General features: G+C 45.3%; 1 gene segment (V, D, J or C); it reads right to left on the reverse strand.

The window, feature by feature from the left end:
* Nucleotides 1-3442: 3442 nt before the first annotated feature.
* On the reverse strand, nucleotides 3443-24719 carry LOC122546670 (Ig heavy chain C region, membrane-bound form-like). The segment is given in 7 exon segments: nucleotides 3443-3707; nucleotides 3847-3974; nucleotides 6807-7136; nucleotides 7591-7899; nucleotides 9848-10159; nucleotides 13257-13562; nucleotides 24686-24719. Coding segments are annotated over 7 exon segments (1413 nt in total).
* Between the last annotated feature and the right edge of the window lie 47370 nt (nucleotides 24720-72089).

The raw sequence follows: 72089 nt of genomic DNA on the forward strand, positions 1-72089 counted from the left end.
AATTAATAGACTCTAGTAACTTCAAGGTCAAAACAGGGAATTATTTTTTACACGAATGATATGGTGAGATTATCCGTAGTGCAATCACTTTTGTCCATTTCTTTTTTGTTGCAGTTTATTTCCCCAGGTCTTTCTGTGCTACTGGTATGAAATTGAAAAGGCACCCATCCTCCATTTTAAACTAAATGATAATAAAAAAACAGTGTTTATATAAAATGTAACATGATTTATGAAACCATCCCTCTAGGCTTATACATATTCACAGCCATGTAGAGTTATATAGGGAGAGGCTGAAAGAGCTGGGGCTGATTTCCCTGGAGCGTTGGAGGCTGAGGGGTGACTTTATAAAGGTTTATAAAATCATCAGAGGCATGGATACAGTGAATAGACAAGGTATTTTTCCGTGGGGTGGGTGGAGTCTCATCTAAACCTCGTGAGTATAGGTTTAGAGTGAGAGGGGAAAAAGTTGAAAGTACCTAAGGAGTAACTTTTTCATGCAGGGGATGGTGTGTATGGAATGAACTGCCACAGGAAGCAGTGGAGGCTAGTGCAATTTCAACATTTAAAAGGCATCTGAGTGTGTAGATGAATAGGAGGGTTGAGAGGGATATGGGCCAAGTACTGGCAAATGGGATTAGATTAGTTTAGGATATCTGGTCAGCATGGGCAAGTGAGACTGAAAGATCTGTTTCCAAGTTGTACATCTCTATGACTCTATGATCTACCCCTTTGCTCTTAATGTACTAGTCTTAATGTACTAGTCGAATCTCTTTGGATTATCTTTAACATTATCTCCCAAGGTTATCTCATTTTCCCTCCTCATTTCCCTCTTTACAATATCCCTGCACCTCTTGTACTCTTCGGGATTCACTTGATCTCATTTCTCTATATCTAATATACGTATCATTCTTAATCTGAACCAGAGCCTCAATATCTTTATTTCTCCAGTGTTCCCTCCTCTTTCCAGCCTTATCTTCACACTAACAGGAACATCACGCCTCTGAACTCTCGTTATCTCACTTCTGAAAGCCTCACTCCTGCCGGCCGTCCCTTGAGCTGCAAACAGTCTACTCCAATCAACCCTTGAAAGTTTTTGTCTCATACTATCAAAATTTTCCCTCGTCCAAATAAGAACTTTAACTTATATATAATGCCAATCCTTTCCATAAATATTTTACAACTAATCGAATTATGACCCCGGCCCCAAAAAGCTCCCCTAGTAACCATTCAGTGTCTTGCCCTGCCTTATATCACAAGAGTAGGTCAGGTTTGCTCCTTCTGTGATAGTTACATCTGCATATTAATGAAGAAAATTGACTTTAGCACTTACCAAATTCCTCACCATCCAAGCTCTTAAGACCATGGCTGTCCCACTTTATGTTTGGAAGGTTAAAATTTGCTATTATTCCAATCCTATTATTCTCACGTATAAATAAGATCTTTCGACATATTTGCTACTCAATTTCACTCTGACTACTGGGGGGACTATTACAATCGCATCAAAGTAATCATGCTTTTCTTATTTCTGAGTTCCATCCACATAGCTTCACTAGACCATCCCTCAGAAATCGCTTGCGTTAGAACAGTAGTAATGTTTCACCACAAGAAAAATTGACTCCAATCTCCTTCGAGCTCTTCCTACTTCTGCCGTACCTTTGATGATGGGATGGGCTTTGAACATAAATTATTCAACTTACTGGTGATGGTTAGTAGCTGAAAATAAAGATACTATGGGTGACTTGGGTGATGGGAAATAAAAGGTTATATTGTGTGGAAGGGAAAATTCTGGATAGAAACAAGAATTTTAAAAAACGAACTCCATTCCGTGTTTGGAGTCCTTGTTGGTTCAACCTGTGCTTTGGTCTATAATGCAAAATTACAGAAAAATATTAATAGCAATTTAAAATAAAATGTTAGGATATTGGAAGAACAGCTAAGAGCTTCAAAGCTTGACAGACGGCTTGTGGGAAAGGATATGGAAAGCAGCAGGGTTTCCAGAACTTCTCATCTCTGCCTTCCCTGATCGAAATCAACCTGTGATTTATAATTGTTGAGGATTGTTATTCATTAATATCGGTGTGTCAGATAGATCTCAGTCTCAGGGAGGTGTGACGTGCTTCTTTGTTTTGTGATGAACTCAGGGGAACATACAATAGTAAGGGGGTAAACCCAAAGGGGTGCAGGAGCAGAGGATCCCCCGTGTGTATGTGCACAAATCAGGGAATGTACCATGATACATAGACAGAAGAGCAAATAAACCCTACTTCATCACCCTACGCTGTAGAGAACAAACACACAGCAATTATGTTAAACTGAAATAAAACAGTCTCTTGTCTCACCTGGAATGTTGCATCTAGTTCAGGTGCCACGTTTTTGAAAAAAATGCAAAGTTATGAGATTGGGTGCGTGACTGATTCACAACACTATTCCCGGGATGATACACCTCACCAACTCTGAGAAATTGGGACTGTTCTCCTCTGCTGATAGTTTCCAGACTCTGTGAATAGTTGCTATGATTGGTTCTCAATTCCGTCTTGCGTCATATAGATCTCAATGGCTGAATATTTCAAGTACTCATGAGCTGTGCCTTGCCTGGTCACAGCGCCCTCTGATTTATTATTTTTGAGGGTTGCTGTTCAGTAATATCCCTGTATCAGACAGATCTCAGTCTCATTCCCTGGGATTTGACAGGTGTGGTGTGTCAAGTAGATCCCAGGAATTGTGCTCCATGAGATTTATGTGTGAGAAAAACTCCAGTTCTGAGAATCCGCCCTTGGATTGTGCACGTGTTGTGTCTGAATACCTGACTGAACGTTGACATTTTTGGCTGATGAATGTTTCGTTGGGCGCTTTAGGTGGCGATTTCTGCATTACTAACCCAGGCTGCCCTGACATCGGGAGTACTTTTAGTTTAGACAGTGTAGAGTAAACTTTCAAACTCCGTTGTCTGCCTTTTTTCGGCTTCTGGTGGAGCCGATAAAATTATCATTAGGTGACCCGAGGCCGTGACCCTTGGTGCATAAGCGGAAATGTTCTCTAATCATTCTGCCTCTGGAGTGTTCCATCAGGCATATCGTGTGAAAGGCGCATTTACATTAGTGGGCTGCATGGTAGCGCAGCATTAAACTAAATGGCTGGATAAAATACAATCAAACAGAACAAGTGAAAGTATTTGGCTGGCAAAGGAGTAGGATGTGGGAAAGTGTATTATTACTGATTGGCCTTGAAGAAAGAATTAAGCAAACTCAAGGTTAGTGCATATTCATTCGAGATTTATTAAACATTTCAGAAAGCATTTTTATCCAAAAAGTTGATGTAAAAGCTAACAGAAGTGAATATAATGGCTGGATGCCACATTGAGACGAGAACACATGGTGGGAATTTTCTGTACATCAGTAACAGTCACAAGAAAGGGAATACAAAGGCTCATCAGAACGGGTAGGCAACCATTCTGAGTAAGGAACAAATAAAAACAAAACAAACGGGCTTCAAACAACTGGGAAGCTACAAATTCTTCCAACCACAACCATCTCAAAGATATCAAAGTAAAAAGGAAAATCCATCAATAATTGTCTCAGTTACACGCTGATAAACTGAAGTAATCTCACTGTTAGAGTCAGCAACAGGACAGATTGGAGATTGGGAATTCATAGACCTTGATAAGCAGATCAGGAAAATCAAAGGGGTCCACAAGTCATTCACTTAACCTGGAAAAGAGAGAGAAAGCGATGACGCAGATATTTATGATCAGGGACTTTCAGATTTAATGTTTATTCAAAGGCACACTTAGAGATTTCACAAAACATATTGGGCTGCTTGGCGTGAGAAAGATATGATTATTCTCACCTTCACCAGAGTGACGGCAGCGCTGTAGAAAATACTCAGGAAGAACAAGGTGATGAACGTGGAAGCAGTTGTCCAGATGTTGCTGTTATCATCCTCATAGTCTTCAATCCAAGTGCGATCTATTGAATCTATGAATATAAAGCCGAGAGAACGCATAGAGATTGTTTATTGATCCAGATCGATCTATCTGCATCCAAGTCATGTAATTGGAGACCATTACATCTTCATAAAGCAGTCAGGTATTTCTCAAGTGTGACTCTTTTCTGTATCTATTAGTGCATTATTGACTCTCAGCAAGAAATTACAAATACTAACTGCACATGTTCTTTCTTCATTGTCCATGTCAGAACGTTTTGAATTATTTTTCTTTTCATCTATTATTTAAGGATATTATTATTTGAGGAATGCGTATTACGAATGATGATTTTAATTATATCATTATATTTTAAATATAGGCTGTGACAGCACTTTAGTTGAAAATTGTGGCCATCACTGAATAAAAGTTCAAATGTGATTCTCATCTTTTGTATTGGTGACCAATTGCTTGGCAAATCATGAATATAAGTGACATTACAGTCAGGACATTGCTTCATATTTTAGTTTGTAGGATCTGTATATTTAGGAATAAGTTTTTGTACGTGTGTCCCTTAATTTATTTGATCTACTGCTTGGAGAGTTTGGTTTTCCTTTAATGTTTGTGTATGTGGTTATAAGAGTCTCTTACTTCACTCAAGCCCATGTTGGAGTCTGTGCATGAATAAACATATTCCTGTTCCTTTACTACTGGTGTGCTCATGTGTTTGTGCACCTAAATTTTGGTCTTTTCACATTGTGTAAGCATCATCATGCTAATATGCCACTTCGTTGCTGCCTATGCTTACCTTGTAATGTCTTTGTGAGTGTTCACTTTTCATTAGTGCTATCTGAAATGTGTGCTCGTGTGTCTGTTTCAGATCCTACCTAAACTAGGTTATTTTCATGTTTATGCTTAATAAATGTTAGCATGCAGTGTTATGTTTTGATGGATGTTTATATTTATATGATGATGTTTGCTTGTGTGCAATCTTTCCCACACCATCTCCTTATCAGCTTGTTTGTGCTATTGTTTGTGAATGCTTGCTGATCCTTGTGCCCATTATCCTTATTTAATAAACGCCCCTCTATTTGTTCATCTATGCACTTGTGTGTCTGCATGTGAGACTCTGAATTTGTGTGTGCGTGTGATATTGTATATATGCTGATCAATGTGGTTTAAAAATAACTAATTAAGCTGCTTCTGTCATCGTATGTTTGTGATTCTGAAAATGGGAAAATAATTATATTAATGTTTATCTCTGTGCACTTACCTGCCTGTGTGAGTTGACATGTGGGAGGACATTTTTCGGAATTTGTATCTGTGTGTTCATGTGTGTATGTCTGTACGCATTGTGCTGTATGAATGTATATGTATTCATGCCCATTTGTGTGTTACCGTGTATCGATGTTTCTCATGGTTATATGTGAGTACCCCTGTTCATTTGTGCAAATGATTTTCTTTTGGTGTATGTGAGTTTTTGTATGAGCTTAGGTGAGTGTTCAAGTACCACTTGCATGTGTGGCTCTGTGCGAGTATGCGCGTGTGACATCTTATCTATATGCACATTTATGTGTGCACATAAATATGTGTCTTTAGGTGAGAGCCCGTATATGTGTCATTACGTGTGTATTTGCGATCATCTCTCTGAACCTGTTCTTATACCAGACTGCAATTTTCATTATTCTAATTTATTGTTCTAATTTTAATGCATTGCCCATAATTAGATTTGACCTTGGTGTTGCAGGAAACATTTCCCATCGTCGTGCGGAGATAAGCGTTTTATGAGCAACTCTTCTGTTGCAGTGATAGAACTTCTGTCTCTGAGAGAAAAGGCGTGAGTTCAAATCCCCACTGCCCCACAGATAACATTTCTGAATATGTTTATTAGAAAATGTCAACTTGTGTTCTGTATGTGAAACAAAATGAAATCAGGTATTCGAATACCAGAATTGATCCCATGTGCTCCAGAAAACTGAGACAAACTATGGAATTCAAACTGGGACAATGCAAACACCAGTTTTGGATTATGGGAATCAATGTTAATCATTTGTTAACAGAGCCAAGCGTGTCTAACATTCTTCAAAGGTATTGTTTTGCATGGAAATGTTAAATCTTTGGACAGTAAGCAAGAAGCTGACTGTCCCTGTTAGCAACTGGGTTACATTACAGAGGACATCGACCATGAAAACTCTGCACAGGGAGCAAGAGGACAGACCATTCATCGTTCCCCTCCCCTCTGCTCCACAACAACTTATCTGTCGATTCGCTTTGGTGTGAAAGTGAAGATACATTCTGTCAACTCATGCGCTGGCGCAAGATCCCTGGCAGTTCCCCAGAAACAAAGGTTACATTCAAACTGTTCTGCATTCTTTACGATTGGTATATTCCAATCAAATTTAATTTTAAAGTGTCTTAACTTTACATTTCCAATTGGTGCAATTTGGCAGTTTAAAACTGACATGAATTTTGTAAGAATGTCAAATGGGGGGAATCAAAAACACAAAGTTCAAAACTCGTGCCCTACCCTTGACATAAAATGGACATTGTCAGATTTTGTCACAGAGGGATTTAGGATGAATAAGGTACTTGGTGGAATCCTGCAATGAGTGAGATTTACTCTGTCTCTGACCCAGGGTGTATCTGAGCAGAGAACATTAACTGCACAAGACACTCGTCCTAGACCTGTTAATAATCCACTTTAACTACACAGATGCAATGTAAGTCAGAGTGAGAAACAACTAATTCAGTATTTAACTCACAACTGGTGGAAAAAAAACACTTCATTACTTCTGTTGAATTATTAAATGCAACTTTGAGATTTTTTATTGACATGAATTAACTGTGTCCATCAGTGCAAGTGAAATGTTTACAAAACTCGGTTTACCGCTGGATTTATCGACTGTTCTGTTGATGATCTTCAATGGAATCGCTTCATGTCCCACCACACAGGAGTAAGAAGCACCGCTGGCCCACTCCTCCGCTGTAATGGATAACAGGCTGTAGATGAAGAAGGAGGTGTTGTCACTCTCCGCCATCACCTCGGTGTTCTTGTAGTTACTGGGATTCACTGGCTTGTCATTGTTTGTCCACTTGACGAAGATCTCTCGGGGGGAGAAACCTCTCACCAAACAGGTGAGGGAGAGAAACCTCTGAGCGGAGATTTCTTCTGTTGGTGGCAGGAGGACCGACACTGATGGCTCCAGCGGATTAATCACTGCAGAGTATTTGGACAAATATGAATCAATCAAAAAAATCCTGAACCGATATCACAACTTCACTAAATATTAAAATACGCCATGTTTAATTTGGGATTTATTCACTTTCGTTTTCTAAAGGAGCAGTATGGTACACATACTGTTCAGTAAAAAAAGGAAAGTTTAATGTGAAAGTTGCCTCCATGTTTCCAGCCCACAACGAGGACATTCTGGCCATTTGTCATTGCTGATGGTGACATCACAACCCAGGCTTCTTCCCACCTTATCTGACTTAATCAGAATACAATATCCTTTGGTCCATCTTTTTCTGAATCAGCTACTTAGCTATCCTGCCTTCAGATGCATCGTTAATGCTCCCAACGGTGTTGGTTCATTTCCAATCAAAGCCTGTCATTGATGTAACTGGATCTGGATTACACATGGGATCCTGTGTGCTTTAATCTGACTGCTCACCTTTCTCCTTGTGGATGGAGTCTCTCAGCGGAGTCGGTAGATTCTGATGGTACACCACACATTCAAAAGTAACGCCACTCAGCCAGGCTTCAGTAGAAATGTCTAATTTGCTGATCACGCTGTCGGGATTCTGTCCAGGCTGCTCAGCAATCTCCGATTTCAGAGGCTTCTTTTCTTGTCTCCAGGTGACATTGACTCCAGAAGGAAGATTGGACACAACGCAGGTTAACGTCACCGTCGCCTCCAGTAAGACTTGTTCTACTGGCGGTGGGAGGATTTTAACGGTGTTAGGGTGGCATTCGGTATCTTCTATGAAACAAAAATCAAAGTCAATGAAAAATGCCCCTTTCTGATACAAACAGCCAATCTTCAGATTACTCCTTCACAGGGTGAAGACACCACCTTCAAAATGGCAACTCCAACTATTGCTGAAACGATGCTTACTATTGTTGATGTATTTTGATCTGTGAAACATTTGTGATTACCTATAACATACCCTGTGTAATTATTCCTAAAGAACACTGGTTTTGTAACAAGTGTAACCTTTGAAAAAAGTAAAATAATCGAAGATACCATCATGTAACCCATGGAATTATCTTTCTTTCGGAGTTTGTTTCTCACTTAAGACCATCGATTGATACTTGTGACAAGAGTAATCTGAATATAATGAGTTCATTTCCATGTTCATAACCTTTAGGTGCAAGTGCTGCTGGTCACACTGACTGCCAAATCACATCCCAAATTTTGGACAGATTATAAAAAATAATTATTATTCTCTTTGCAGAGTTCTAAAGTGTTACAGAAGCAGTGAACAGCCATGGAAATTCTGTTCATCATATTTAACATGATTAAAAATACTTTGCATTATTGGTGTGATGTCATTCTCTAATTTATGTCATTGTTCCTCGTGGGCTGTGTTTGGAATAGATCTGAAAACAAGACATTGAGTACAGCATTCGATATCGAGAAGGACACCCATCTCATTAAGTCTTTCCCTCCATTCAGTTAGTTCATAACTGGTCTGTACTTTCACTTTATTTACCAAGCTGCATTTTTTAATTTCTTCATAGAGCAGGAGAGAAAAAAAAACAAACAAAAGCGTCTTAAATTAATCTACAAACGCGATGGAAATGTCACTAATTTTATAGACATCCACTACTCACTGTGTAAACATCGCCACCCCAAACCAGGCTAAATCAGCCTGTCTCAAGTTCCCAGTTCATTCATCCCTATTGTAGCATTCCCACCAGAATTTATTCTCCTGCCTCATCCACTAATTACAGAGAGCATCTTAAAGAAGCTCAGTGAGATCACGTTTATCCCAGTTCATCAAATGTGATAGCCACTTGGTCTGTGGTCTGATCCCATAAATGAAGTTAAAGAGCTCAGTACCAGATAAAAATCGATGTCGTACAATGTCCAATAAACAGGTCATTCCTGAGCAGGGAATGAAGAATTGAACGCATTTTGATTTATTTTCAAGTAAGGGTCACTGCATATTTTAACCACGTCAATTTGATAGAGGATCAGAATAAGGCTGTTCGGCCAATCTAGAGTTTAGATCAGAATGATGCTGGAAAAGCACAGCAGGTCAGGCAGCATCCGACGAGCAGGAAAATCGACGTTTCGGGCTAAAGCCATTCTCCTGCCTTCTCCCCGTACTAAACAAGAGCCGATCTATCTCTGGCTTGAATACACACAATGGCCTGGCCTCCACAGCCCTCTGCAGCAACATGTTCCACAGACTCATCACCCTCTGGCTGAAGAAATTCCTCCCCATCTCAGTTCTAAATGGTGCCCCTTTGACCCTGAGACTGTGCCTTTGGGTCCTAGTCTCGCCTACCAGTCAAAGCATCTATTCCACATTCACTCGACCTCAGTCTCTCAGTATTTTCTATGTTTCAATCACATATCTCTCCAATATCCCCCCTCCACCCCCAAACGTATCCTTGAAGCGGCTACCAGGCAAGTATTCAGCACTCTGAATGCCTCTCCCAGCATGGTCAGGCAACAAACCATTTAACAAAGCTCACTGTCTATATATCTATCTTCAACAGAGAGGAAACATGCTTTTCTGACTTGCCAACTGGTTGAATTATGAGCAATGCTAATGTAACACCCAAACTGAATTGAGACACGTGGCATGTTGGGAAACGAGAAACTGTACCGTGCTGTTTACTACGCCTGATAAATTCGTGTGTTTGATTCACATCAGAGTTCAGATTGTTTTGTAGCTCTCTCAGTGTGTGTCTCTTACCCTGGAGTGCGGTGATGTTTTTACTTTGAGTGTTCTCTCCATGAGTGACCTGGCAGGTATAGACTGCGCTGTTGTACCATTCACCATAAGGGACCATCAGCCGACTCGTCACCGAGAAGTTCCCGTTCGCCTCACACACGGGAGACGTGAAGAAGCCAGAATCCAAGGGTCGGCCATTTTTCAACCAACTCACGGAGATGGACTTCGGATGGAACTCGATGATTGAACAGACGACGGTTGCAAACTTGCTGCTTGCGATTTCTTCACTGGAGCTCACAGTTAGGAGAAGGGTTGGTCGGAGAGGACCTGTACCTTTAGGAAACACATCGCATACATTATCCGACGAATTTCATAACAAATACAATAAGTTCTCATATATCAAGTATTCTTATGGTTAATGGATAGAGAAATCATAATTGTGCAGAGTGCTGGAGAAGCTGGGATCCACACAGAAAGATCAGCAGGACAATGTGAAAGGTTACAATTATAGGACACTGCAAGTGAGTCAAAGAGGCACAGAAACTATAGGCCGGTTAAATCATAAGGGCGATAGCAACGTTGGATGGTATTCGTTTTTATGACAGAGTCTGATGAACAAGGCAGATTAATTACCGGCATAAATGAGGAAATGACGCAGTTGCTATCACGGAGACATATTGAGAGCCGGGCAGGAGTGGCTATTCAATATCCCAGGATTTGGTGCCTTCAGGCGAGACAGGGAAAGATGGAAAATGATGGGGGCGGGGGTGTGCGGTACAGAATGGTGCTTCTGTCGCAATTCTGACAAGGGTATTTTAGGCTGTAAAGAGAAATGAAATCATGGATACCTCCTTGAACAAAGGCAAATGGACAGTACTTCAAAACCAAAATACAACAAACATAACTACTGGGAGAGCACGATAGACCTTACTATAGGTCCAAAAGACCAAGTGCAAATACATGGGCAAATTTCAGAAACATGTAAATTAAATAGGGGAATGAAAAGCGGTTTTTAACTTCCTCAGCATAGGCTTGGATATTCATTTTGTCAAAAATTTAGAGGGAGCACAATTCTGAAAATGCTCCCTGGAGAATATTTGAACAAAGTATGTCTTTAATACAGAGAATTTTAATCCAGACCTTGCAAGAGAGGGGTGAACCTGAACTTAACGTTAGGGAATGAAGTCGACCCAGTGGTTAAAACACCAATGGTGGAGCACTTTGCAGACAGTGACCGTAAATCAGTTGGATTTCAGATTGTACTGCAAAGGAATAGAAATTGGCCTAAAGTTCTGAAAAGGGGAAGGACAGTTTTAGTAAGATCAGGTAATGACTTAACCAGAGTGGACTGGAAGCTGACACTTATTGGTAAATCTGAGTCAGAGCAGTGTGACACATTTAAGAAAGAGATAGGAAAATCACAGGGAGGTCATTTCCCAGGAAGCCACTGCGTGGGACCAAGAATGCAGCGGGCTCTGGACACCAAAGGGCATGGAGGGGGAGATAAAGAGAAACAAGGGAGGCTTCCGGTCTATACTGAAATCTCAAAACAATAGAAACTAATATGGAGTACAGAACGTGCAAGGGGGAGTTTGAAAGACAAAGGAATTAGAAGAGCAAAAGGGACTATGAGAAAATAATAGCAGTCAAAATAAAGGAAAATATTTTTTAAAGTTACAGACTCATTCATAATAAAACAATTATTCGGGAAACAGTAATGCCCATTATGTGTTATTATTGGAGTGGAGCCGGAGGATTAGGTTGTGGTCAAAACGAATGTGTTGCGTCAGTGTTCACTAGGAAGAGGGACAATGTGGGGACAGAAATCATGGAGGGGTGTTATGATGTACTTTCAGAAATTAGGACACATGACGTGATGTTCTGTGTTGTCTTGCTGAATGAAAAATGGTTATATTTCCAGGGCAGATGAAAAGTATACCAAGCGGTTGAGCGATGCAAAGGATGAAATAGTTGGGTCGCTGACAATAATTTAGAATTCCTGTCTGGCCACAGCAGTTGTGCCAAGTGAGTGTAGATCAGCCAACGTTGCACTGTTATGCAGGACGAAGAAAGGGATAAATAATGAAAACATAGATCTGTCAAGCTAGTCTCAGTGGTAAGGAAACTATTGAGAAGTGAATTTAGTCTTCATTTGGAAGATAAATCTACAATTTTCAGCACGGTTTTATTGAGAGGAAGTCACGTGTAACAATTTGATAGTCGCTTTCATAGAGATAACTCGATGTCCAGATGATAGCAATAATCAGAGCCAATGGGATCCGAGTTCATTTGACAGATTGGATCTAGAACTGGCTGCGTGATGGGAGCAGGGGGTAATAGTCATCGGGTGTCTGCGTGATTGGAAATCTATGTCTCCTGGTGTTCTATAGGGATTAGTGTTGATTTCCGTGCTATTTCTCTTACATACCAATGATTGAGACTCAAATTTAGGAGGATTAACCGGTGAATTCACAGATGAAATGAAAACTGTCATGTTGGTAAGTCATGAGCATAATGGCTTTAGATTGCAGGAGGATATAAAAGGGTTGGTTGTATGTGAAGAGAAAAGTTGTAAATGGAAATTATTCTGAATAAATGTAAGGTGATGGAATTCGGCAGAAGAATCTGTGAGGTATGACGTTTTGAATGGTGGAACTCTGGAAAGGCCTGAGGATCTTTGGTGCATGTACCCACCGATCCCCTATAGTACTGTGTCGTCTGGATAAAGAGGCTAAGAAAGTGGGAGGATATTTGCTTTTATTAGCCTAGACATTGACAATGAAGAGTGGTGAGATGATACTGGAACTTAATAGAACACTGGTTAGGTCATACTGAAGCGTTGTGTGCATGTTATCGAAGGAATGTGATTACACTGAAGGCAGTATTGATGAGATTTGCCAGGGTCTTTGCTGGGTTGGAGGGTTTTAGTTATGAAACTAGTTTAGATGGACAGGGGTTTTCCTTGGAGCAGAGGAGAATTAGGGAGATGATTATCATGATATCCAGAATTATTTTAGGCAAAGACAGGGTAAACTGGATGAAACCTTTCACCTTGATGGAGAGATCAATGCCTCGGGAGCACAGGGTGAAGGTAAGGCCAGGAGGTTCCAAGTGGATCTCAGGGGAAAACAAAATCAAACAGAGGGTGGTGTTAGCCTGGAGCTCAGCACCTATAAGTCATGTAGAGACTGAGCCCCTCATAATAAGTATGAAGTATCCTTGCAAGGGCAAGTCACACAAGGCAATGGATCATGTGCTGGCACATGAGACTGGAATAGTTAGGTGGCTGTTATTGATAGGCGTGAATTGGGTGGATCAAAGGGTCTTTTTCCTGTGCTCTATAAGGTGATTCTGTGAAAACGGTTATAAATAATGCCTTATTCATGTTAATCACAGATGATCTGTTTATCACAGTTCCCACAACACGAACCTGGACATGGCATTACTTTGCCCTTGTGTGACCCGCTGTGTTGAACCTCACAAGAGATTTTGCTGGAGCAATCTTCCGCTGACCCGGGCAGGGTTAACTGGCTGCTCAGGGTGTAGGTTCCCTTCTCGTTTCTCACTGATGGGTAAGTCTTCAATCCAGTCGTGATTAGCTCCCCACCTTTCTTCCAGGTTAACTTGGTGACGTCAGGGGAATAGTCCATCACCAAACAACCAAAGATCACAGAACCGGTGTTGTGCTCCAGACAGGAGGTGACCAGACCATAAAGCGTGGGGGGAGACGGTGTCTCTACAACAGAATGACAAATTGAGCATGTTAGTTTCTGTTAATTTGACCTTATCAGTTACTCAAATGTATCCTCAGCTGTAAAAGTTTGCCAGTCTGCTCCCGCTGAAGTCGACAGCATAACTGGGGTTTATTTTTGTTTCCTACCAGTTGCTGATCATGATCATTGGTTCCCTCTTTAGAAACATGCCTTCGACCTTGACCATTGCCATATAATTTAGGAAGAAGAACATCCTGATCCCACCCCAGTAACTGTTTGAAGATCTCACCAACTGACACTTTCACTGGATTGCTGTGAAGAGCAGAGACATTTCACAAAAAACAAACCAAGGAAATGCAGATTCATCGAAATTCTACAGTGTGTGCAAACAGGCCATTTGGTCCAACAAGTCCACACCCACCCTCTGAAAAGTAACGCATCCAGACCCATTCCCCTACCCTATTATGCTACAATTAACCCTGACTAATGCACCGAACCTCCCAATCACTGAACATAACATTTGCAATTCCCCCAGCTTGCACATCTTTGGACTGTGGGAGGAAATGCACACAGACATGGGGAGAAAGTGCCAACTCCACACAGACAGTCACCCGAGGCTGGAATGGAACCTGAGTCCCTAGCACTGTGAGGCAGCAGGACTAACCACGGAACCAGCGTGCTGCCCTACTTGGTGCCGTGCTGCTGGAAATACCCAACAGCTGGCAGTACCCCCGGAGAGAAATCAGAGTGAATCATAGAACATAGAACATTACAGCGCAGTACAGGCCCTTCGGCCCTCGATGTTGCGCTGCCCTGTCATACTAATCTGAAGCCCATCCCACCTACACTATCCCATGTACGTCCATATGTTTGTCCAATGACGACTTAAATGTACTTAAACTTGGCGAATCTACTACCGTTGCAGGCAAAGCATTCCATACCCTTATTACTCAATGAGTAAAGAAACTACCTCTGACATCTTTCTTATACCTATCTCCCCTCACTTTAAAGTTGTGTCCCCTCGTGTTTGCCGTCCCCATGCTTGGAAATCAGGTCCAGTGCGTTCCTCACTTATCAATGCAAGGCAGAATGTTCTCTCTGGGAGGAAGGTCACTGCAGCAGCAGCACAGGCAGGAGCTGAGCACTGGGACGGGGAGGATGGCTGTCACGGCTGAACTCATGCCAATTGTCTGGAAGTTGAAACGTCTCTTTTACAATTATCTGAATTCTGGAGGCTGCTGAAAAATGGAGGACCATTAAGGTTCAGAGACTTTGGAGTGTTCCAGCTGAGTATTTACGTAAATATTATTTGAGAAATGAACAAGTAATCTTTAATTTTAAAAGCTATCAAACTGACACACAGTTCACCAGCAAACCTCATCTTTCAGACTAACCACTGCACCTACTCTGTCTAGACCTAAATTCCCACTCACATTGACAAGCCCTACCCTGCTATACACCTATTCATGCCTGGAACACACAACCCCTATCACACGAAACACATCCAAGGCAATCCATGTTGGTAGTGTAGCTGAGCAGAGAGATCTCGGTGTCCATGTACATAGATCCCTAAAAGTTGCCAGCCAGTTTGACAGAGTTGTGAAGAAGGTATACTTTGTGTTGGCTTTCATCGATAGAGGAACTGAGTTTCAGAACCACGAGGTTAGGCTGCGGCTGTACAAAACTCTGGTGGGGTCGCACTTGAAAGTATTGTGTACTGTTCTGGTCAGCACATTATAGAAAGAATGTGGAAGCTTTGGAAGAGTTGAGAGGACGTTTACCAGGATGTTAATTGGTATGGCGGGAAGGTTTAATTAGGAAAGGATGAGGTTCTTGATGCTGTTTTTATTTGAGAGAAGAAGGTTGAGAGGTGACTTAATTGTGACGTAAAAGATAAACAGAGGGTGGACAGTGAAAGTCTTTTTCCTTAAATAGTGATGGCTCGCAGGAAAGGACATAGATGACTGATGTCAGAGGTTGTTTCTTTACTCAGAGAGAAGTAGGGCCATGGAACGCACTGCCTGCAACAATAGTACACTCGCCAACTTTAAGGGCATTTAAAAGGTCATTGGATAAACGTATGGATGAAAATGGAATCGTGTAAGATAGATAGGCTTCAGATTGGTTCCACAGGTCAGTGCACATCGAGGGCTGAAGGGCCTGTACTGCACCATAATGTTCTGTATTCTATATTCCAGATGGACGTATGGTCTCAATTCCTTTCACTCATTTACACTCCTGCCACTCTGCATCTGGCCCTTGGTGAATCTGGCCCTGACTGGATCTGGCACCATCATTTTCACAACCTCTGATAAAAGCCCACTACCCATGACATGACCTCAGTCCATGATCACTGACCTCTCACCTTACCCAAGTCAACCTGTGCACATTGCATCCCAGCTCCTTTCGCATCTGTCCTTAACCACCCACCATTTTGCCAGACTCCGAGCTTTGCATTTTGACAACACGTCCCCCTGTCACTTCATTACAGTGACCTTCCACCCCCGAAACATCCTGGCACTCTGCCCACCTCTACACTAACCAGCCTGGCACACTGCCCACCTCTGCACTAACCAGCCTGGCACTCTGCCCACCTCTACACTAACCAGCCCGGCACACTGCCCACCTCTACACTAACCAGCCTGGCACACTGCCCACCTCTACACTAACCAGCCCAGCACACTGCCCACCTCTACACTAACCAGCCTGGCACTCTGCCCACCTCTACACTAACCAGCCCGGCACACTGCCCACCTCTACACTAACCAGCCTGGCACTCTGCCCACCTCTACACTAACCAGCCTGGCACTCTGCCCACCTCTACACTAACCAGCCTGGCACACTGCCCACCTCTACACTAACCAGCCCTGCACACTGCCCACCTCTACACTAACCAGCCTGGAACTCTGCCCACCTCTACACTAACCAGCCTGGCACTCTGCCCACCTCTACACTAACCAGCCTGGCACACTACCCAACTCTGCACTAACCAGCCCGGCACTCTGCCCACCTCTACACTAACCAGCCTGGCACTCTGCCCACCTCTGCACTAAACAGCCTGGCACACTACCCACCTCTGCACTAACCAGCCCGGCACTCTGCCCACCTCTACACTAACCAGCCTGGCACTCTGCCCACCTCTGCACTAACCAGCCTGGCACACTGCCCACCTCTACACTAACCACCCTGGCACTCTGCCCACCTCTACACTAACCAGCCTGGCACTCTGCCCACCTCTGCACTAACCAGCCTGGCACACTGCCCATCTCTGCACTAATCAGCCTGGCACACTGCCCACCTCTGCACTAACCAGCCTGGCATCCTGCCCACCTCTACACTAACCAGCCTGGCACACTGCCCACCTCTGCACTAACCAGCCTGGCATCCTGCTCACCTCTCCATAAACCAGCCTGGCAAAGACAGACCTCCTGCATTTCAGCTCAAACTACCCCTCACCTACCAAGCACAATTCGACCAAATTATCCTGTGACCATTACCATTTACCTTGATGCCACCTTGCCAGACAGAGTGCATGCAAGCTTACCCAGCAGCCAGCCAACACCTTACAGCCTACCAGCCCAAATTCTCCCACATGCCTAATCGAGCCCCTCACTTGCTCACCACCTTCCAACTTTGAGCCTACTCCACCATAAAGTCAGTGAGTCATAAAGTCAGACAGCACAGAAAAAGTTCCTTTGGTCCAGCTCATTCATGCTGACCAGAGTTCCCAAATTAAACTAATTCCACTTGCCTGCCTTTGGCCCATATCCATCCAGACCTATCCAGTTCCTGGAGCTATTCAAATGTCTTCTAAATGTTGGACCTATCTCTGCATTTACCACTTCTTCTGGCAGTTCATTCCAATGTTTTGGACAGTTACAACATGAAGCCCCAACGCCTGCACTCAGTGCTCTGACCAATGAAGGTACATGTGCCAAACGCCTTCAACACACTAGCTACTTGAGACAACGCTTTCAAGAATCTATGAGTCTGGACCCTCAGGGTCCTCAGTGTTCAACATCACTACCCAGTGCCTTACCATGAACTCTGTAAGACTCTATGAATCTGGACCCTCAGGGCCCTGTGTTCAACATCACTATCCAGTGCCCTACCATTAACCCTGTAAGACTCTATGAGTCTGGACCCTCAGGGCCCTGTGTTCAACATCACTATCCAGTGCCCTACCATTAACTCTGTAAGTTGTGACCTGATTTGTCTTCTCAAAAAGCAACACGTCATATTCATTTAGATTACACTCAATCTGCCACTCCTCAGCCCATTGGCCCAGCTGATCAAGATCTCATTGTACGTTTAGATAACTTTTACTGCCAATTATAACACCAATGTTGGTGTTACGTGCAAACTTACAAACCATGTCCCATTCAATGTTTTCATGGCTTTCAACCAATATTGTACCCTGTTTGCCTTTCTCCCACATATCCGGAGCATTTTTTTAAGGATTGAAGGAATCTATCTCCTTATTGAAATCATTTAATGTTTTGTCCTCAATCAATTTCTGTGGTGGAGAATTCCAAAGGTTCACCATTCTTTTGCTGAACAGTAAACAATCAGGTTCGATGTTATCGGTGTGTTGGGAAGACTGGTGAGCAGCAAGATTAATGATGATCCCATGAATGGAATACCATTCTAGAGGGGCCGAGGGGCCTTCTTCAGCTTCCAGTTTGCATGCTGACATGTCCCTTCGGCAGCATGTTCCAAAGCTGTGATCCTTGAGGATAAGGGCGCACATGCGTGTAAATGCTTCACCTGAAAGCTGTCCTCCAAATTAGACTTTAACTTGACTCTCAACTATTTCGCTGCCCGTTTCCTCTTCCTCAATCACAGCCATGGGACTCACTTCCTAACAGCGCTGTGAATGTGCTAATACCACACAAACTTCAGCAATTCAAATAGACTGATGATAACTGGTTTCCCAAGGCGATATAAAAAGTCTGACACTTCCACACCTGTCTAGAGATGCAAACAACCACTGGAAGAATTGAAAATTATTTTGGGCACTTGTGTGTCTACACAAGATGACATGGTTTCCTTTTGTGTGATTTGACTGTGTTTTCACTGAATGAACGGAGCTATTTCTTAATCATACAATAGGAAGGAAGCTTCCCTCATTTTTAGCAAGGCAATCACACATTATATTTCTTTATTCCAGGGAAGTATAGTGTTAAATTAAGGAAATATGATGATTGGGATGTTTCAATTGGAAATTGTCAGAGATTTAAAGTTTACTTTCATGAGCAATTAATTCCAGCCTCATTGTGTCACAGTACTCACAGGAAGGTCTTTCAGAAATGGTGTCTCCCTTTGTTATGGGCAGTCGAATCAGTAAATCTGGGATAGTTTTTTCTTGTTAATCAAAGGTGTTGAAGAGTTTTGCCAAAGGGAGACCCGTGGATTTAGCTCACAGATGCTCCATGATCTAAGTAAGTGGTGGAACAGCTCGAGGGGCTGAGTGCCCTCCATTTGCTCCCACCTTCCTATCATTGTGTCATTCATTAAGCTAGCACTGGCGGTGAACACTTTTTATTAAAATATTTCAACAAATTAATTGTTTCACACATGCTTTAGAAAAAACTTCTGTTGATTATTTGGAACGGGATCATTGACATTCTCTATTTGAGTGATCAAAATAACTTCCACCCAATTACAGCAGCCACTGCGCTCTGGAGTGTGTTGTTACTTCATAATAGTTTCTTGTGAAACTACAGCTCGAGATCAGGGCGCTCCAATTCAATGATTCTCTGATATTTAACATCTCTGAACTTTCGCAATTTGTTCAAATGCATCTTTTCTCTGAAGAACGTGCTTCATCGAACACAACATTTTTAAATGAAACAACAAACTTTAAATGCTAGAAAACCAAAATAAAGACAGAAATTTCTGAAGAAACTCAGCAGGTCTGGCAGCTCCTGTGGAGAGAAGGCAAGGTTAACCTTTCGCATCCAGAGACCCCCCCCCCCCCCCCCCCTTCACCAAATTGTTTTCATGTTTTTGGCAAAAGAGCTCACACCTGTTGAGATAAACAGTGATTACGTTGGCTTGACTCCTGTTGGAAAAAGAATTCTTAGCAGAGGTACTGGATGGTCTGAGATAGCAATTGAAGACCAACTGAAAAGCTTTCACCATCTGCAGCAAGTGTTGGATTCAGCGGAACTCCCACCGTACTGAACAATCAAATTCAGCTCCAGCACCGGTTTAATATAAAGTAAAACAGCCTAAGCATAATCTCATCAAATATGCTTCGAAAATGATTCATTCTGGATTAGTTATAAATGATATTGTTAGAACAGCAAGTCAAAAGCTGGGATTTCTTTGAGCACTTACTCCATTAACCCCATCTAGCGATACCCAAAAGCTTGTGAACAAACATTGATCTGGAAAAAGCTGCTAACCACCAAAATTCTTTTTAATATCGAAGAGACACAAGTCAGGACAGCGATTGAATAGATTTCATTGGCCTCTGTGAGTGGAATTCCAACAAACACCCAGACATGTCAATCTGCTTTCTTGCACTGAAGTAACCTGATAAGAGATTGTGTTACATACCTCTCTAACAGATTGTAAGTGAACACAGGCCACCTGGCACAGAATCAGGGACTCTACTACAACATCACAACAGAAGTGAACACAATGAGCTTGACACTATCACGGAGAACACAGCCCACATGTTTTTACAATGCATAAACCATGTTAGTTATTATCACCTTCCAACAACCAGGGATTGTTCCAGAATTTTTGTACAATGAAAGTTACATTTCAACATTTATCGAAGAATGCTTTGACAGCAGCTCCAAATTGTTCAAACTCAATGGGAACTACAGAGGAATAAATCTAGGAATTGCATTGCCATCAATTCACTGTCACTGGATTCCAACCTCGAACTCCCTTCCTCTTTCCCCTGTGAATGTTGCTGCACCAGACGGTCTACTTAGTTTGGAAAAGATTAAAATGTTTTGAAGTGTAATATGACCGTGGCCAGTGACATTAAAAGCTGATAATAGGTTTTCAAATAATAAGATGCAAAACAATTCTGATTCTACATTGTGCCACGAAACATGTCCTGCATAACTGAGGCACAAAGAAAATATACAGCATATTTCTCTCTGCCTCGCTCAATCAAATATCTCTTGTTGCCAACAACCAATTTCAAAACTCTTGCTATCTGCCTTTTGTTCCTGAAATGTTCGTTCTGATTGGAACAACTTAGTCAGGGCTCTCAATTCTGAGGCACCTAATCGAATATTGTATTTCTGGCAGATGAAAGTGGTTTTGAAGCTCAAGATAAAATTGAACTGTCTGAGATTCAGGTATCCGAACTGGACAATCTACAAATGGTCAGGACCGTTGACAAGTTAGTCGGAGATAGCACAGAAACAACTTGCACAACAGACTTAATCCTCGAGGATACATTGCTCAACTCCTCACGTCACATATATTCACTGTAATTGAACATTCATCAGAGGAACTAACCAGAGGATTAATGTGAACGAGAATATGTTCACAATGAACATAAATAACCACTGAGTTAATAAACTTAATAAGTCATTGTATTTAACAAAATTATTGAGATGGGAAATATCGCCAATTAAAGCACAGATCCGGAGGAAATGGATTATTCTCTAAATTATTTTTACATATTCTTAAAACGTTCCTTGAACTGTGGAGATTTTGCATGCACTGCATAAAGTCAACACTGCATTCCAGTGTGGAAAGCATTTCTGTTGATTGAATTAGGTCATTTTCTTGTTAACTGCTTTTAATAAACGAAAATGTTTAAAAAGGTATGAATTGAAAACATGCTTCTGTCTGCAGTTGCCCGATTTAGCGGATGTCTAAGTAAATGTGGGCACTGCTGCCTCACAGATCCAGGTACCCAGGCTCGGTTCCAGCCTCGGGTGATTGCCTGTGTGGAGTTTACACAATCTCCCCTGTGTCTGTGTGGGTTTCCTCCCACAATCCAAAGATGTGCATGTCAGGTGAACTGGTCATGCTATATCGTCCATCATGTTAGGTGCATTAGTCAGGGGTAAATATAGGGCAGGGGAATGGGTCTGGGTGGATTACTCTTCAGAGGGTCGGTGTGGACTTGTTGGGCCAAATGGCCCGATACATACTGCAGGAAATCTAATCTAAATGATTGTCACACTTAACTAATGTGAGCAGATTCCTTCCGATCGCTACATTGCAATAAATCGGTCAAGTATATTTATTAAAATAAGTATTACTCTATTTTAAGTTTCTGAATAAACAATGTGCTCTGTTATCCTCGAGTTCATGTCTTCTGCAAATTTGTGAACTCTGCATCCGTCTGAACACATCGATGTAAAATGAATTCTCTGCGTTTGCAGCAAGCACGCCCATGGTTTTAAAAGTAGGGTTCCTACAATATAGAAACAGGCCATTTGGCCCAACAATTCCACACTGACCCTCTGGACAGTAAGTAGCCCACCCAGACCCATTCCCCCTAATGTATATTCACCCGGACTAATGCACCCTAAGCTACACATCCCTGAACACTGTGTGCAATTTAGCACAGCCAATCACCTGACCTGCACATCCTTTGGACTGTGGTAGGAAACCAGAGCGCCCGAAGGAAACCCACGCAGACACAGGGAGAATGTGCAAACTCCACTCAGGCAGTCACATGAGGGTGGGATCGAATTTGGGACCCTGGTACTGTGAGGCAACAGTGCCAACCACTGAAACACCATGCTGCCCTGCGAGTTCATGAGTGGATTATTTTAATTCATTCGAAATTTGGCCTTGGTCACATAATTCACTGTAGCAGTTGTTTCCGAAAGAATGACTCCTCAGTTGATATTTTGTTGGAAAATGTAACTATTTATTTAAAATGCACAGATTGGGAACACCTAAAGCACTGTGCAGATTAAATAATTCAGTTAATGTTTTATTTTTATCCTGTAAATCCAGTTTAATCAGGGACATAACAATTAATTAACTCAAGTTACGTGTGAAACTGATCAAAGCAGTGAAACTGACCTGTTCTTCATTGAATTGAGCAGAATTTCCAAATGGTCTTTGCCAATGATCTTTTCCAGCCAGAAAAATATGTATGTAGTGTACAGTGGAATTGAAAGGTGTTTCTTGATCAATTCTAAGACAGTCATGGCATTTTTGCTCAAGAGCAAGAACTATTAGAACATTAGACTTTTGGAATTCTATTTATATTTCTCTATGACTTGTAAACTGTTTAAAGACAGACGTTGTGATTGAACTGGAGTTCTGAATTTGGATTGTAAAGCATGGATTAGATTAATCCTTAATTATTACTTTTAAGTAAAAATGGCGCCCGAAGGTATCTGTTTTCCCTTCATTTCTAAAACCTTTGCGATTTGTCTTTCACTTAATAATAGGCTTTATGAAATTTCATCTCGCATGCTGATCGCATTGAATGAGGAACCTGGAGCGGTTCACTGTCACCAACCGTGTTAACATTGCAAAAACAATGTAGAAACCAACAACAGTTTCCCAAATATAACATATTTATTGTTACCCAAGCACAGTCCCTCCTCAACAGATCAACGATCACCAGATCACAACACGGTGTGTTTGCAGCAGAACTAGCTCTGCAAACATTTTCAACAGAACCAAGAACATATTGCTACCTCACAAAAAAAAACAAATTGAAGTCTAACAAACCTGCTCAGAATCCAGCAAACTAATGATTAAATTGAATAGAAATAACAAGTCATAACAGCAGCCTTGTTTGTGAGGGGACTTAACACTTAAAGCTGTAACGTTTCTGGCAACAGTTCAATTTATTTCCAACCTGTACACCCTTCCTGATCGTGACAATCTTGTGCAGCGCACAGTAGGGCGGTTGAAGTCATATATTGATTAATCACTTCATGGTCAAAACAAAATTACTGAATGGACAAATATTACCACATTATAATTTTAAGTTAGTTTCAATTACATAATCTGACCAATTCTGCAGTTTCAGATTTCAGTCCCAAATTTTATTTTGAATGAGGCTACTCAAAACAAAATTCAGTTAGTTTACAATTAGAACTGAGTTTTTTTTAAAAAGTCAATGCATTAAAAACTCGTTTTTTTTTTCATTTCTCACACTTCTGGGTTTCTGCCTTAAGTTGTTTTTCAGACCGTTACAAATGGATGTAATGTTTTCAATCAAGCAGAGAAAAATATGTCATATAAGTTTAACAAATGCAGAAATGATTCAAGGAAAACCAAAGAACTTCACAAATATTGGTAATGAAAATAAATCCAGTGAGTTAATCTCCTCACCAGAAAGAAAACACCGATTACAGAAAGCATAAAAACGTTGATCAATTTCACAAACTGAATAAGATCCAATCAACTCAATTCAATAGAATCAAGGAAAATAAAATCAGAATCCAATCAACTCAAAACAACAGATTTGAATGAAACATAATCAGAATCCAAACAATTCAATTCAACAGAATCAAATAAAACAATTTCAAAAGCCAATCAACACAATTCAACAAAACCAAGTAAAAACAAAGTCAGAATCCAATCAACACAGTTCAAACCGAATCAACTAAAACAAAGCCAAAATCCAATCAACTCAATTGAACAGAATCAGGTAAAACAAACTCAGAATCTAATCAACAGAATGCAATATAGCACCGCAAGAAAATTTTATGACAGTTTCTAACCTGCTTGTCATCAACTAATTAACAAAATAAATGCGAAAATATAATCAGGGTAAGAACATATATTGAAGAAATTAATAATGATATTTTAGCATATTTTAATCATGTTTAGTAATGTCTCGAACATCTTTGATTTCTTTGCGTTTGTTGATAATAAAACTCACAGTCAGGGTGTCACTGACATTAACCATTATTTATAGCTGACTGATTAAGAGACATTAGGTGTTTCAAGTAACCCAGCCACACAGAATGCCCATCTGATCAAAAAAAGAGATACACCGAGTAACTGACTCCATCATCCCCACTGTAACTATTTGCTGAGCCTTAACTGAAGTCTATAATCAGTCTGAACAAAAATCAATCCGAACCAAACCAAACTCAGCACAGAATCTGAGTTTCATCTAATTCAGAAATTAGTCACATGAATAGAAAGTTTTTAAAAAGTCACTAAGAAAGTTCAAGGGTCTTACCTGAAGTCACTGTCACCATGGTCCCTTGGCCCCAGTAATCAAGATCGTAGTTATATCACTGTGAGACACGTTGTGTCAAATACTATGACAGACTATAAACTGTAAAATGCAGAGAATTTATTCACTTCCGAGAAAGCAGTGATTCAGACTCCTCTAAAAATGATTCAGTGTGTTATTTCAGCTTTTACGATCCATTGTATTTTGAAAGCTTGGAATACTTTTCCAGGTTTGGTCTGCATTTAACTTGACAATCAACACGAAGAAGGTAGAAAAAATTAGACATTTGTACAAACTAGCACTACTGGATTGCGTTTAAATTGCATCTCAGATTATTTCTTGCTCCTGCCATGGTAGAAATCACCAATTTAAACAAACACTTGTCAGTGGTTATTGTATGAGGATGTCGCTGTGCACAACACTGTGACACACTGTAGTCTTGCACAATAATAGATGGCGGTGTCTTCGATCTTAAGTTTCTCCATGTCCAACGCGAAAATGTTGTTTGAAGTGTCTTTGGACGCAGTAAATCGACCCTTAATCGCTGGTGCATAGTTATTGTCCGATGAATCATCATAGCTAACCAGCCACTCCAGACCCTGTCCGGGAACCTGTCGGACCCAGCTCATCCAGTAGCTGCCAAGATTGAACCCGCTGGTTTTACAGGTCAGTTTCAGGCTGCCTGAGGGACGCCCAGTCTCTGCCTCTGGCTGGGTCAAAACAACCTCCGACTGGACACCTTTAAAAAGAAAACAAATAAACCATGAGCAGTAATGCTGATGAAATGATGGCTGAGTCTTTTATATTCCTGCGGTAGACTAACATTGAGACAGTCACAAAGAGAGACTTGAACAAAAACACTCACATGATAAGAAAGTCAGTAACAAACTGAGAAAAAGTGTCGACACAATCATTCTGATAACTTGTGGGAAGCGGTTCTGCTAAGATCTTTCTAAACAGAGCCGACCCAGGAGTGTTGAATTACGGTCCAGTGCCCAGGATTTATATGGCCATCGGAAGGGGCAGGCTTACAGCTTCCACATGGTGGTTTCCTGCTGGAGGCTCAGACTGGATCCTGGTATCAGCTTGCACAGCTCGAGCACATTGGGTCACGTCTTTACATGAGATTCTGCTTAAACATGGACACATACACATCTTGGGATATTGGTTTTCCTGAATAGTTTCTTTGGAAGTAAATTTGAGTAGCTTCAGGTCTGTTTCACATGATAGTTGCATGTATTTTGTTGAAAAAAAAAACAAATTCAACTGGAGGTTAGCTCCCTTTATTTCTACATTCATTCACAAGCAGGTAAAACTAAAATTAAAGTTCAAACATATAACTAGCTAATAAAACAGTTGAGCTTTTCTTCCCTGGATACTGCAAGTCTCTCAAAATAACATGTAATTCATACTAAACATTTCAAAATTCAATTTAGGCAACTGAATACAGAGCGTGTCCAAAGTGATTATACTTAGAATATACAATTAGCAGTTTACTCCCTTTAATCCTCCATTCCACCACAAGCAGATAAAGCTAAAAAGAACTTCAATAATATTATTAGCCAACAAAGTGAATGACTTTATTTTTGCTGTCACTCAAAGTCTCTCTCACATTACAAAATAACATACCATTTCTAATCTGCGTTTCTAAATTCAGTTTCGGCAATCTCATATGGAGCATGTCTGAAGTGATTATGTTCAGAATGTGAGTGTATGTCACTAAACAGTTTGGACCCGGAGATGAGAAGCACCTCCTTACATTGCAGAATGTCTCGCCCTGCATTTGACACTAAAATGCACAGTAAAGGAAAGCTGTGTGCCTGAGAAACAAAATGTGAGTTCGCAGTGATACACAACACCGAGGTAAACTTTTGAAAGAGCATCGAATGAACTAGAACAAGACAGTCCATAAGTTTTTTTTTAATCCTCAACGTCTAAACCATTGCATGTAACAGTCTGGGTACATCAGGAATGTTTGGTTAAATTAGAGAGTATTACAGTAATAATTACCACGAATGTAGGTTATAAACAGTACATTTCTCTGCTCACTGATAGCTCTGACAGGGCAGTTAACTCATAAAAATCAGCAAAAATTCGCTGTTACACTACACCAGTGTTAACCATGTATAAAGGGCCCACTCAGTTTTAATGAATTACATGAATCAGAGAATGGTGTAACAAGTGATGTGAGTCTGAACCAATTCAATTTTGTTAATTTACTTTGAGATGATAACAATTGTTACTGCAATGTGGGATTTTGGATCCATTAACTTCATATTCAGGAGCTTTAAAGATACTCAATAAATAGACTGAACTAAGCAGAACGTCACTGCATTCAATGTCCTGTTTTCTGATAGTCATACAGTGAATGCTGTGTTCAGTGACTTTCCTTTTAAAGGGAGAAATGCCAAATGAAATGTATCCATTGTGAGTAAATGGGAAAATATAATTTGTTTGGTAGGACTTTATTTTAGTTGATTCATTTTCCCTTTAATCGGCCGGATACAATAGTTGGCAGCAATTAAGCTGACTGCAGAAAAGGTCCTTGAGTTCCCAGTTTCATTTACTGGAAGCAGGTGGAGTTTCTGCAGTGGGTCAAAGATATTTTGTCTCACGGTCGACCAGTTGGTGGAAAGCCAACTGCAAACTATAACCACCGCCTCCGCAGAAACAAAACGACTCAGCAACAATGCTGGAGAAAAGTTTATTTTCAATTGTGTAACTTGGAGAACTAGTCACTCCTCTCATTGAAGGAAATATTCGCAAAGTTTCAGACACAACCTTAACATCAACAGTTCATTCAAGGATCACTACAGCACTGTTTTATATTGAGAAAAATTGATAAATAGTCAGAGAGTCATGTAGTGATACAGCATGGTTACAGACCCTTCAGTCCAACCAGTCCATGCCAGTCCTAATCCCAAACTAAATTTATCCCACCTGTGTGTACGTGGCCCATATCCTTCCAAACATTTGATATTCATTTACTGATCCAAATATCTTCTAAAGGTTATAAGTATCCACCACCAAATCATCCCACACACAAACCATTCTCTGTGTAAAAGGTTGTCTCTGATATCCTTTATAAATTTTTTCTCCTCTCATTGGAAAAACATGTTCCCTATTGTTGAAATCCCCCACCATAGGGAAAATACACCAATGTCTGGGTCAAAAATTGAAAACAATCCCAGCTCCAAACATTTACAAAATATCACTATGGATCTTCCTCGAATCCAAAAAAGATTGTCCGCTTTGATCAATGATTTGTAAAATTTACTCGCGTATCTACTGTGATAGACGTTTTCAAACAACTTCTTAAGTGCAAATGGTTCACATCAATCGGATTAAAGTAACATTTCGTGCGCTACCCCACACACACAAAAAAAACAAGTTTGTTGACACGAATTGCTCTGAGGAAGTCTACGATGGATTCGTTTATCAAACAAAATCATTTCCAATGTTGTGAGCGCTCGTCTATCTTCTGTGCAATGCTCTGAATTTTAAGTTGTGTCTGACTGCAGATGAAACTGGCTGAAGTGGGTAAAAGTATCGTTTCTGCCTTTCACATTGTGAATGTATATTGCTGACTTTAGTTGAATAAAGTGATGTTGTCCCAGGCATCGTCTGGCACCATTAATTAGACCATTAATTTCCACAGCGCTAGCCGTAGGGTCAGGTGGAGTTTATTGATATGTGATATTTTTGAAACGAAAGCTTCGTACATTCCCAGTATGAATCATGTCAATTAGAACCATTCACCTTTCCACTCATGGCTTTATAAACTTGTATGAGGTCACCCCGCCCACCCCCAACCCCGACCTCTCACCCTCCAGTGAAACAAGTTCCAGTCTATTTGGATTTCCAACATGATTCTGTTCCCTCACATTCTGCTGTGGAAGATCCTCCTGCCACCCCAGGTCCACAAAGAGCGTCCCTTGTTACTAGTTCAAAGAAACGAAAGGAACTTCTCCAACCATATTGTTCAATTTTAGTTGGCTTAAAACACAATAAAAAATAAATGTTCATGTCATTGCTGATTTATGGGAGAATTCCGTGTACATATTATCTGCTGAAATACCTGCAGTACCATCCTGAATCTGGTTCGCAGGTTCATCTGTTGCTCACAAACGCAACCGGACATCAGGGAACAGTGAACATCGCCCACCCCCAACCCTCCACCCTTCCCCTCTGTACTTTGCACTTTGTGAAATCCGTGTTGTCAATAATCAGTTAAAAGAAAGATTTTTTTTTAAACTTTCTTAATTCATGTTGCTGATCTTGGCTGAATAAAGATATGTTGCTGTCAGCATTTCTGGGGAACATGATTGCATTTTTTCATGTCAGTTGACAGTGATATTAAGTCAAGAATAGTCAGAATGTCCTGAGAAACAACGTTTAGAAATGGGCCTATTAGCTCCTCAGGGCTGGACCAACTGTTTGAATATTGATACAGTTCTGCCCCTACTTTTTCCCGATACGCCAGGATTTACAGCATTGGAGATCATATCTATGTTGATAATGGATTAGACCCCAAACAATATTCCCGAATGTTTACAGTGCTATCACCTGCAGGGCTATTATCAACATGCTAGAAATGGGGTGTTGGCTGGAAGGCTGTCTTCACGTGATACAGGTGCGATGGGCGAATAATCTCTCTCTGTGGTGAAAACTTCCTACTACTCGAAATTCATCTTTTCTACTTTGTCTCCAGGATGTTGCCTGGAATGGAGAATAGGTCGTACGAGGATAGGTTGAGAGTGCTAGGCCTTTTCTCATTGGAAAGGCGAAGGAAGAAGGGTGACTTGATAGAGGATTATAAGATGATCAGGGGAATAGATAGAGTAGACATTCAGAGACTTTTTCCCCGGGTACAACAGAGTGTTACAAGGGGACATAAATTTAAGGTGAAGGGTGGAAGGTATAGGGGGGATGTCAGGGGTAGGTTCTATACCCAGAGAGTGGTGGGGGCATGGAATGCGCTGCATGTGGGAGTGGCTGAGTCAGAATCATTGGTGACCTTTAACTGGCAATTGGACAGGTACATGGATAGGTGCTTAGGCTAGGACAAATGTTTGGCACAACATCGTGGGCCGAAGGGCCTGTTCTGTGCTGTATTGTTCCATGTTCTATGTCTCGTTCAGAGGCTCTAATTCACATGATTCACACCGGAAATATTCCAAGCATTCGTTTCAATGAGATCAATACACTCCACCTGATAGTCTGGCTAGTGATGTGGAAATTAATGGTCTAATTAATGGTGCCAGACGATGCCTGGGACAACATCACCTTATTCAACTAAAGTCAGCTATATGCATTAACAATGTGAAAGGCACAAACTGTACTTTTACCCAGATCAGCCAGTTTCATCTGCAGTCAGACACAAAATTCAGACCATTGCACAGAAGATAGATGAGCCCTCACAACATTAGAAATGATTTTGTTTGATAAAACAGTCCATCATAGACTTGCTGAGAGCAACTCGTGAATATTGCTTGATTTCTTTTTGTATGGGATAACACATGAAATGTTACTGTATTCCGACTGATGTGAACCATTTGCACTTCAAGTTACTTGAAAACGTCCTTCACAACAGATATGTTAGTAAATTTTAGAAATCATTGATCAAAGGGACAATGTTTTTTTGGATTCAAGGAAGACCAATAGTGATATTTTGTAAATATTTGGAGCTGTGATTGCTTTAAATTTTGAACTAAGACATTGGCATACAGTGCACAACTTCACAATTTGCTGTAACATGAAACTCGAAACCACTGTGAACCTGAAAGCCTATGGTTCAGAATTTAACAAGGACCTCGCAAGGTTCGTGGAATGGACCAACGAATGATTCATGAAATTTAACAAAGGCATTTCTGAAATGATTAATTTAGCTTGGAAGAATGTCGAGACACAAATTCACATCTCTGTTTGCATTTCAATATACTATAAATTACTTTTCTATTATATCCTAAAATGCTTGTGCCTTTGTTCATATTTAATGCACTCTATCTTGTTCCGGTGTGAAGATAGTTTCTTTATTTATTTCACTCAAGGCTGTATGCTGTATTTTTGCCTCAGTATTGACCAAACTCGGTTTGGTGCCAGCTTATATCATTTGAGCTGCTTTTTCAGGAAATGAATCTCTCAACCTGTTATGTCAAAATAATCTGTTCGTGCTTAGATCAAAATAAATCCTGTTAATATCATCCCAAATTCAGGCTCGGTTATTTTGTATTTATTCATTGGAAATGAACTGAATATGACCGGCCTGTTCTTGGTGGAGTGGGAGAGGGAGTTAAAGTGGTCAGCCACTGGGCCGTGGGGTTAGTTGGCACGGGTGTCCCAGAGATTTTCTCTGAAATGATCCGCAAGTTAGTGTCCTATCTCCCTGATGTAGAGGAGACCATATCAGGTGGAACTGACACAGTGGATGACATTTGTGGAAGTATAGATAAATTTCTCTGGGATGTGGTAGGATCATTTGGGGGCTTGTCGGAGGTGAGGGGGGAGGTGTGGGCTGGTGGAGGGGCATGGACCTGACAAGGGAGTCGCGGAGGGAATGGTGTCTCCGGAATGCAGATAGGGGTAGGGAGGGAAATATACCCCGAGTGATAGGGTCTGTTTACAGGTGGTGGCAGCAGCGGAGGATGATATGATGTATGCGAGGTTGGTGCGGTGGAAGATGAGGACCAGGAGGTTGGAGGGATGGGGTTCAAGGGCATCGTCGACCACATGGGAGGGGAAATTGCAGTCTTTGAAAAAGGAGGTTATCTGGGATGTTTTATGGTGGAACTGGTCCTGCTGGGAGCAGGTGCAGTGTAGGCAGAGGAAATGACAATAAGGGATGGCATTTTTACAGGAGGTCGGGTGGGAGGAGTGTAGCCCAGGTAGCTGTGGGAGTCAGTGGGCTTGTAGCAAATGTTTAGTCGGTCACTGGAGATAGAGGTGGAGAGGTCTAGGAAAGGGAGGGAGGTGTCCGAGATGGTCCCTGTGAAGTTTAGGACAGTGTGGAAGGCTTTAGTAAAGTTGATGAACTGTTCAACCTCCTAGTGGCAGGATGAGGTGGCGTTGATACAGTCATCAATGTAGCGGTGGTAAGGGTGGACAATGATACCGGTGTAGCTGTGGAAGATTGACTGTTCCACATATCTGACGAAGAGGCAGGCATAGCTGGGGTCCATACAGGTGTCCATGGCTACCCCTTTGGTTTGGAGGAAGTGGGAGGATTGAAAGGAAATGTAGTTGAGGTTGAGCATGTACTGCTTGGGTGGCGTGACAGGAAGAAACGGAGGGCTTCGAGGCCTACATCATGGCGTTTGGATGTGTACAGGGCCTGGACATTCTGTTCTCTCTGGGGCTTATCAATAGCTTGCAGTTATTATGGAACTGCAAGTGCAATGGCTGGGAACTCGGAGAAACCAATGTTTAAGTCTTCCGCTTGAAGCAAATTTTGACCAGAACATTTAAACACCACAAAGCTCACTGTAGGAAATGCCAGGGCTGCAACTTTTAATAATATTTGAAACTTTGTTAAAAATAGGAAATGTTTGCAGTGGCTTTCATGAGCAATGGCTTTCAGCCTCATTGCTCATGAGCAATGGCTTTCAGCCTCATTTGAAACCATACAGTGCTGTGGTTTATTTGAATTCAATGACGGTCAGAGTTCGATACAGCCAAGGTGATCTCTCCATATATTGATTCTGATAATCTGACAAACCGACATACCTGTCTGTACAAAACTGTATTATTTGTTTAGTTGATCAAAATTTAGGAAACAGATCAAACAGAATGTATTCGTCTGGGAAGATGATGGATACAGAAGACAGAATCCAAAACTGGGAACATTAAATCTGAAGAGAGAGTAACAAGTAGTACAAGATCAAAGACATGACAAGGTGCATGTCGATATGTCCCAGACCTTAGTGAATCGAATGAGCTTGTTACATGGTCGAGAGACTCGTCCAATGATGTCCTGGAATCAGACCGTGAAACAGAGATCGAAAGGTCAATTTGCAAATGTCACTTCAATGTGATCGCTTCACACTCTGTGTCCTGATATAGGCCACATTGGCAGATGTTTCCGCCAGATTGCATCCCTGGGTTTATTTTCTGATCAGAAGTGAGATGTGTGGCTTGCTGCTGGCACATAGAAACAGGAAGTTGTATGCCAGCTGAGAATGATACATCAGGCGCTACTTTCCGTATTATCAGCACAAAGTCTTCCTGCCTCTGAGGGTGAACACACACTGACAGTGTTAAGAACAAGCAGATTGTTGTTGGTCTCAACATTGTATTCAATTCCATTCCCATTTCCCAGAATGAAGCAGAAGAGACACAAGATTATTTTAGCTGGATTAAATTATCTGTCAGAGAGATAAGAAGAGTTATCATCGGGTGAAAGGAGCTAAATGACAATGTGTAGTTTCACTCATAAACCTATGTTTAAAAGTAGAAAGCTTGAGGGAAGTTAATAAGTAAATCTAAGAAACAGCATTCATTAAAAGTTGGAATTGTAAGGTTTAAGCAATAAAATTCAGCATGGCTTTGGTGGAAATGATATCATATCGGAAGTGGTTGATTCTGTTTTCCGGAGAGGCAATGAGATGTGACATCGGGTGTAAAAAGTGGATGTAATGCTTCTTGACTTCAATCAGGTTTTTGACCAGATCTTGCATCTTTAATATGGTAAGGGTTCATGGTATCTGGTGCAGTTTGGCAAATGCATCGAAGGTTTATTTGTTGGCAGAAGGTAATGGTCGAAGGTAGTCATTGTGAAGACATCTTGTGTCCAGTGACTTACTATATGACTTGATGCTGGATCCTTTGATGTTTGCAGCGTATATGAACGATCTAGTCAAGAATGTAGCAATTTTGATCAGTGAGTTCAAAGGTGAGGTGAAAAATGTTTGGTTTTGCAATTAGTGAGGAGGAAACCCAATGTGACATTGATGACATTGCCTGTCGGAGAGAAGAATTGAAAACAGAACATTATATTCTAAAGTCTGTGAAGTAAAGCATTTTCGAGACTAACAATTTAAGCGAATATACGATGCATTGTTGGAATCTACACAATACAAAGGGTAAGCAATCTTCTGTTGTGAATATCCACATCATGGTGTGGGGGTTGCAGTTATAGTCTGGAGATATTGTGGCTTGACCATTAATTCAGGAAACAGGGGTCTGAGCCCACAGTGCTGCCACATCAAGTCGTGAATTAAAGTTGATAATTAAACAACTCATTGAAGGAATAAGCTCCACAGATATTCCCTTGCTCTGCTTTTGGAGAGCACAACACATCAGCGCAAAAGTTAAGGCTGAAGCATTCACAGCAATCTTCAGCCAGAAGTGCCAATTGTCTGATCCATCTCGGCATCATCCAAAGATCACCAATATCACAGATACCTGTCAGCAGGGAATTCGCTTCTCTCCATGTGAAATCAAGGCACTGTTGGGCAGGGGGAGGGGGGTCAGGGGTTACTGCAAATGCAATGGAGCCTGACAAAATTCTGGTAATAATACTGATGACTTGTGCTAGCCACGCAATCCTGGTCGAGCTAAAACACTGGCATGGACAATGTGAAAAATAGGCCAGGCACGTCCTGTGCACAGAAATAGGTCAAACCACCCTGGCGAATTACTGCCCCATCAGTCCATGCTCAATCATGAGTTAGATGTAGGAAGGTGCTATCAAGCAGCACTAGCTCAGCAATAAACTGCGTAAATGTGGATTACGCAAGGCCTACCCAGCTCATGTCTGAATTACAGACTTGATTTAAACATGGACAAAGAACTGAATTCCAGAAATGAGGGGAGAGTGACAGCCCTTGACATTAAGATCACATTCGACAGAGTGTGATATTATGGAGTCGTAGCAAAACTGGATTCAATGGGCATTAGGCGACAAACTCCCTGCTGCCTGCAGTCATATCTCACACATTCGAAGATGGCTTTGCTTGTTAGAGGTCAGTCGTCTCAGCCAAAGAAAATCTCCAATTGGAGTTCCGAAAGAAAGTGTTCTTGGCCTAATCATGTTCAGCTGCTTCAGCAATGACCTTCCCTCCATCAGAAAGTCAGAAGTGAAATTTGCATTAATCTAGCACATTTTTGCGACTCCTCAGTCCACATTCAAACGCAACAAAATCTGGACAATATCCAGACTTGAACTGACAAGTGGCACATAGCATTCACACCACAAAACTGCAAGACATTGACCATTGACAATAAGAGACAATCTAACCAAAACCCCTTGACATTCAATAGTGTTACCATCACTGAATCCCTCACCATCAACACCCTGGGTTTTATTGTTCATTAGAAATTGAGCTGGACACTCCACATAAATACAATGATTGTACAAGCAGGCCAGAGGCTAGGAATGGGACAGCGGTTAACTCACCCTCCTGACTCGCAAAGCCAATTGACTGTATAAGAGACAGAGGTCAGGAGGCTAATAGCACAGCTCGCCCCTTGACTGGAGAGGAGCAGCTTCAACTGCATTCAAGAAGCTTGGCATTGTCCAGGACAAAGCATCCCACTTGATCAGTAGCACATCCACAAGCGTCCATTGCCTCCAAATCTGATTCTTAGTATCTGCCATATGCACTATCTAAAATACTACACTGCAGTAACTTAGCCACTTCCTTAGACAGTACCTTCCCACTACCACTTGCATTTCGAAGGACAGGAGCAGCAGAAACAAGGGAACAGCACCACTGTAAGCCCCTCTCTAAAAACTTGTCATCCTGACATGTAAATATGTCACCGATCCTTTACTGTAATTGGGTCAAAATCTGGAATTCCCTTCCTCAGGCCATTTTGGAACATGTTATTTCAGAAAGGCAGCTTACTGCCATCTGCTGAAGGACATCTACGGACAACTAAAAGCAACCACCACGTTCCACGAGTCAATAAAAAAATCGTTGAAGCTAACATGACAGTTTGATAAAGTGGTTGAGGAGGAATTATGAGTATGTAATAAGCAATTAAAAGGTTTGGAGTAAAGTTCCAGAATCAGTCCCTACCATGGTAGCTTCAATTAATAAAAGAGTATGAAATGAAAATGCTGGAATAATGAACGATAAGGGCAAACCTACCAAAGGTTTGAAGCATGTTACATGGTTCAGTCTTGACCTTCAGAGGAGGACGTCTGCCCTTCCTACCTGGCCTGCCCTACCGTTCAACAATAAGGTGATGGTCCTTTCCTGTGCCGAACCTGACCAAGAAACCCATCAGGAGAAAGTGAGGACTGCAGGTGCTGGAGATCAGAGTTGAGAGTGTAGTGCTGGAAAAGCACAGCAGGTCAGGTAGCAGCCGAGGAGCAGGAAAATCAACGTTCCAGGCATAACCCCTTTATCAGGTATCCTAATGAAGGCCTCATGCCCGAAACTTCGATTCTCCTTCTCCTCGGACGCTGCCTGACCTGCTGTACTTTTCCAGCACTACAGTCTCGATGAAAAGCCATTTGGTTGTAATAAAGCTTCTTAAGAAAGATCAACCATAAGTAGCCGAGCAAAATGGCAGGCCTTCAAAAAGGTACCACCTTCTTGGGATATGTGACTAACTTTTTGATAAGTCAGTGAAGAATTCAAAAAATGCAAATTACAGTGAGTTAGGCTCTTCAGACAGAGTTCTGTGCAAATTTAAGATTGATGATTGGATGCAAATTCTCCTGTGATGTTGCTGTGAACAGCAAGAGAGTTCTTGCCAGTATTGCACTCCAATATTTGTTCATGATGTAAAGTGTCAGATTTATTGCATTTCTGGTTGTGACCACTTTCTGTGCATTTCCAATATTAGGATCACAGTGGTGATATCATGATACCAGTATTCCCAAACTCCAGTTTGATGTTGAATGGACGGGGCTTGGAATACCATCGTTTGCCCAGAGTGAAATTTGAATTTAAAGAAAGTTTGGAATCGGAAAGAAAGCCAAATGGTGACCATGTAACCCGAGTCAATGGGAAAATACAAAAACAGCTGGTTCACGAATGACAAGGCAACTGTCACCTTTACAAGGTCTGGCCGACATGAGATTCCAGACCCATTGAGAAGTAATTGACTGTGTTCTGAAGAGGCTTTAGCAAGTTATTCAATGGGCAATTGGGGGTAGGGACTCATTGCTGACCCTAACCAGAAAGTATTACATGTAACAAAACCTCACAACAACTAGATCAATTAAATGTAATTGTTGCGCAGTTCCTGATGTCATTTCAAGTATTTCACGTGAATATTCTAAAATGCACTTTGAGTGATGTTGCACCGTCTAAACGGACTACAATTAGTGGGACATTCAGAGTAGGAGAAAGTGAGGACTGCAGATGCTGGAGATCAGACCTGAAAATGTGTTGCTGGAAAAGCGCAGCAGGTCAGGAAGCATCCAAGGACAGGAGAATTGACGTTTCAGGCTTATGCCCGAAACGTCGAGTCTCCTGTTCCTTGGATGCTGCCTGACCTCCTGCGCTTTTCCAGCAACACATTTTCAGCAGCGACATTCAGAGTAGATCCAGTTCAACATTGAAGTTTAATTGCAGAATTTTCAGCACTGAATTTTTAACCTAAATAAAAGTTTTAAATTGTGTTTATCATCCAGAAATAAATAAAATCTGTTGCAATTCGTCTTCATAAATTTATATTCACTTCTGATAATGGTCAGCATTCTTAAAATAAACTTGTTTCGATTTGAATCATACCAACAAATCACTTCTTTCATCTGGCTTTGCTGTCACCATCACTTCCTTGAAACCAATTAAGCATTTATGTAAATAAACACAGAAATAGAATTCTCAGAATAAATTACAGAACAACAAAACCCCAATTTATATTTCCCCACAAGCACAGCACGCGAATTGTGGAAAAAATACAAATAACTCAATGGATTCCAATACTAATTGATGTTAGGACTTTTTAATACATAAGTTGTATGATTGTTGAATGACAGAGGTGTCAATTGTCATGTTTAGTCAAAAAACCTATAATTAAGAGATACATTGGCACAGCTAGTATTTCTGTCTCTCTTTTTTTCTCTTCCCCTCCTGCCTTCCCACCATTTTTCTTTCTATCTGATGCCTTGTTTTGCCTCTCCACAATCGGACAATGTTTTCCTTAATAACATGAAGCCAACACCTCACCAACATATGCTCTCAGCCAAATTCATCCATTTCTTTCGAGAGATTTGAGTCAGGACAGCCAGATTTTCGCAAAATTCTGTCTGAATATCGAGTGATCTGGAAATGCTTGATCGGAAAGACTTTAATGTGATCGTGTTTTCATTCTAACTCAGACAGTATTATTCTTGGCGAAGGAATGTTTAATGGTTCAGTGCAATGCATTATAATTAACTTTTACTGCACATCTCATGGAATGTTTAATATTGTAGAGGGTGATTTATTCTGTATCGACTCTGTGTTGTACCTGCTCTGGGAGGGTTTTTTTCAGGGAATCCTGGATGCAGTTCTACACTGTGTCTAAACCAAAATGTATTTCACATGTTTGCATTGGACAGCACAATATCGAGGGAGATTTACCCAGCACATTACATGAGCTGTACAATCACAGAAAACATTTGATGTAGCCGTGTAAAGGGGCTCGAACTCCTACCCACTGTCATTCTGATTTTGAAATGCTTGATACCAGAATAAAAAGGGAACAACACTATGCATCGAAACTTTGTTATACAAGTTGATTATCATCTACAGGCACAGACATCCATACACACATAAGCAAATCATCTATGAACAAATCTTGCAGTGTTTAATGGGTGAGCGCTGAGAGAGCTTTAATATGCAATGTGTGTATTCATGCATTGCCAACCGACAATGTGCTTGATATGGTAGTTTAAATGTAGTTTGATCTGTCTTTAACCTTTTTCTGTGACAGCTGTGGTTGTGTTTGACAAATATTCAACAGAACCGGAAGACTATAAATGCAGTCACTGCATTAGAGGCAGAATGCAATGCCATCAAACAGGGAGAAAGGTGATCCCTGTGTATTTTCATGATGAGGAGGGATTGAAGCAGCTGGGCTTCAAACATGAAATGGAGGTTAATTTAACTGAGGCCGAGAAAGGTGAATGATAGGGAACCAGAAGCAGCCTGTTCAGCCAATGGGGTTTGGTCTTCCAAACAATGACATCATGGCTGAGCTGATAATTCTCACCTCCACTTTCCAGCGTTTTAACTGTAAGCATTGATTCAATTACCAAATCAAAATCTGTCCATTTCAGCCTTCAAAATACTGAATGACCCAACCTCGACAGTCTTCTGTGGTAAAGAATTCCACAAATTCCCGAAATTTGTGACCTCTAATTCAGAGATTCTACTCCCTGGCCCCAAACTCTTCCACAAGGGGAAACAACATTTTCTGCATTTACACCATCAAGTTTCCTGAAAATAATAGATGTTTCCGAATGTCACCACTGAATCTTCTATGTTCTAGCGAGTATAGGCCCAAACAACTCAATCTCTACTCTCAAGACAGTCCCTCCATCTTCAGGATCAGTCGACTAAACCTCGTGTGGATTGTCTCTCTGTCCAATGTACCTTTTCTTTGTGATATGAATCCCAAGAACAGGTCACAGTATTCCAGCTGTAGTAGGAATAGAGCTTCTTTTCAGTTTTAACAAACATTATAGTCATACAGATATCCAGCACAGAAACAGACCCTTCGGTCCAACTGCACTGACAAGATATCCCAATCTGACTAAGTACCATTTGCCAAACATTTGGCCAATCTTCCTCTAAATGTTACCTGTTCATACACCCATCCAGGTGCCTTTTAAATGCAGTAATTGAACCCGCCTCCACCACGACCGCTGGCAGCTTTTTCCACACATACACATGAAAAGGTTACCCCACAGGTTCTTTTCAAACGTATCTCCTCTCACGTTAAACCGCTGTCCTCTCGTTTTGGACTCTCCCACTCGAGGAAAAAGGCCTTGGCTATTCACCATATCAATGCCCGGCATGATTTTATAAGTCTTGTTCAGGCCACTCCTGAGCCTCCTTTTCTCTCACTGCAGGGAAAAGAGAAGCCCCAGCCTATTCAGCCTCAGCTTATAGCTTAAACACTCCAGTTCCAGCATCATTCTTGGAAATCTTTTCTACACCCTTTTAAGTTTCACAAAATCCTTCATAGAAACGGTCAGCCAGATTTGTCTATAAAAATTCTAAACGTGGCCTCACAAATGTTCTGTACAGCTGAGACATGACATCTCGACTCCTACAATTAATGTTATGACCAATGAATGAAAGGGTGCCAAACACCTTCTTCTCCACCCTGTCTCCCTGCAACTCCACTTTCAAGGAATGATGCATCTGCACCCTTTGGTTTCTTTGCTCAGCAACACTCCCCAAGGCCCAGCCATTAATTGTATAAGTCCTGCCCTGGTTTGCCCTACAAAAATGCAACACCTACATTTATTTAATGAATCATGGGTTCATGAAAGGCAAGTCATCTTTAACTGATTTATTGGAATTCTTTGAGGTTATAATGACCGTGGTAGACAATGGGAAACTGGTGAACGTGGTGTATCTGGATTTCCAAAAGGCATTCAGCAAGGTTCTGCACAAAAGGCTGCTGCATAAGATAAAGATGCACAGTGTTACCGGCAATGCATTAGCATGGACAGAAGAATGGTTAACTGACAGAACGCAAAAAGTGGGGATAAATGGGTGTTTTTCTGGTTGACACTCAGTGGCTAGTGATGTGTCTCAGGAATCAGTGTTGAGAATGCAACTGTTTACAATTGTTGGGACTGCAATTTTTTACAATTCAGTTAGATTGCTTCGAGTTAGAGACCCAAGTGTAGTGTGTTGTAGTTCGCAGAAGCCACTTAAATGATTGATAGAGCAAAGTGTGCAGAAGGATATAGACAGGTAAAGGGAGTGGGCAAGGGTCTGGCAGTTGGAGTACAATGTTCGTAAACATGAGGTCCTCCATTTTGGTAGGTAAAAAAACAAAGTGGGCTACTTTAAAATGGTGAGAAATTACAGAATGCTGCTGTGCAGGGGGACCTGGGTGTTCTTGTGCATGGAACACAAAAGTCTGGTTTGCAAGTCTAGTAGCTAATTAGGAAGACAAATGGAATAATGTACTTCATTGCCAGTGGATAGAGTTTAAAATTAGGACTTTCTGCTACAGCTGTATAGGGCGCTGGTGTGGCCACGCCTGGAGTACTCTGTACACTTTCCATCGCCTTACATGAGATGGCACTGGGGTCGGGTTTGCTGAGGAGTTTGACTACGTTGATTCTGGAAATGAGGGGGTTGGCTTATGAGCAGACTGGGATTATACTCATTGGAATTCAGAAGAATGGGGGAGGGGATTGTAAAATTATAAGTGCGATAGATAAGACAGAAGCAGGGAGGCTCAAAGTTTGTGAGAAGGTTTGTGGCTCGGGTGCTCGTTGTTGTGGTTCTGTTCGCCGAGCTGGGAATTTGTGTTGCAGACGTTTCGTCCCCTGTCAAGGTGACATCCTCAGTGCTTGGGAGCCTCCTGTGAAGCGCTTCTGTGATCTTTCCTCTGGCATTTATAGTGGTTTGTATCTGCCGCTTTCGGTGGTCAGTTCCAGCTGTCCGCTGCTGTGGCCGGTGTATTGGGTCCAGGTCGATGTGCTTATTGATTGAATCTGTGAATGAGTGCCATGCCTCTCGGAATTCCCTGGCTGTTCTCTGTTTGGCTTGTCCCAATAGTAATTTTGTCCCAGTCGAACTCATGTTGCTTGTCATCTGCGTGTGTGGCTACTAAGGATAGCTGGTCAAGCCAACATCTTCACCCAAAGGGTTGTGAATCTCTGGAATCCCCTCGCGAAGCAGCTGAGGCTAACCTGTTGAATGTTGTAAAGGTAAAGACAGATTTGTGAAGAGTAAAGGAATGAAGGGCTATAGTGCGGGGTGGGTAAGTGGAGTCTCAGTCCATTCAAAGATGATCCACGGTATTATTGAAAGGCAGAGCTGACTCATGGAGTCAGATGGCCTACTCCTGGTTGTATTTCTTATGTTCGGATGTTGTTATGTTCCAACAGACCTCCAATTCAAAAAGTAATGCTCTCTGACTACTAAATATAAACTGAAAGAACTGTGGATGCTGTGTATCAGAAACAAAAGCAGAAATGGCTGGAAATGCTCAGAAGGTCTGGAAGCATCTCTGACATGAAAGGCTCACCAGTTTATGGATCCCTTGCTTTTCCATACAACTTACTTCAATAATGCTGCCACATTAGTCACACTCCAGTCATCTGGCATTCTCATCTATGATTCTCAACAATACAAATATCTCAGCAAGGTGTCCAGGAATCTCTTCCCTAGCTTCCCACAAAGTTCTGGGAAATACCTAATCAGGTCTCCAGGATTTATTTACATTTTTCTACTTTAAGACCTCCAACACCTCCTTTTCTGCAAAATGAACTCATTTTAAGATCACATTATTTATTTCCCAAGTTTCTTAGCATCCATGCTCCTGTCTACTGTAAATATTGATGCAAAATATTTGCTTAGTGTCTCTGCCATCTCCTGTGGTTCCATGCATGGAAAGCCATGTTGATCTTTGAGGCCTGTATTCTCTCCTTAGTTATTCTTTTAAACTTCAAATAATTTTAGAATCTTTTCGGATTCTCCTTAATTCTATTTGCCAAAGCAATTTTATGTCCCTTTTTTCCCTCATGATTTCCTGTTTAAGTATACTCCTACTGCACTTATACCCTTCTCAGGATCACTCAATCCCAGCTGTCTATATCTGATGAATGCCCCCTTCTTTTTCTGGACAGGAGTTGCAATTTCCCTCATCATTGAGCTTTTCCCATGCCTTGCCCTTCACACAAACAGAAACATACCATCACTGAACTCTCAATGTCTCATTCTTAAAGGCCTCCCACTTGTCAGCCATCCCTTTACCTGTGAATAACCCCCCCCCCCCCCCCCCCCGCCCAACCAACTTCTCAAAGTCTAATACCATCGAAACTGGCCACACTCTAATTTGAAACTTTCATTTTTAAATCAATGTTATCCTTTCTCATCATTATTATTAAACCAATAGAATTATGATCATTTTCCCTGAAGCCACATATTGAATAACAACGTTTTCTTGTACACACTTAACCAATTTCTCCACATTCTAAGATCTTAACACTACCTCAAACTCTGTTTGGAAAGTTAAAATTCCCTACCATTATCCTTTTTTCTTACAGATAGCATAATCGCTTATAAATTTCCCACTGACTATTAGGAGGCCCATTTTACAAACCCTGCAAGGTCATCATCTCTTTCTTATTTTTAAGTTTCATCCACATAACTTCACTGGGCAGTCTCCAAGAAATATCCTCTCCACATCCAACTGTAATATTCTTTCTAACCAAAAACACCACTCCATCTCCTCGCTTGCTCCTCTGTCTATACATTCAACAGCATCGATATCCTGGAACATTAAGCTGCCAGTCCTGTTCATCCCTGAGCCACATTTCTGTAATGGTAATGATATCCTTGTCCCACATTCCCATCAATGCCCCATGTCCATCTGTCTCACATGTCAGGCTCTTGCAGTTTCGCAGTATTACCTTGCTCTTGCCAAACTGTTGTCTGCCTTGACCCCTAGAATTTCTCACCGCATCTCACCTCAAACATTTCTCTTTTCTCACTATCTTGTTGGTTCCCACCAGCCCCCTTACTAGTTTAAAACCTTTAGCATACTGCTAGCAAATTTCCCCACAAGATTATCGGTCCCTTTCCAATTCAGCTCCCTCTTATACAGGTCATTTCTATCCCTGAAGAGATCCCAGTTATTGAAAAATGGAAATCCTAACCCCTGCAGCAGCTCCTCAGCCACACATTTGCTGCTCTATCTGACTGTTCCTAATCTCAATATTCCATTAGTTTTTAAACAAACCCCAACATGACATTTGCCATCCTTATTGACAGTTGAAATTAAAAGCTAACTTTATGTGGTTCGGAGATGCTGACTCCCTGTAGATCTCTGAATTCAATCTCTATCTTGCCCGTTAAAATGCATAACTTCACTGTTTATGTCTGTTCTCATTTATTTAGTCCACATTACATTATTATGCAAAGCTCCTTGTTCACTCTCTTGTCCTATCTGTATCCCTCCACAAACTTCTTCTTGTGTCATACTCATCACTTGTCTCTGCTCCAATTTTTGAGTCATTCGCAAACTTGCCTACAATATACCCACTTTCCTCATCTAAGTCATCAAAATAATTTGCATTTTTTTTTTGTCCCCAGAACAGATTTATGTGGTACTACACAGATTGACATTCTGTAAAATAAAACTCTTAATCAAACCTTTCTGATTGGGATTTCAAAGATTCTCTCTCCATGTTAATACAGCACCTCCAAAGCCAAGGCTCCTTTATTATTCAGTAATCTTATGCATGGGTGCTATCAAACACTTTCAGAAATTCAAAACATATTACAATCACGGTTTCCTCCATTTTCTCCAAGAATTCCGATACTTTTATCAGGCAAAATTTCCATTTGATAAAGCCATTCTCAATTTTCTGCTGTAACATCTTTTTTTTAACACTCGACCATTTTTTTCAATAAATGATGTTAAACTAAGTAGCCTCAGTCAATCTTTTGTGTGCCTTAACTTTTTATGAGTGAAGGTGTTGGGTGAAGGATCTACTATCAGCCCTCACTTCCAACTGCTGGAGAAGCACTGTCATCTACTGTGAAAATCTCAACAAAATGTATCTATGTTCATTTACTGAGAAAACAATTGCACAAATGTTCTAGCTCATCACCTTCTGCTGGCGGTCCCAGATTTTACGAAGCAACTCATTGAAAGTCGACAAGGCTAATTAGCATCAAACCAAGATCAATATTTGAGCAGAAATATCTCAATTCCTGGTCACGTATTTTTGTTCATGTCTTTTTAGGACATTAGCTTCGACAATGTGGAGTTTGTGTGGGTGGAGCTGTGAAATACCAAGGGACAAAAACATTAGTGGGTGTCATACAGAGACCCCCAGACTGCAGTGATCATGTTGGAATAGTATTATACAGGAAATTCGACGATGCCCTCCACTGCATCTCCTCCACTTCCCGCTACTCCGCCCTTGAGCCCCGCCCCTCCAATCGCCACCAGGACAGAACACCACTGGTCCTCACCTACCACTCCACCAACCTCCATATACATCGTATCATCCGTCGTCATTTCCGCCACCTCCAAACGGACCCCACCACCAGGGATATATTTCCCTCCACTCCCCTATCAGCGTTCCGAAAAGACCACTCCCTCCGTGACTCCCTCGTCAGGTCCACACACCTCACCAACCCAACCTCCACTCCCGGCACCTTCCCCTGCAACCGCAAAAATGCAACACTTGCGCCCACACCTCCCCCTTTATTTCCCTCCAAGGCCCCAAGGGATCCTTCCATATTCATCACAAATTCACCTGCACCTCCGCACACATCATTTACTGCATCCGCTGCACCCGATGTGGCCTCCTCTATATTGGGGAGACAGGCCGCCTACTTGTGGAACGTTTCAGAGAACACCTCTGGGATACCCGGACCAACCAACCCAACCACCCCGTGGCACAACATTTCAACTCCCCCTCCCACTCCACCAAGGACATGCAGGTCCTTGGACTCCTCCATCGCCAGACCATAGCAACACGACGGTTGGAGGAAGAGCGCCTCATCATCCGCCTAGGAACCCTCCAAGCACAAGGGATGAACTCAGATTTCGCCAGTTTCCTCATTTCCCACCCCCCCAACTTGTCTCAGTCCCAACCCTTAAAATCAGCACCGCCTTCCTAAACTGCAATCTTCTTCCTGACCTCTCCGCCCCCACTCCCACTCCGGCGTATCACCCTCACCTTGACCTCCTTCCACCTATCGTATTTTCAACAATCCTCCCCAAGTCCCTCCTCCCTACCTTTTATCTTAGCCTGCTGGACACACTTTCCTCATTCCTGAAGAAGGGCTCATGCCCGAAACGTCGATTCTCCTGCTCCTTGGATGCTGCCTGACCTGCTGCACTTTTCCAGCAACACATTTTCAGCTCGGATCTTCAGCATCTGCAGTCCTCACTTTCTCCTTAAACAGGAAATTAGCCAAGCTAATGATATGGAGACATGTGTGATCATGGGTGATTTTAATCTGCATCCAGGTTGGACAAATCAGATTAGCCACAATGTCTACTTGGGGGAATTCCTGGCCTACATATGGGATGGTTTTCTTAAGCAACATGTGGATGAACCAACTAGAGAGCAGGCCATCTGAGACTGGGTACTGTGTAATAAGAAGGGAATCATTGCCAATCTAGCTGCGTGTGACTCCTTGGGGATGAGTGACCATGATTTGACACAACTTTTTTATCAGGATGGAGAGTGAGCCAGCTGATTTGGAGACAAGGGTGCTGACTTTTAATAAAGGAAACTATGAAGGTATATAAGGCATGAGTTGGCGTTGATAGATTAGTGGAAGTTGCTTAAAGGTGCGACAGTATATAGGCATTGGCAATATTCAACGAAATCATGGGGGAACTGCAACAACTATTTATTCCTGTCTGGTACAAAAGCAAAATGGGAAACAGGGCCAATCCATGGCTTATAAAGGAAATTATATAGTATCCAATTGAAGGAAGAAGCATAGAGATTGGCCAAGAAGAATAATAGGTCTGATGTTTGAAAGCAGTTTCGAATTCAGCAAAGAAGGATAAAGGGATTGATTAAGATGGGGAAAACACAGTAAAAAAGAAAATAAGCTTGCAAGGAACATGAAGACTGACACTACAAGGTTCTACGGTACGTGAAGAGAAAGAGATTGGTGAAGACAAATGTAGGTCCCCACAGATAAAAATGGGGAAATGTATAACAAAGGACAAAGGAACAGCTGAGCAACTGAATACATACTTTAGTTCTGTCTTCACAAAAAAGGACAGTTGTATAGGAGGTTGGTGAGGCTGCAGTTGGAGCATGTGTTCAGTATTGGTCACCTTGTTCGAGGAAGGATGTTATTAAACTGGAAAGAGTGCAGAAGAAATTTACAAGGATGTTCCTTGCACTCAGTGGTCTGAGTTATAAGGAGAGGCTGAATAAGCTAGAACTTCTTTTCCCACCTCTTCCCACCCTACCTCTTGCAAAAATGCCACCCCGTATTCCCAATTCCTCCGCCTCCACCGTATCTGCTCCCAGGAGGACCAGTTCCACCATAGAACACACCAGATGGCCTCCTTCTTTAGAGACCGCAATTTCCCTTCCCACGTGGTTAAAGATGCCCTCCAACGCATCTCGTTCACATCCCGCACCTCCGCCCTCAGACCCAACCCCTCCAACCTCAACAAGGGCAGAACGCCCCTGGTGCTCACCTTCCACCCTACCAACATTCGCATAAACCAAATCATCCGCCGACATTTCCACCACATCCAAACAGACCCCACCACCAGAGATATATTTCCCTTCCCACCCCTCTCCGCCTTCCGCAAAGACCGTTCCCTCCGTGATTACCTGACAGGTCCACGGCCCCCTACGACCCACCCTCCCATCCTGGCACTTTCCCCTGCCACGCAGGAACTGTAAAACCTGTGCCCACACCTCCTCCCTCACCTCCATCCAAGGCCCTAAAGGAGCCTTCCACATCCATCAAAGTTTTACCTGCACATCCACTAATATCATTTTTTGAATCCGTTGCTCTCGATGCGGTCTCCTCTACTTTGGGGAGACTGGGCGCCTCCTAGCAGAGCGCTTTAGGGAACATCTCCGAGATACCCGCACCAATCAACCACACCCCCCCCCCCCCCCCCCCCCCCCGTGGCTCAACATTTCAACTCCCCCGCCCACTCTGCTGAGGATATGGAGGTGCTGGGCCTCCTCCACCGCCACTCTCTCACCACCAGACGCATGGAAGAAGAACGCCTCGGAACACTTCAACCCCATGGCATCAATGTGGATTTCAACAGCTTCCTCATTTCCCCTTCCCCCACCTCATCCTAGTTTCTAACCTCCAGCAAAACTGTCCCCTTGACTTGTCCGGACTTCTCCGACCTGCCCAGCTCCTTTTCCACCTATCCACTCCACCCTCTCCTCCCTGACCTATCACCTTCATCTCCTCCCCCACTGACCTATTGTACTCTATGCTACTCTATCCCCACCCCCACCCTCCTCTAGCTTATCTCTCCACGCTTCAGGCTCTCTGCCTTTATTCCTGATGAAGGGCTTTTGCCCGAAACGTCGATCTCAAGCTCCTCGGACGCTGCCTGAATTGCTGTGCTCTTCCAGACCACTGATCCAGAATCTGGTTTCCAGCATCTGCAGTCATTGTTTTTACCTCGAACTTCTTTTCTTGGCAGTCTAGGAGACTGAGAGGGGAACTTACAGAACTGTACAAAATTATGAGAGGCATACACTCAGTCTTTTTTGCCAGGGTTGGGGAATTGAGGATTAGATGGCATTAGTTTAAGGTGAGCGGGGAAAAGTACAAAAGGGAACCTGAGGGGCAATTTGTTTACACAGAGGCTGGCACATGTATGCAATGAGCTGCCAGCGGAAGTGGTTGAGGTGGGTACGTTAACAACATTTAAAGACATTTTGACAAATACATGGATAGGATGTGGACCAAATGCAGGGAAATGGGGTTAGCATGGGTGGACAATTTGGTCAGTATGGACCACTTTGGGGCAAGCGACATGTCTCTGTGCTTTCTGACTCTCTGACTCGACGATACAAATCAAGTACCAGAAATCCTGGAGAATGCAAGATTTAGTGAGAGGGAAGAACTGAGGGAGGTCAATATTAGCAGAGAAATGGTGCTGGGAAATTGAGGGGATTGAACCTGATAAATCCTCAGGGCCTGATAAATCTGCATCCCAGAGCACTTAAGGAAGTGGTTCTAGAAATAGTGGATGCTTTGGTTGTCAGGATCCTTTAGATTTTGGTACAGTCCCTGCAGATTGGAGAGCAGCTACTTCCACTCCAACACTCAGAAAGAGAGATACAGAGAAAGGGAATTCTAGACCAGTGAGCTTGACATCAGTCGTGGCGAAAATTCTCAAATCCTTTATCTTGTATGACAGAGCATTGAGAAAGCCGTGGCAAAATCAAACAGAGTCAGCATGGAGTTATGGAGGGGAAATCATGCTTGACAAATCTATTGGAATTCTGTGAAGATGTAACTATCAGAGTTGACAAAAGGGAACTGGTCAATATGGTATATTTGTACTTGCAGAAAGCGTTTGACAATGCCCCACTTAAGAGGTCACGGTACAGGATTAAAGCACATGGGATTGGGGTAAGTGTACTGAGATAAATAGAAAACTGGTTGGCAGAGAGGAAAAAGAGGAGGGCTGAAGGGGCCCGTGTCAAATAGGCAGACAGTAACTAGTGGGGTGCCACAGGGACTCCAGCTATTAACAATATATATTAATGATTTGGATGAAGGAATAAAATGTAACATCTGAAGGTTTGCAGATGATACCAAGTTGGGTGGGAGAGTGAACTGGAATGAGAATGCAGACTCTATGGCCTGATCTGGACAGATTGGGTGAGCGGGCCAATCAATGGGAGATGCAGTTTATTTTAGATAAATGTCAGGTTATTCACTTAGGAAACAAAAGGAAGGTGGTGGATTACTACCTGACTGGCTGCAAATTGGGAGAGGGGAGTGTGCTGCAGGGCCCACATGTCCTTGTGACCAGTCGTTGACGGTATGCATGCAGGTGCAGCAGGTAGTAAAGAAGGCAAATGTTATATTGACCTTCATTGTGAGATGCTTCAAGTACAGGAGGAGGGACGCATTGTTACAGTTATACAGGGCCTTGGTGAGGCCACACCTCAGACACTGTGTGCAGTTTTGGTCTCCTTTTCTGAGGAAGGATGCTCTTGCTCTGGAGGGAGTACAGCGAAGGTTTACCTGACTGATTCCGACGATGGTGGAACTAACATATGATGACAGATTGTTTAGCTTAGGATTGTTTTCGGTGGAGTTTAAAAGAATGGGAGGGGATCTCATTCTAACAGGATGAGACAGGGTAGATACAGGGAGGATGATCCTGATGGTGGGTGTGTCCAGAATCAGGGGACACAGACTGAGGATTCGGGGTGGATCATGTAGAATGGAGATGAGGAGACATTGCTTCACCGAAAGAGTGATGAGCCTGTGGAATTCATTATCACAGGGACTTGTTAATGCCAAAGCATTGAATGTATTGAAGACGCGGCTACATGTAGCATTTAGAGCAAATAGGACCAAAGGTAATGGGGAGTAAACAGGACGAGGCTATTGAGCTGGATGATGAAGAATGGCAGAGCAGGCGCAAAGGGCTGAGTGGCCTTCTCCTGCTCCTATCTTCAATGTTCATGAGGATATTGCCCTGAGAAAACCGTGGACATTATGAGTGCTTTCCTATTTACCTCAAAATATCACTCATATCCCCACCCGAAAAATAATGTGGAGACGTAACCTCTCAAATTTCAATGACACAGCACCTCCCAAGAGTCAAGGTATGATGGCTGAGGTGCAGATTTGTTCATTCTTAACACAAGATGTCATTTTGTTCTGTGATTGCTTGTGTGTCTCTGTATTTCTGTGTGTGTGTGTGTGCATGCATATGTATTTGTGTGTGTGTCTGTGTATATCCATGGCTATGTGTCTGTCTCTGTGTAGGTGCGTGTGTGACAAAGTGTGAATGTGAGTATGAGTGTGTGTCGCGCGCGCGCGTGGATGTACATTTCTGTGTCCGTGGCATTTTGAAGCACATCATATTTCCTTGAAACTACGTTCTTTGTCAGAGGCCACCAGCATAATCCAATTGCTGGAAGGTGCTCTGATGTATTGCAGATTGCGTGCCTCCATGCAATGTAACTTTGCTGCTTGACGAAGACATTAATTATTAACAGACAGCTTTTATCACTAATTTCTCACTAACACTTACAGAGTGTCATTTTATGCCTTTAGTTTTAGCGTCTAAGGTGATGTCTGGTCACCCTGATAGCTCATGTAAAACCAATGGAAATCTTCCCATTTAGATTAGATTACTTACAGTGTGGAAACAGGCCCTCCGGCCCAACAAGTCCACACCGCCCCGCCGAAGCGCAACCCACCCATACCCCTACATTTACCCCTTACCTAAAATTACGGGCAATTTAGCATGGCCAATTCACCTAACCCATTCATTTCTCTCAGCCATTAGGGACTCTCTCCATGTATAGTCGATGTTCAGGGCTGTCATACCATTCTTCAGCATTCCAGAAGCAGACCCTTTGGTCCATCACTAGCTGCCTGGCTGTAGGAATCTGACCATGCAGGAAGTAAATTCACACGTCACATGCTTCCATTCTGTTGACATGTCCAAGACACACTTGTTGGATGATTTAGGAACTCTCCATTTGAGAGGACACAGAATTCAAGAGTTTGTCATGTCATCTCCAAATCTCAGCATTCCAACTGGGATACCCTCACCCACATCTCAATTAAACCCAACAACCCCTGCAAGTCTCCATATAACAGCCTTTTCACTCCTCCCTCTGCATGTTCCAGGACCACAAAACTCCTTGCAAGTGCATCTGTACCTCGCAGCTTACTTCAGACCAGACAAGACAACCGAAGGAAAAGGAGAAGGTGAGGATTGCAGATTAGAGTCAAAAAGTGTGGTGCTGGAAAAGCACAGCAGGTCAGGCAGTATATCCAAGGAGTAGAAGAGTCAACGTTTCGGGCATACGCCTTTCATGGAGTTTCTTGCCCAAAACAATGACTTCTCAGTCAGAAGTGAAGACTATTGTTGGGACAAGGTCTGCTGTTGGAATTGGGCAGTAAAAATCAATATCCTTGCGGATGGATTAGCTCATGTTCTAAATAAAAGACAATGAATATCATTGCTATGTGAATCATGAAAGAATTGGATACCATTAACGGAGAGATAACAAGGTCATAAAGTCACCAGTTGAAACAGGAGAAGAAATCAAAGAGTACAGAAAAGCAAGTTGAAGAAGAATTATCAAAGGTCATATTTGAGTGAACGGCTAAGACAAAACAATAACAGATGGAGAACAAATGGGTATTTTTAGTTCAGAGAAATTAACTCAGCTACAACAGAAAGATGAAAGACTGAAGCAATTGCATTGAAAAGCAAACACAGAAGAAGAATCTGAGTGCATTCCCAAATGTTACTAACTTAAACATGATGTCTTGATGAGACATTCAGGCAGATGGGAAAGTGGGAGAAATTCATTACCTGGGACTTATAGAAAGGAGGTGTGGCTCTATCTCTCTCTCAATGGTTTTGCACACTCCCTCTCTCCCATATTTCTGGGGTTTGCTTCAAACTTTATCTCTCCCTTTCTGGTTCTGTCTTTGCGTCTGCGAAGCTGCTTTCTCTCTGTGTCTGTCTGTCTGTCTCTTGCCATGCTGGTCTCCTCAGATGGCCTCCAGAAGATTCAAGACATCAGTCTGCAGGTGGACCCTGTTTGTGTTCATTTCTGGATGGTTTTCCGGAACTTTCTGTAGTTCTGGCCAATTAGGAGAATTGGCTAATAGTTTGAGATATTTCCAACCATTTGGATGGCTTGTTACTGTTAGTTTGTTTGTGTAGCAGGACCCGGTCCCTTCTTGTCTGGGCCCTCATTTGTTTGGTGTCGATGTTGTTAGGGATATGTGTGTCCTGGAGAACTGTTACCTTTTACATTATGCTGATGACATTACCACTTGACTGCTGTGTTTGCACTGTGCCTGGTGTGCGGGTTTTGTGATTTGGGAGATTTACTTGGCCAATATACCTTGGCTGTCTATCTGTGTTTTAGCCAGGAGGTTGTGACATTTTCCCCAACTCATCCATTTAGATGGAAAGACGGTTATACAATGAATTGCAAACCTGATTTTAAACGCTGGGTATGCTTGTTGTCAGAGTAGCCAGCTGTCTGAGCGAAAGCCATTATGTACATTGGTCAAACCTATCATCATATGGCTGATAAGTGATATGAAAGAAATGAATCATAGAATCCCTACACAGCAGAAACAGGCCCATCAGCCCATCGAGTCCACAATTACCCTCTGAAGAGAATCCAAATCAGATTCCACCACCCCCATGATATCCCTGAAACCCTGCATTTCCCATGACTATTCAACTTGCCTGAATATCCCTAGAAACTATGGGCAATTTTACATGGCCAATTTGTCTAACACGCGCATCTTTAGACTGTGGGAGGAAACCCATGCAGATGCGGGGAGAACGTGCAAACTCCACACAGACAGTCGCTCGAGGGTGGAATCAAACCCAGGTCTCTGGCGCTGAGACAACAGTGCTAACCAGTGAGCGACTGTAGCTCTCCTAACTGCTTCTACAAAAAATAAAGCATTCCAATAATATGTACAGAATTGTTATGCATAGACAGTGATCAAAATAAATACAAGGGAATGAGAACTGATGGCTCAAAATCCTGGAATTCTCTCCTGAGTAGAATTCCCTGAGAATTCTATCAGCCTTATAGCCCCTGTGAGTGTGTCCAGGCATTATGCATAATGATGGTACCCATCTGTTGCAACCTGCAATCATAACCACCAATACCCCAAGATATATCAGGATGAGTGCAGTTAGGGCCACAGCTTGATGGGAGAGGAGCCAACTTCATGGATGACAGGCTCTTGGCATGTGATAGTCTGGCCTGTTCCTTCACATTTACTTAGGAGTGGTCCCTGTTCCCTCTATCTCCACAGTATGTGAGATGGATTCATGGTCACCCAAACAAATACCAGTTTTGTACAACTCCCATAATTTGGACTTCATCCTAACTTTGTCACTTGGTGTGAGAAACAAAGATCACTCACTTCAATAATTTCAGTCCGAGACAAGATCTGAAGCAATCAGTATGTTTATTAGACGCTTGCAAGCATGGTGCCTGGAATAGGGCACGCAGAGGCAAGTACATACCTTATGTAGGATTCACTACTCCAAACCTGGTGCCCATTACTATTGTTTATCTCTTATCTTATCCGGCCTTGTGCATAACAAAGTACAAGTTTTACTTGGCCATTTCACCACATCCTGCTGTGGCCCATTGTTAGGTATACCCTCCTTCACTATTATCTACTTTCCTCACTTGTGACATTTCCTCCCTTTCCCCAACCATATTGATCCTTATGACCTTTTAATTGGGGTTTGTTTTTGTGTTTTTGCAAAAGTGAGAAACAGATGTTTATAACTACTGCTTGTACAAGCATATCTGGCTTAACCTACATCCTCACAGCACCTTATCTATTTGTCTACCATTGTTAGCAGGCACATTTCATTTGTGTATGCACATTTTAGTTAATACAAAAACAATTATATATTTCCTCCACATAGTTTTTATTCTTTTTCCTCAGCTCTTGGTTGAAACAATTATACACTGGTGTGAGTGCATTTACCTTGCATAAATAATTATAATTGCAGAAATAACACTACTTTACCTATATCCCACACCTTGCACCAAACCGAGTGTCCCAATGAGAGTGTCCTTTCAGCTGTCATTAACCCAGCCCTTGGTGAGCTGCTGTCACTGACAGTGAGAGATGTTGGTGTGGGTGTTCTCCTGGAACAAATATTTACGCTGTTTGCCACTAACCCGGGATGGGACTTTCCCTTGGCTGGCCTGCCTGAGCTCCTCCCTCAGCTGTACCACCATCACGTTACCGTAGATACTGCACAGGGTGTGGTTTTACTGCTCGCCGTCATCTCTTTTTGGGCCGTTGGTGATCTGGCTATTCGCGTTGGCATGACCCTCCCGTCTGGTCACTAAGTGATGGGTAGCCTGATTCTCCACTAGTTGTCCCATGGTCTCTTCTGGGTTTTCTGTATTCAGTCTTTCTCAGCCTCATTAGAGAGTTGTTGGATCAGGATCCTGAGTTTATTCTCCAAATTAGCCAAGTCAGCATACTGACCGGTAACACTCCTGCCCTGGGAGTGGACTTGTATACTGTGGCTAAATCATCAAGGAATTCCCTTTTCTTTCATCTGCAATTTGCTGTTGTGGGCTTTCCCTCATATTTCCCTGTCCCTCACCCCCTTATCCTGTGGGTCAGGTGGCAACATAATCATTTTAATGGGGAAGGACACTACTCTGGTTAATGTATCTCTGATGCATTCATTATGATTGGCATCAGTTTGTGATAAATGTTAGTGAACAAGGTATTGCCTGTGGGTTTCGTGACTAGTCCATTGCGAGAGCCTGGTGTGTGTGGGACAAGATGGGAGAGGAGCCTTCACTCCTGGTCTCAGTCTGTTTTTAATTTTGTTCCTGAGGAATTCTCCTTGGTTGGTTTCCTGGGATATCACTGTTTGAACTCTGACCCCTTGTCTGGGCTGGTGCTCAATAGCTCACTACCATACACCCGTACTTGAGGAAACCGCACTAATCGACTGTGATCCCTGAGCCTCTGTACCACAATGTGGAAATCCCTAAAATCTACTTCCTATTCAGCAATTAATTAGCAGAGGGCCCAAGCCTCATTCCAGGGGGCGTCTGAGGGTTCGAATCCCAGGTGTCCCTCCTTCTTTCTGATACATGGGAGACAAAGGGTTGGGCCCAGTTTCTCATCGCTAAGAGAGGTGCAGGTCATAGCCCCAACATTCCAGACAAATTGGACCCAGAGTTTCCAGATGAAGCTGACGGAGGGAGGGGAGGGTCATTCCCCTGGTTGTTGTTCTGCGTTTATGCAGCGCCTCTGCAGGGTCTGCCTTATCCTACCCTCGAGCAGTGAGAACCACTGCCTTCATCTCATCATGGATGCCCTTCCCTAGCTGTTGGCCCTCAGGGAGGACTGAATGGCCTGCTGGACTAAGGCACATGGTGATTAATTTGGTTTGCTCCTCAGCGTCCACTCTGTGTATGACAGACTGTCGGTCAATCTCATCCAAACATGTATCTGGGTCAGAGATGGGATCTTTTTGGTGCTGCCCACCAGCTGGGTGCCTGGACTGGCTGTTGTGTACGGAGTGAGACCATCAGCTGTTTGACACTGGGTAACCACAGTAATCATGGATTCTGAGTTCGGCTGTGGATCAGAGCTGGGGGCAAAAGGTGCAGTTACCTGGAAGAAAGGCAGTGAGAGTTCCCATCTGGGGGCGGGTGTGGATGCGTCAGTGTGGGGCCTGTAATTATCTCCCTGGGGAGGTAGAACCCCAAAGGCACACATTATCCCACTCTGGGAGGAGTCCTAGTTCCCTAGGGATTGGATTTGCTCCTGGCACCTCCTACTAGGGCCTGATGTGTGTTGCTCCGTGTTGTAGGTGTACAAGACCCATGCAGCTGTTTAGAGCTCAAACACTGTCCTTCCAGATTGTCAATGCAACCTGAGGCTGCCTCCCCATCCCCAGAGACCCTCCTTTCACTACATTGGGCTCTTCCCAATTGTAACTGGAGTAGTCCCATGTGGGTGAGATTTTCCTGCAATGTTGTGCCCTGCTCATTGTGTCGGAGACCTAGCTCGGTCACAGACTGTCCCTTTCCCTGGGGTGACCGGATCCCAGCTGCCTTATCCCAGCCGGGGGTTCTCCAGCCTATCGGCAGTGGAGTGAGCTTTCCAGCTTCCTTCCCCAGCTCTCTATGGGCTTCTAACCACAGCTCCTGTACCAGGAATCCTTCGCTGCACGGCCAGGCTGGCTTCCTGCCAAATTCTGCCGGACTGTTTCACATTTGTACCGGCTCGTGTTCGTGTTGCTTTAGCTGCTTCTGTATTGTGGGACACCTGGGTATATTCATAGAGTCATAGAGTTCTACCGCATGGAGACTGGCTCTTTGGCCCAACCTGGCCCATCCACACTAACCCCGTTTCCCTGCACTTGACCCATATCTTTCCAATATGTTCCTCTACATGTATTTGTCCAAGTGCCTTTTAAATGTTATTAAATGTATCCTCCTTGACTACTTCCACTGGTAGTTCATTCCGTATGTGTATCACCCTCTGGAGAAAAGGGTTGTCCCTCGGGTTCACTTTTAATCTTTCCCCTTTCACCTTAAACTGATGCCCTTTCGTCCTCGATGTCCCAAGCCTTGGATAAAGACTGAGTACATTCCCATGCCTCCCATGATCTTATATACCTCTATAAGGACACCCCTCAGTCTCCTGCACACTAAAGGCAATGCCTTAGCTTGTCCAACCTCTCTGTATAACTGTCTAGTTGAGTTCTGGCAACATCCTTGTAAATTTCGTCTGCACTCTTTCCAGTTTAATAACATCCTTCCGATAGCAATGTGGCCAAAACTGAATCCTGTACAACTGCAACAGAACTGCCCAACTTCGATAGTCCATGCCCTGACTGATGAAGGGTCCAGTGTGCCAAAAGCCTTCTTCACTGCCCCGTCTCCCTGAGTTCAGAGAGCCGTGCTCCTAGAATCCAAGGTCCCTCTGTTCCACTACACTCCTTCAGGCCCTACCATTCACCATGAAACCCCTGTCTTGATGTGACTTTCCAAAATGCTCGATCTCGCCCTTGTCTGTATTAACCTCCATTTGCCATTTCTCAGCCCAATTCCCCAGCTGATCAAGGCCCTGTTGCAATTGATGAGAACCTTCCTCACTTATTTTAGTGTAACCTGCAAACTTACTAATCATGTGCCTTAAACATCCTCATCCAAATCATTGATATCGATAACAAACTGCAATGGGCCTAGCACTGACCAGCTCAGCGTCACAGTGGCTCAGTGGTTAGCACTGCTACCTCACAGCACCGTGGATCTGGGTTCAATTCCAACCTCACAGGATGCTCTCTGTGGGTTAGATCCTGTTAGGGTTAGATTTCCTACAGTATGGAAACAGGCCATTCGGCCCAACAAATCCACACCGACCTGCCGAAGAGTAACCCACCCAGAGCTATTCTCCCTGCCCAATATTTACCCTGGACAAATGCACCTACCACTATGGGCAATTTAGCATGGCCAATTCATCTGACCTGCGCATTTTTGGATTGTGGGAGGAAACCGGAGCACCCGGAGGAAACCCACGCAGACACGGGGAGAATGTGTAAACTCCACACAGACAGTCACTGGGGGCTGGGGTCGAACCCGGGTCCCTGGCATTGTGAGGCAGCAGTGCCAACCACTGAGCCACTATACCACACCAACTGAGTTTGTACCATCTCCCCATGTCTCCCCATGTCAGCGTGGGTTTCCTCTGGGTGCTCCGGTTTCCTCCCACAATCCAAAGATGTGCAGGTCAGGTAAATTAGCCATGCTCAATTGCCTATAGTGTTCATGGATGTGTAAGTAAGTTGCGTTAGTCAGGGGTAAATATAGAGTAACAGGGTAAGGGAATGGGTTAGGGTGGAATAATCTTCAGAGGGCCAGGAGACGTGTTGGGCCGAAGGGCCTGTTTCCACAGAGGAGAGATTCTATGATTCTGTGACCGCTGAGGCACACCACTAGTCACAGACCTTCAGTCTGACTATTACCCTCTGCTTCCTACCATCAAGCCAATTGTGTACCCAGTTTGCCAATGCCCCCTGGATTCCGTGCGATCTAACCTTCCGGGGGGGAGGTGGGGGGAGTGGTGAGTGCAGAGTTGTGTAGGTATCAGTAAGGAAGGGGGAGATTGCAGTGTTGGGTAGGGATCAGTCAGGAAGGGAGACATTACAGTGTTGTGTAGGGATCAGTCAGGGAGGGGGAGATTGCAGTGTTGGGTCGGGATCAGTCAGGGAGGGGGTGAGTGCAGTGTTGGGTAGGGATCAGTCAGGGAGGGGGTGAGTGCAGTGTTGGGTAGGGATCAGTCAGGGAGGGGGAGAATGCAGTGTTGGGTCGGGATCAGTCAGGGAGGGGGAGAGTGCAGTGTTGGGAAGGGATCAGTCAGGGAGGGGGTGAGTGCAGTGTTGGGTAGGGATCAGTCAGGGAGGGGGTGATTGCAGTGTTGGGTCGGGATCAGTCAGGGAGGGGGTGAGTGCAGTGTTGGGTAGGGATCAGTCAGGGAGGGGGAGAGTGCAGTGTTGGGTAGGGATCAGTCAGGGAGGGGGGGGATTGCAGTGTTGGGTAGGGATCAGTCAGGGAGGGGGTGAGTGCAGTGTTGTGTAGGGATCAGTCAGGGAGGGGGGGAGTGCAGTGTTGGGTAGAGATCTGTCAGGGAGGGGGTGAGTGCAGTGTTGGGTAGGGATCAGTCAGGGAGGGGGTGAGTGCAGTGTTGGGTAGGGATCAGTGAGGGAGGGGGTGAGTGCAGTGTTGGGTAGGGATCAGTCAGGGAGGGGGTGAGTGCAGTGTTGTGTAGGGATCAGTCAGGGAGGGGGTGAGTGCAGTGTTGGGTAGGGATCAGTCAGGGAGGGGGTGAGTGCAGTGTTGTGTAGGGATCAGTCAGGGAGGGGGTGAGCGCAGTGTTGGGTAGGGATCAGTCAGTTGTGGGGGGAGTGCAGTGTTGGGTAGGGATCAGTCAGGGAGGGGGTGAGTGCAGTGTTGGGTCGGGATCAGTCAGGGAGGGGGTGAGTGCAGTGTTGGGTAGGGATCAGTAAGGGAGGGGGAGATTGCAGTGTTGGGTAGGGATCAGTCAGGGAGGGGGTGAGTGCAGTGTTGGGTAGGGCTCAGTCAGGGAGGAGGAGGTTGCAGTGTTGTGTAGGGATCAGTCAGGGAGGGGGAGAGTGCAGTGTTGGGTAGGGATCAGTCAGGGAGGGGGTGAGTGCAGTGTTGTGTAGGGATCAGTCAGTGAGGGGGAGATTGCAGTGTTGGGTAGGGATCAGTCAGGGAGGGGGAGATTGCAGTGTTGGATAGGGATCAGTCAGGGAGGGGGTGAGTGCAGTGTTGGGTAGGGATCAGTCAGGGAGGGGGTGAGTGCAGTGTTGGGTAGGGATCAGTGAGGGAGGGGGTGAGTGCAGTGTTGGGTAGGGATCAGTCAGGGAGGGGGAGAGTGCAGTGTTGGGTAGGGATCAGTCAGGGAGGGAGTGAGTGCAGTGTTGGGTAGGGATCAGTCAGGGAGGGGGTGAGTGCAGTGTTGGGTAGGGATCAGTCAGGGAGGGGGAGGTTGCAGTGTTGGGTAGGTATCAGTCAGTAAGGGGTAGACTGCAGTGTTGCGGAGAGATCAGTCAGGGAGGGGGTGAGTGCAGTGTTGGGTAGGGATCAGTCAGGGAGGGGGAGGTTGCAGTGTTGGGTCGGGATCAGTCAGGGAGGGGGAGAGTGCAGTGTTGGGTAGGGATCAGTCAGGGAGTGGGAGAGTGCAGTGTTGGGTAGGGATCAGTCAGGGAGGGGGAGGTTGCAGTGTTGGGTAGGTATCAGTCAGTAAGGGGTAGACTGCAGTGTTGGGGAGAGATCAGTCAGGGAGGGGGTGAGTGCAGTGTTGGGTAGGGATCAGTCAGGGAGGGGGAGAGTGCAGTGTTGTGTAGGGATCAGTCAGGGAGGGGGTGAGTGCAGTGTTGGGTAGGGATCAGTCAGGGAGCGGGTGAGTGCAGTGTTGTGTAGGGATCAGTCAGGGAGGGGGAGAGTGCAGTGTTGGGTAGGGATCAGTCAGGGAGCGGGTGAGTGCAGTGTTGTGTAGGGATCAGTCAGGGAGGGGGAGAGTGCAGTGTTGGGTAGGGATCAGTCAGGGAGGGGGAGATTGCAGTGTTGTGTAGGGATAAGTCAGGGAGCGGGTGAGTGCAGTTTTGGGTAGGGATCAGTCAGGGAACGGGTGAGTGCAGTGTTGGGTAGTGATCAGTCAGGGAGGGGGTGAGTGCAGTGTTGTGTAGGGATCAGTCAGGGAGGGGGAGAGTGCAGTGTTGGGTAGGGATCAGTCAGGGAGGGGGAGATTGCAGTGTTGGGTAGGGATCAGTCAGGGAGGGGGTGAGTGCAGTGTTGTGTAGGGATCAATCAGGGAACGGGTGAGTGCAGTGTTGTGTAGGGATCAGTCAGGGAGGGGGAGAGTGCAGTGTTGGGTAGGGATCAGTCAGGGAGGGGGTGAGTGCAGTGTTGTGTAGGGATCAGTCAGGGAGGGGGAGATTGCAGTGTTGGGTAGGGATCATTCAGGGAGAGGGAGGTTGCAGTGTTGGTAGAGATTAATCAGGGAGGGGGCGATTATAGTGTTGTTTGGGGATAGAGGGAAATCAGGAGGGCAAAAAGGGGACATGAGATTGCTTTGGCAAATAGGTTTAAGGAGAATCCAAAATGTTTTTACAATTCCATACAGGACAAAAGGGTCACTGAGGAGAGAATAAGGCCCCTCAAAGATCAAGACAGCCTGCACGTGGAGCTGCAGGAGATGTGGACATACTGAACAAGTATTTCCTGTGGAGAAGGACCAGGAAGATATAGAATAGAATGATGCTTTGGGAAATATCTTTGGGAAATAGATGATGTCATCTTGCAAAATATCCACATTACAGAGGAGGAGGTGTTGGATGTCTTGAAATGGTTAAAGGTGGATAAGTCCCCAGGACCTTATCAGGTATACTCTCGATCTCTGTGGGAAGCTAGAGAAGTGACTGTTGTGCCCCGTGCTGAAATATTTGTATCATCGATAGACACAGGTGAGGTACCAGATGACCGGAGGTTGGGCTAACGTAGTGCCACTGTTTAAGATGGGTGGTCGGGACAAGCCAGGGAACTACAGACTGGTTCGCCTGACGTCAGTCGTGGGCACGTTAAAATACGGATACATGAGGGACAGGAATTACATGTGTTTAGAAAGGCAATGTCTAATTGGGGATAGTCAGCATTGCTTTGTGCGTGGGAAATCATGTCTCAAGATATTGAGTTTTTTGAAGAAGTAACAAAAGGATTGATGAGGGCAGAGCGGTGGGTGTGAGTGATATGGACTTCAGTAAGGTATTCGAAAGTTTCCACATGGGAGCTTGGACAGCAAGAATAGATCTCATGGAATACAGGGAAAACCAGCCATTTGGATACAGAACTGGCACGAAGGTAGACGACAGAGGATGGTTGTGGAGGGTTGTTTTTTCAGACTGGAGACCTGTGACCAGTGGAGTGCCACAAGGATCGGTGCTGCGTCCACTACTTCCCATTAATTATATAAATGATTTGGATGTGAACATAGCAGGTATAGTTGCAGATGACACCAAAATTGGAGGTGTAGTGGATATTGAAGAATGTTACTTCACAATACAACGGGATGGTGAACTGATGGGCTAATGGGCTGAGGAGTGGCAGATGGAGCTTAATTCAGATAAATGGGTGGTGCTGCATTTTGGCAAAGCAACTCTTCGCAGGACTGATACACTTAATGTTAAGGTCCCAGGGAGTGTTTCTGAACAAAGAGACCTTGGAGAGCAGGTTCATTGTTCCTTGAAAGGAGAATTGTGGGTCGATAGGATAGTGAAGAAGGTGTTTGGTATGCATGCGTTTACTGATCAGGGCATTGAGTAGATGAGTTGGGAGGTCATGTTGTGGCAAAACAGGACATTGGAATAGTCACTGTTGGAATATTGCGTGCAATTCTTGTTTCCTCCCTATCGGAAGGATATTGTTTAAATTGAAAGGGTTCAGAAAAGATTTACAAAGATGCTGACAGGATTGGAGGATTTGTGCTAAAGGGAGAGGTTAAATGGGCTGGGGCTGTTTTCCCTGGAATGTCTGAGGCTGAGGGGTAACCCATATGGAGGTTTATAAATCCATGAGAGGCATGGTTAGGATTAACAGACAAGGTCTTTTCCTTGGGGTGGGGTGGTCCCGAACTGGAGGGCCGAGGTTTAGGGTGAGAGGGGAAAGATATAAAAGGAACATAAGGGATAACATTTTGATGTGGAGGGTGATGTGTGTATGGAATGAACTGCCAGATGAAGTGGTGGAGACTGGTAGAGAAACTGCATTTAAAAGGCATGTGGATGGGTATACGAACAGGAAGGGTTGAGAGGGATTCGGGCCAAGTGCTGGCAAATGTGACGAGATTATATTAGGATATGTGGGTGGCGTGGATGAGTTGGACAACGAAGGGTCTGTTTCTGTGCTGTACATCCCTATGACTGTAAATGTTTTACACTGTCCATTACCAGCCATATACTTCACTGTTTCCCCTGTTTACCTTGGTCAGTTCTCCTCTCAAAAACATGTCAATGACTTTGGTTGTGATTGTAGGGTGTGCTTTATGGTCACTTTAAAAATCCATCATCTCACTGAATTCCACTATACTGCAATTTCCCAGATGATATCTCAATGTGACATTACTCCTTCCCTCGGTGTCATCACCCAACGGTCGATCTGAGATAGTCATGTCCCTGGCCGTTTGCACAACGTGTTATTCAAACACACACTGACAGAAACATTCAAAGAGGAGTTCCGATAACATCACTTTTGCCAAAGTGACTGTCCCAGGTTATACAAAGACTGAAGTCTCCCAAAATGGTCACAGTGCCTTTGCATTACACAGGAATTCATTGGAATGTGTAACAGGGTTGAGCAATGAAATGCTGTTTGGCAGCCTCTAAACTCTTCTCCTGCTTGTGTTTTTGACACGTGTTACCCAGAATCTGCATTCAGGCTGATTCAGCTTCATCATCTGAGGCCAAATGCTTTCTCTGTACTGCCTTTGTTACCCATTACTGTCAGGGTTACCCATCCTGCACTCCCTGACACCCCTCAAGGAGGTGGACAATAGAATATTCATGTTCCACCTTTTGTTCACACTGTCACCACTAAACCTCATTTATCTCTGTACCAGATACCTTATTGCAGAGACTTTAGCCAGTCCAAAAAAAGTACATTACGATTGATTCTTTCCACAATTTCTTGTCACAGTCCAATTCACTGATGTACAGTTTCAGTTAAACTCTGTCTCTTCCTGTTCCTTTCTGCTTGTCTTCAGCTACATTGCCATTTCTCTTTGGAGTTGGAAAGCTCCTTTCACCTGAATCCAGGCCCTGGATCCTCTCTGTCAGCTGAAAGTCCTGTCCATAAGCCTACCTACATGATTGGCCAGGACACTGGTCCCAGCAATGTTGTGTTTAATTCACTCATGGGATGTTGCTGTCTCTGGCTGGCCAGCATCACATGCCCACCCCGAGCTGCCCTTGAGCTGAGTGTTTTGCTGGATCATTACAGAGAGCAGTTTAGAGTCAACCCCATCGCTCTGGGTCTGGATCATGTGTAGGCCAGACCTGCTGCCTATAACAGATTTCCCTCCTGAAAGGATATTAGGTAGTTAGATGGGTATACTGGACACCGGCATTAACATCTGGATGAACGTTTGGGTGAAAATAACACGAGGCCATCACCTGTCCCACTCATAGCTCACTCGTCACTGAGTACTGATCCCAGTGCACCATGAATCACAACCCTTTCATCATGACCATTGTGTGATCCTGATACCGTGCTGCACTCTGGTGATATCACTCAGTATCTGTCCATGTAGTATCCCTCACTGTGTGGCTCTAATTGCTGCCTCTGTCAACTTCTCTCGCTCTTGCAGCTATTCCAGACCCTGAGCCAACAGAATTCCCCACTCCAGAGAGACGCAGCAGCACAGACCAGGGATGGAGACTGGGATTTTCCAGGTCTCTGTGGGACTCAGTGCCATCCTCCATGTGTAACTCTGACTGCATCAGTCTAATTTCCCAATTGTCTGCTTCCCTATCTCCTGTAGGTACTCAGGATGTTCCTGTCTCAGCCGAATTCCTAACTCCTGTCTCGTCCATAACCACATCAAAGATGGTTGGTCAGGCAGAGAGAGATGGAGAGGGAGGTCTGGAGCCTTAAGTAAATCCTGCAGCCGGTAAGATCACTCACAGTAAACAGCCCAGGGTGGAGGTAGTAGACTTCTATATTCAGACCTGGAAGACAGGACATAGATACCGAGCTGGGCAAGGAACAGCAACATTCTAGGCTTCATTCCCACCATCTTGTCAGGGTCCTGCTCTCACCTCTGCTGCATTGGTCCTCCCTGAGACATCTCTCTCTGACTCTCTGTCTCTATTTCTCGATCCCCTCTCACTCCCTCACTCTCTATCTCTCACCCTCTCACTCTCATTCTCTCTCTCAGCCCCTCTCTCACCTTCTCTCTCTATCTCTATTCCCCTCACTCACTCACTCTCTAACCCACTCACTCACTCTCCACCTCATCCCTCTCTCTCACCTGACTCTCTCTCTCTCCCCCTTCGCGTGCCTCTCACTCATGTCCCTCTCTCTCTAGCTCGCCCTGCATCTCTCCCTATCTCGCTCTACCCATCTTTCTATCTTTCTCTCTCTCTCATTCTCTCTCGTGTCCACATATCGCACTCTTTCTCTCTCGATCTCTCAGACTCTCTCTCATTTCCGTCCCCTCACTCACTCACTCACTCACACTTGCACCTCTCTCTCTCTCGCTCACCCCCTCTCTCGCCTGTCTCTCTTGCTCGCTCCTCGTAATCCCCATCTCTCACGCCTCACTCTCTCTCTCCACTTTCTCTCATTTTCTCCCCCATCTCTGGCCCCTCTCTCTCCACCTCCCTCTCCCCTCTCTCTCTCCCCACTCTCTCTCCCCCACTCTGTCCCTCCTCTCTCTCCCCCTCTCTCTCACCCCGCTCTCTCACCCCTGTCTCTCCCCTCCCCTCACTCTCTCCCCTATCGACCCACTCTCTCGACCCACTCACTCAAGCCCCTCAATCGACCCCGTCTCTCGACCCACCCTCTCTCAACCCCCTTCTCTCGACCCCCCTCTCGACCTCCTCACTGGATCCCCTCTCTCGACACCCCTCTCACGACCACTCCCGTCGAAAGCCCTCACTCGACTCCCCTCTCTCGACCACCCTCTCACGGTCCCTCTCATCCGACCCCCTCACTCGACCCCCTCTCTCGACCCCCTCACTCGACCCCCTCTCTCGACCCCCTCTCTCGACCCCCTCTCTCAACCCCTTCTCTCAACCCCTGGACTCGACCCTTTTCTCTCCCATTCTCTCTCTCTAATCCATCTCTCTCTAACCCCTTTCGCTCCCCTATCTTTCCCCTTCTGTTTCCCCTTCTCTCTCCCCATCTCTCCTGCTATCTCTCCCCTATCTACCCCAATCTCTCGCCAAATCCCTCCCCAATCTCTCCCCCAGTCTCTCCCCAATCTCTCCCCTTATCTCTCCCCTTTATCTTACCCCTTGTCTCTCCCCTTATCTTCCCCCTCTCTCTTCCCCCACCTCTCTCTGCCCCACCTCCCTCTCACTTACCTCCCTATCTCCCTCACCTCTCTCTCTCCCCACCTCTCTCTCCCCCTCTCTCCTCTCTCTCTCCCACGCGCTCTCTTCCCCTCACCCCCTCGCTCTCTCGCTCTCTCTCCCACTCTCTCCCCCTCTCTCACCCCTCTCTCACCCCTCTCTCCCCCTCTCTCTCCCCCTCTCTCTCTCCCCCTCTCTCTCCTCCTCCCTCTCTCCCCCTCCCTCTCTCCCCTCTCTCTCTCGCCCTCAGTCTCTCTCCCTCTCTCGCCCCTCTCTCTCGCCCCCTTCTCTCTCCACACTCTCTCTCTATCCTTCTCAATACTCCCCTCTCTCTACCCCCGTCTCTCTCTCCTCTCTCTCTCCTCTCTCTCCCCTCTATCTCTCCCCTCACCATCTTCCCTCTCACCTCTCTCCGTCTCTTCGATCTCCATCTCCCCTTCTCTTCCCCACTCTCTCCCCGCTTTCTGTCTTCCCCTCCCCGCTTCTCCCATCCCTCTCTCCCCACCCTCTGTCTCCACCTCTCCCTCCTCACCCTCTCTCTCTCGCTCTCTCCCTCTCTCTCCCCCTCTCTCTTTCCCCATCTCTTGCCCCCTCTCTTGCCTCACTCTCTCACCTTTCTCTCTCTCCCCATCTCTCTCTCTCGCCCGTCCCTCTCCCCCCTCTCTCTCCCCACTCTCCCTCTCTCCCCCCCTCTCCCCCTCCCTCTCCCCTCTCTCCCCCCTTCTCTCCCCGTCCTTCTCTCCCCCTCCTTCTCTCCCCTTTTTCTCTCCCCCTCCTTCTCTCCCCCTCCATCTCTCCCCCTCCCTCTCTCCCCTCCATCTCTCCCGCTCTCTTGCCCCCTCTTTTTGACCCCCTCACTCTGTCACCTCACTCTACCTTCCCCTCTCACTCACTCCCTCTCTCTCTCTCCCACTCTTTACTCCTCCTCTCCCCACACTCTCGACACCTACTGTCTCCTCCCCCCAACTCAATCTCACCACTCACTCCCCAACTCTATCTCCCCACCCTCTCTCTCCCCCTCTCCTTCCCCTCTCTCACACACTCTCTCTGTCTCCCCTCTCGCTCGTCCCCCTCTTGGTCATCCCCTCTCTCGCCCCTCGCTTTCCCGCTCGCTCTCCCACTCTCCCTTCCCCTCTCTTTCTCCCCGTCTCCCTGCCCATTTCACTCACCTCTCTCTCTCTCCCCCTACCTTGACCCTCTCTCTCGCCTCCCTCTCTCTCTCACCCTCTCTGTCTCCCCCTCTCGCTCGTCCCCCTCTCTCGCCCCTAGCTTTCCCGCTCGCTCTCCCCCTCTCCCTTCCCCTCTCTTTCTCTCCCTCTCGCTGCCTGTTTCACTCACCTTTCTCTCTCTCCCCCACCTTGCCCCCTCTTTCTCCCCCTCTCTCCCCCCTCCCTTGACCCCATTCTGTTGGCCCTACTCCCCTCTTTCGCCCTCGTTCTCTCTGCCCTTCTCTCTGTGCCCCTCTCTCTTTCCCCCACTCTGTTAACCCTCTCTCCCACTCTCTCTCCCCATCTCTCTCTCCCCCCTCTCCCCCCTCTCCCCCTCTCTCCCCCTCTCCCCTCTCTCCCCTCACTCTCCCCCTCTCTCTCCCCGCTCACTCTCCCCGCTCTCTCTCCCCCTCTCTCTCCCCCTCCTCTATCCGCCCTCTCCCTTGACCGCTCTCCCTTATCCCCCTCCCCTTTTTCGTCCTTCTCTCTCTTCCCCCTCTCTCTTTCTCCTTCTCTCTCTTCCCCTCTCTCTCTTTCCCCATGTCTCTCCCCCCACATCTCTCTCACTCACCTCTCTCTCCCATCTCTCTCTCTCTCTCTGCTCTCGCCCCCTCCCTCGTCCCCTCTCTCTCCACCTCTCTCTTCCCTCCCTCTCCCCACACTCTCTCGCCACTCTCTCACTCCCTTTCTGTCCCCCCTCTCCACTTCCCTCGCCCCTCTCATCTCCCTCCCCCTGTATCTCTCCCCATCTCTCTCCCCCTCGCTCTCTCACCCCCGCTCTCTCTCCCCTCTTCTCCCTCTCTCTCCCCCACTCTCTGCACCCTGTCTCTCATTTCCCACTCTTTCACCCCCGCTCTCTCACCTCCCTCACTCCCCTCTCTCACCCTCTCTTACTCTCTCTCACCCTGTCTCTCCCCCTCTATCGCTCCGCCTCTCTCTCCCTCACACTCTCCCGCGCTCTCTTCCGCCTTTCTCTCCAAACTCTCTCTCTCTCCGCCCCCTATCTCTCCCCATCTCTCTCCCCTCTCTCTCCCTGCTCTCTCTACTCCCCCTCTCCACCCTCACCCCCTGTCTCGCCCCCTCTCTCCCCGTCTCTCTCTCCACCTCTCTCTCTCCCCCCTCTCCCTTTCTCGCCCCCCTCTCTCACTCCCCCTTTCTTGCCCCCCTCTCTCACTCCCCCTTTCTCGCCCCCCTCTCTCACTCCCCCTTTCTCGCCCCCCTCTCTCGCCCCCCTCTCTCACCACCCTGTCTTGAACCCACTCTCTCACCACCCACTCTCGTCCCCTCTCATGTCCCTTCTCTCACCCCCCTCTCGCTCTCCCTCGACTCTCCCCGTCTGTCTTCCCGTATCTCGCCCCTTCCCCCCTCTCTCCCTCTCTCTCTCCACCTTTCTCTACGCCTCTCCCCCTCTCTCTTCCCCCACTCTCTCTCCTCTCCCTCTCCCTCTCTCTCCCACCCCCTCACTCACCCCCACACTCTCCCCCTCTCTCTTCCCCCACTCTCTCTCCTCTCTCAATCCCTCCCTCTCTCACCCCCTCTCTCTCACTTTTCTCTCACCCTCTCTCTCCTCCTCCCTGTCTCTCTTCCCCCTCTCTATCTCTCTCTACCGCCTCTCTCTCTTCCCCCTCTCTCCCCTCCTCTCTCCCCTTCTCTCTACCGTCTCTCTCAGTCCCTCTCTCGGCACCTCTCTCTCGCACCCCCTCTCTCTACGCCTCACTCTCTCTCTCTCCCCTGTCTCTTCACTAACTCTCTCCCCCACTCTGTCACCTAACTCTCTCCCCTCGTTCTTACTCCCTGCCTAACCCTCTCCCTCCACCATTTTATCCCCACACTCTCCCCCCTCTCTCCCATCCATCTCCCCCTCTCTCTCACCCTCGATTCTCTCTCTTTTCATGCTCTGTCCCCCTCCCTCTGTCCCCCTCCCTCTGGCCCCCACTCTCTCCTCTCTCTCTCCACCCCGACTCTCCACTCTCTCTCCCCCACTCTCCTCGTCTCTCTCCCCTCTCTCTCTCCCCCTCTCTCTCCCTCCATTCTCTGCCCCCTCCTTCTGTCCCGCTCCTCCTGTCCCCCTCCCTCTGTCCCCCCCCTCTGTCCCCCTCCCTCTGTCCCCATCTCTCCTTCACTCTCACCCCCGACTCTCCCCTCTCTCTCCCTCACTCTCCCCCTCTAACCAATCTCTCCCCTCCCCTTCTCTCCAACCTCCCTCTCCTCCTCTCTCCCTCCCCCACTCTCACCCCCACTCTCACCCCCACTCTCTCCCCGCACTTTCTCTCCCCACTTTCTCTCCCCACCCCTCTCTCCCCACTCTCTCTCCCCACTCTCTCTCCCCACTCTCTCTCTGCCCACTCTCTCTCCCCACTCCCTCTCCCCACTCTCTCCCCACACTCTCTCTCCCTTCCTTCTCTCCCCCTCCCTCTTTCCCCCTCCCTCTGTCCGCCTCTCTCTCCTCTCTCTCAGCCCACTCTCCCCTCTCTCTCCACAATCTCCCTCCTCTACCTCTCCCCATCCCTCTCTCCTCTCTCTACCCCAATCTCTCACCTCCTCTCTCTATCCCATCTCTCTCTACTCTGCTCACCCTCTCTCGCTACCCCTCAAACTCTCTCTCTCCCCCGTCTCACTCTTCACTAATTCTGTTGCCTAAATCTCTCCCCTCTCTCTCCCCCTCTCTCACTCCCTCCCTCTCTCACCCTCTCCTTCTCCCCTCTCTCTCCCCCCACTCTCACCCCCTTTCTTTCCCCCTCTCTCCTCTTTCCTCGCACCTTCCTCTCCCTCCCACTCTCTCTCCCCGTCTCTCTCCCTCCCCGTCGCTCTCCCCGTCTCTCTCCCCCTCCCTCTCCCCCACTCTCTTTCCCCGCTCTCTTTCCCAACTCTCTCCACCACACTCTTCCCCCACTCTCACCCCCATCTCTCTCCCTTCTCTATCCCCCCTGCTGTCACCCCCTTTCTGTCCCCCAGTCTCCCCCTTCCTCGCACCTTCCTCTCCCTCCCCCTCTCTCGCCTTGTCTCTCCCCCTCTCTCCCCGTCGCTCTCCCCGTCTCTCTCCCTCCCTCTCCCCCCCCTCACTCTCCCCCAACTTTCTTCCCCCACTCTCTGCCCCATCTCTCTCCTCTCTCTCTCCCTCCGCTCTCACCCTCTTTCTGTCCTCCTCTCTCACCCTCCCTCCACTATCTCTCCCCCCTCTCTCTCCCCGTCTCACCCCTCCTCTCCCCCTCGCTCTCCCCATCGCTCTCTCCATCTCTCCCCCTCTCTCCCACTCTGTATCGCCCTCCCCGTCTCTCTTCCCCACTATCTCTCTCTCTCTGCCACCTCTCTCTCTTCCCCCTCTCTCCACACCCCTCTCACCCCTCTAACCCCTCTCTCCCCCTCTCCCCTCCTCTCTCCCCTTTCTCTCTACCGTCTCTCTCTCACCCCCTCTCTCTACACCTCTCTCTCACCCACTCTCTCTAGACCTCACTCTCTCTCTCCCCTCTCTCTCTTCACTAAATCTCCCCCCGACTCTGTCACCTAAATCACTCCCCTCTTTCTCACTCCCTCCCTCCCTAACCCTCTCTCTCCCCCACTCTCTCCCCCACTCTCTCCCCCACTCTCTCCCTGACTCTCTTCACGCACTCTCTCGCCCCAATCTCTCTCCCCACACTCTCCCCACACTCTCTCTCTCCCTCCCCCCTCTCTCCCCTCTCTCGCTCCCTCCACTCTCTGTGCCCCTCCCTCTTTCCCCCTCCCTCTGTCCGCCTCTCTCTCCTCTCTCTCCCCCACTCTCCCCTCTCTCTCCCCCCACTCTCCCCCCTCCCTCTCCATTCCCTCTCACCTCCTCTCTCTATCCCGTCTCTCTCTACCCCTCAAACTCTCTCTCCCCCTCTCTCTTCACTAACTCTGTCGCCTAAATCTCTCCCCACTCTCTCCCTCTCTCACTCCTTCCGTCTCTCACCCTCGCACTCTCCCTCTCTCTCCCCCCACTCTCACCCCCTTTCTGGCCTCCTCTCTCCCCCTTCCTCGCACCTTCCTCTCCCTCCCACTCTCTCCCCGTCTCTTCCCCCTCCCCGTCGACATCCCCGTCGCTCTCCCCCTCTCTTTCCACCTCCCTCTCCCCACTCTCTTTCCCCACATCTCTCTCCCCTCTCTCTCACCCCCTTTCTGTCCCCCTCTTTCTCCCCTTCCTCGCACCTTCCTCTCCCTCCCCCTCTCTCGCCCCGTTTCTCCCCCTCTCACCCCGTCGCTCTCCCCGTCTCTCTCCCCTCACTCTCCCTCCCTCTCCCCCTCTCACTCTCCCCGCTCCCCCACTCTCTTCCCCCACTCTCTGCCCCATCTCTCTCCCCTTTCTCTTCCCCCGCTCTTACCCTCTTTCTGTCCCCCCGTCGCACCCTTCCTCGCACCTTCTCTCTCACACCTTCTCTCTCACACCCTGTCTCTCACACCCTCTCTCTCACACCCTCTCTCACATCCTCTCTCTCCCCACTCTTACTCCCCCCTCTCTCTCCACCTCTCTCACCCTCTCTGTCTCACACCCTCTCTCTCACCCCCTCTCTCACCCCTCTCTCTCCCCCCTCTCTCCCCGTCTCTCCCCCTCTCCCCGTCGCTCTCCCCCCTCTCTCCCCCTCCCTGTCTCTCTTCCCCCTCTCTATCTCTCTCTACCGCCTCTCTCTCTTCCCCTCTCTCCCCTCCTCTCTCCCCTTCTCTCTACCGTCTCTCCCCCTTCCTCGCACCTTCCACTCCCTATCTCTCTTTTTGCCACCTCTCTCTCTTCCCCCTCTCTCTCCACACCCCTCTCACCCTTCTCCCCTCCAACCTCTCCCCTCCTCTCTCCCCTTCTCTCTACCGTCTCTCTCACCCACTCTCTCTCGACACGTCACTCTCTCTCCCCTCTCTCTTCACTAACTCTCCCCCGACTCTGTCACCTAAATCTCTCCCCTCTCTCTCACTCCTCCCCTCTCCCTCCCCCACTCTCTCCCCCACTCTCTCCCCCACTCTCTCCTCCACTCCCTCCCTAACCCTCTCCCTCCCCCGCTCTCTCCCCCACACTCTCCCCCACTCTCTCCCCCACTCTCTCCCCCACTCTCTCCCCCACTCTCTCCTCCACTCTCTCCCCCACTCTCTCCCCCACTCTCTCCCCCACTCTCTCCCCCACTCTCTCCCCCACTGTCTCCCCCACTCTCGCTCCCCACTCGCTCCCCACTTTCTCCCCCACTCTGTCCCCACACTCTCTC

This window comes from Chiloscyllium plagiosum, unplaced genomic scaffold (genome assembly GCF_037043375.1).
Source record: "Chiloscyllium plagiosum isolate Xiang-an unplaced genomic scaffold, Cpla_swu_hap1 HiC_scaffold_29, whole genome shotgun sequence".
NCBI classification, from domain to species: Eukaryota; Metazoa; Chordata; class Chondrichthyes; order Orectolobiformes; family Hemiscylliidae; genus Chiloscyllium; species Chiloscyllium plagiosum.